The following is a 72089-nucleotide window of genomic DNA, read 5'->3' on the forward strand; positions in this document are numbered from 1 at the left end:
ACAAAGTTAATACCGCCCTAAAACATAACTAAGCCCCCATGAAAGGGTATCCTGGGTAGAAGCAGGCTTGGGAAAATCTTTCACCCCGCCTTCTCCAGACTTGCTTTCGTCCATGTGGAGAAACTAGACTCGTGTGGGAACAGAACCTTCTTCAAATTTTTCGTGTTCCAGTTGACATGGTTTTGAGCAAATTTAAGTCTGGCCACCCGATGGCGTGTGGTGAGGAGAGGACATACGACAGGTCTTCTGCTTCTCAAATCATCCTCTCTAAGACGTCTATGTACTGTATGAAAGGCCTAGTACGGCTTGAAGTGTGCACCTTACTTACCTACCTACTGTTACTCGTTCTCCTGTGAAGACTATTGACAATAAGAAATCGATCATCTGTTCTACCTGTGGTTCTTGATCTGCCCCGACTTGGCTTTCTGTTACCAAGTAAAGTTTCTAGAAATTGCCTTACAGCTGTACTAACCGTTAAATGGTGTACTTCAAATATTCTACTCACTTCTCTTTGCGAGCGCCCCCGTTGAACCAAAATCCGTACTCTACCTCAAGCACTTAGTCAAATTACGCGACGGTCCATCCATAACTATCTGCTTACTGTACAACTTATTGATTCCAAAAACTAACAGAGCTCATTGTAATTCAAGCTTTGTCAGAAGAATAAAGAATAAGCTATGATTAAAGCTGCACGAATGACATTAATTTGGAATTTTGACTGTAGCTTAGATAACAAATAGAAAGTATGATAAAGAAGATATTTATCAAAAGTACATTATCTTCCTTTAGAGGATACCAATAGTCTACTCCGGAGTATATCCGTAACATGGGTTCTTATAGAGTTATTCTGGACCAATGGGAGAGCAGCAATGGCGGCTAGGCCACACTGGATTTTTAGAATTAAGTAGTGTTATTACGTTCAAGAGTAGATTCCTGAAGTCAAACACCAAAACATATTAGAACACTAAATTATTAGCTTAAAGTTGAAGATTATTTAATATTGCAGTAATGACCTCTTTTTGTGTTTTTAATTTAAATTGTTCGGGAAATTTTATTATTGTCACATTGTACTCATTTACGGGGTTAATACTTTCCGTAATATATTTTTCATTTCAAAGCGACGGTGTAGTGTTAACATTAGATCTATCATACTAAGAAGAGGTGGTAAAATCATACATTTTCAAATTACATCATGTAATGTCAGATAAATAAAACAACTACTTAAATAAAGATATACAAATATAACTGTATTTTCCTGGTACCACTCCATTATGCAGTTAGATGGTTACGTGACAAGGTTCGCTGCTATTTACATTTCTCATTCATTTCCTTTGTTAAACGTTACATATCATGGTTATGTAACAAGCTTATTGGCTGAACACAGCTGAGACCCCTCACAGATCGCTGTGATGTTTCCGTAACACTACCTACACTCCTGAGACCCCTCACAGATTGCTGTGATGTTTCCGTAACACTACCTACACACCTGAGACCTCTCACAGATCGCTGTTATGTCTCCATAACACTACCTACACACCTGAGACCCCTCACAGATCGCTGTGATGTCTCCGTAACACTACCTACACACCTGAGACCCCTCACAGATCGCTGTGATGTCTCCGTAACACTACCTACACACCTGAGACCCCTCACAGATCGCTGTGATGTTTCCGTAACACTACACAACTGAGACCAGTCATAGATCGCTGTGTTATCTCCGTAATACTACCTACACACCTGAGACCCCTCACAAATCGCTTGATATTTCCGTAACACTACCTGCACAGCTAAGACCCCCCACTGTACACAGCCGGTCATCAACTGCAAGTTGGACCTTTGCCATTTACAACAGCGGCGTTCACAAAGTAGGCAGTTCCTTGTAAATAAATTCTAATTTTATAATATTAAACTATTTGTATGCAGAACCATTTACAATTTAAAAATAAATAAAACAAAGTATTTCCTTATAGATGCATAATTACAGAATTATTTTATGAACTATCTAAATTTCTGATTTATATTATGTCTTATCAGATTATTAGTTGAACCAAATTACCAAACCAATATATGCCAAGATTATAACCTATACTGCTAATCGGAAATTTTAATGTAGTGTGTTAACTATAATTTTCAATATGGAAACACTTTAGAGAAAATGTTAATAAATAATAATTGTTTACATTGATTTGTATTTACTCACAGAAAACGAGGTGTTTTTTTTTTTTTTCAGTATAAATTCATCTTTATATTATAACTTTGTTAGTTTACTATTTATTTCTTACATGCTTGGAATAAAGATTATTAATTAGTATAATTAATTTAGTTAATTTTTTCGGTTATATCTTGTAATTATAGACATTATATATATAAACATAGACTTTCTAAGTGAATTTCATAAAAATACAAAAATCTAAGTAGTTTAAAATAATTTATTTCTTTACTTTATCTAAGAATATGTAAATTTAATGTAGATAAACATGGGAATGTGCAAGAAGTATTCCTTACAAACGTTGTGTTTTCGACCTGTACTAGATACACACGCTGTCAATTTTAAATTATATAATGGCAATAACTTTTTACGCTACAAGTGTTCCAGCTACAAGTTACATATTGGATCAGCCCCTGTCTCAACCGCGTGCAAAACTTTGAAATTTTAATGAGAGATCCACGTAAAATATTAACTGAGTTTACAGTAAAAAAAGAATAATTTTTAAGTAAATAAACACGGTACACTGACAGCAACACGTCAAGTCGACAAACGCTCTAAAAATAAATGTATTGTTGAGTCATACATTATTTGGAGCACAAGAGAGCGAGGCTGCACGATTGCCGCATTACATGTAACATTTACCCTGGGTCGGGGCAAGATTCGAGGATTTACGTTTCAGGACATTCCCATGCCCACATATGTATGCTCTGAACACTTGCATTCGTACGCCTATACCGCAATGTGGGGACTTTTATCTCTTGAACTTTCATCTCATTACCCCTAATATCAATACGATGAAACTATAGTGTCTACTTTGGACTGTCAAGTTCAAGGTAGGTTTTACATAATTACAACATAGAGGTATGTCACACCTGTCGTAAAAAGCTTCGCTGAAGTTGCATAGAAAATAGCAAATCTATTAAATTGATTAGAGAATGCCGCAACATATAACTCATTCTTGTATAAATGAAATGATTCCTAATTTAAAGTCTGTATATAAACACTACCTTGCCAAATGATTCATTATTCAAATATTCAAATGTTTTCATTAAATTAGATTTAATTTCTGTGTTTAAATAATAAAAGTCACTATAAAATGCTGATGTATATGTACGGATAGTTGTGTTAATGTATCACATTTCTGAAACTCTTATGGGTGTCTTAAGTTTTTTATACATTTATTTATTCTGCTATTCTCTCGTTGCCATGATGGTTACCGATAAACTAATCTAAACATATTCGCTAACGCTCAGTCACATGCCATGGAGACATGCACCATCGTCTAAGTCAATATTACTCATATAAATGAAGCTCCATGCACCATTTCAAGTATGTATGTCACTTTGTTTTTAAGATATCGTGTGGACATAAAGGTAGAAATTAAAAATTAATTTTCCAATCCTACTAGTGATAGGCTTCGCTAAAGCTCAGCCAATCACTCATGGTGGAACCACAATATAAACAGTGTCTCCAAACCTCTATAAGAAAATGGACGAAAATTTGAAAAAACTCACGTTTAGTACACAGAATTAAAGCATCAGAAGTGAATACATTTCGACTCCAAAAGCATGTAATTCAAATACATATAATAAAAAGTGAGCATTTTCCATAGCACGCCTGGTTTAAGAAATGTGCATTAGAAGAAATCACCACCCTTACACAACTTTTTGTCTCTTGCTAGAGAACGTATAACAGTTAACCTAAAAAAGAGATCACAGTGTAACGTAACATGAACGACGAACTATCCCCTACCATCCCTGAGGTAATTTATACAATTCAATACACATCCCCAACCATGCGCTCTATCCTGTACATCAATATGGGCTGTAATTTGTCTTCAGAATGGAGCTCACCTGGAACCTTAACATACAGGGAAATATCGCTCAGTATCTAGCCTTAAGGTAAGAGACGAACAGAGAAAACAAATCACGATCTCTACTTTCAATTTTATTTTACTGCTTCTGGATATAATTTACTGTTCCCCAAGAGCGGATACAGGAGGGGCATCTTAGTTGTAATTATTTACCATTATTTTCACTGTAACAGGTAAACTTTGATATACAGATTGATTCATACCTAAACTTTAGCTCACTGTAAAGTTAATTTGGTATTTTATGCTTACAATACAAGAGTGAGTTTTTTGTTTTTTAAATGCAAAAACCTCGTAACGGGCCACTGTGGGTCCTTCCGTAGATTTGCCACAGGCGGTGGTGTTCCGGAAACATATAACAACATAGAAAATATTGCGTCCTGTAATTAGTGCATGTAACGTTCTAAAATAATAAAACTATGCGTTCTACCAATAAAAAAGTGTATTTTTTCTTTTTAAGCTTAGTATATTATATGAATGCTTTAGTAGGGCACACACTCATTCGTTCAATACAATCAAGCCATACAGTTAGTTTTTATGTGTATACAGGTGAGTGGCTCTTGGTGTGACAAAATTTTTTGGGTTATAATGTAAAGTAAATGTGATACAATGGTGGTTATAAAAAAGTCTAACTCCAAAAATTAGGTATGAAATGAATTATGTTCAGTTTTTCTTAAAAACCCGTGTTTTGTACGTAAATCTGACATTTCTCAGCAATTTTTAGACATATGTGAGCAAACTACATCATTTTTAGATTCCTTGTTAAATTTTAAATTTGAAAAAGTTATCGGTTCAATCGGTAAGAAAAGAAAATTAAGCTTTAGGTCGATTCAAATGGCAAAGTTGCTAAGTTTCAGAAAAACTGAAATATCATTGAACCCCATCTTTTTGCCACACCCTGTACACAAGAATGTGTCAAGTGATATTAAAAACTTTGCCATTTAATAGGCTTTAAAATGGTATGCCATATGACCATAGTTAAGTATTCGATTACTTACTCTTATCGGTTTGAATATTAACACACATGCAAGCCACAAAAGGATTAAAACAATTTAATAACAACTGTACATAATTGTTATGTTTTATAAAACTGCCTCATAAAACAATGAATTGAAGATTACAAAAAAGTAAAGCAGTTTAAAATAATTTGTGGATGCTAGTTACGGATTAATGGTCACATCCTTTATCAATGTTTTAATTCAATGTTTATCTTATCACTTTCACCGGTATTGTACATTCATTCCTTATCTTGTTTTGAAAGACCAGTGTCCACATGAATTACTTCTACCTCCAATAAACAATGTTTCTGCTCAATTTAGTCAAGTGTAGGCTGCCATGGAGTTCACTACTCGAGAATACGCTGATATGCACTTTCTTTACGGGTTTTGTGATGGAAATGCGCGTGCTGCCCAAAGAGAGTATCATGCTCGCTACCCTTATCGCCGACTTCCCAGTCATTCTGTGTTCTCAAGACTCCATCAACGTCTTGTGGAGGGAGGTACGGTTCACACAAGACCTAATGAAGTAGGACACATTGTTCATGATGTAGGATTAGATGAAGTAGTTCTAAATTCAGTTCGGAATGATCCAGAAGTTAGTAGTAGACAACTTGCTAGAGACGTAGGTGTATCACAATGGAAGGTTTTGGACATTTTGCATAAGAATAAGTTCCATCCATACCATTTTACGCCTGTTCAAGGTCTGAAAGCAACTGATTATGCTCCTAGAGTACAAATCTGTCGTTGGTTGCTAAACAGAGACATAGAGCAGCGTAATTTTTTTCGAAAACTCCTTTGGACTGATGAGTCATTGTTTACAAGAGCAGGAATTTTAAATTGTCATAATATGCACCACTGGGATCAACAAAACCCACACCGGACAAGGGAACAATCCTTTCAAACGCGTTTTAGTATTAATGTTTGGTGTGGAGTCTTAAGCGACCAATTGATTGGACCTCACATATTTGATGGAACTGTAAATGGAACAAACTACTTAGATTTTTTGCAACACGACCTACCTAAGCTTCTAGATGGTTTGAACAATGTTGAAAGGGACGAGCTTATATTCCAGCAGGATGGAGCCCCTCCACATTTTAATGCAACGTACGTCAATGATTGACTGAAAACTATCCCGAGTGGGTTGGAAGTGGGGAACTGTCGCATGGCCTGCCCGATCTCCCGACCCTACACCTATGGACTTTTTTGTGTTGTGTTTTTTTAAACAGGAAGTTTATTCCACCCCAGAAAACTCAGAAGAAGAATTACGAGGCAGAATTGGTCTGGCTGCTCAAAGGCTTCCGGAAAAACTGTCTTTTAAAATGACCATGGAAAAAAGAAGATCGCCATTTTGAGAATAAACTGCAATGATTTTACTTTTAATGTTTTGTGTTCATGAGGTATTCTAATTTTCATTTACCTTATTGATAATTGATTAAAGTTCCATTATTAAATATCTTTACTAATGCTCAAAAATTATGTTTATTATACCGTCCTATGACTGATTACTCAATGTTAACTTTTAACCTATACTGATTTTTTTAAATAGCAAAACACCTAAATAGCTGGCCATATGGCATACCATTTTAAAGCCTATTAAATGGCAAAGTTTTTAATATCACTTGACACATTCTTGTGTACAGGGTGTGGCAAAAAGATGGGGTTCAATGATATTTCAGTTTTTCTGAAACTTAGCAACTTTGCCATTTGAATCGACCTGAAGCTTAATTTTCTTTTCTTACCGTTTGAACCGATAACTTTTCAAATTTAAAATTTAACGGAGAATCTAAAAATGATGTAGTTTGCTCACATATGTCTAAACGATGCTGAGAAATATCAGATTTACGTACAAAAACACGGGTTTTTAAGAAAAACTGAAAATAATTCATTTCAGACCTAATTTTTGGAGTTAGACTTTTTTGTAACCACCATTGTATCACATTTTGCATTGCATTATAACCCAAAAAATTTTGTCACACCAAGAGCCACTCACCCTGTATAACCATTTGTATATATTAACCATATACTGTATATAAACGATTAACTAAAACCATTTTTTTAATTACTTACTTTTAATTATTTCCAGACACGTGTTTCGGTATAAAACTATCATCAGTGTGAACATTAACCTCTAAATAAATAATAAACAATATATTATATTATTATTATTATATTAAATTAGGCTATTGCAACTTATACAAATTTAATGAATGTAAATAGAAGTCATTTGACAGGTATTTGGTCTTCCGATCATATGTTAGTTTGGTTATTTAAACACATATGTGAAAGAAACGACCAAATACAAAATAATTGAATCGTAAAAAGTGAGGGCTCTGTGGTTTAATGGTAGCACATTCACCCGGCAAGTGAGAGATCCGGGTTCGAGTCCTGGTGGAGCAAGTACTTTTTGCGATTCAATGTTTATTGAAATTAAATTAGGCTATTACCACTTATACAAATTTAATTAATGTAAATAGAAGTCATTTGACAGGTATTTGGTCTTCCGATCATATGTTAGTTTGGTTATTTAAACACATATGTGAAAGAAACGGCCAAATACAAAATAATTGAATCGTAAAAAGTGAGGGCTCTGTGGTGTAATGGTAGCACATTCACCCGGCAAGTGAGAGATCCAGGTTCGAGTCCCGGTGGAGCAAGAACTATATATATATATATATATATATATATATATATATATATATATATATATATATATACATGTGGACCATTTAAACGGATGCTAAATTTATATGACACAATTGTAGTTTTGATTAGTATTCTGTATTTAATATTTTAATTTTTTGAATGATTGGGTTTGCCTTATTTTTTAGATTGCTATTTAAATTCTTTGTTATAATTTAGATACATTTGTAATTCATCTTTCTTGTTTGACCATTCATTATCCTAATATAAATATAACCCTGTAATGTGGAATTTAATAACACAATTTTATGGAGCGTATTATTTAAAACTTTTTCCATTGTGCACCCGTACAAGTATACTAAATTTTATTGGATATCTGTAGTAAAGGGCGTTGCTATCTATGAGCACAAACACACACACACACACACACACACACACACACACACACACACACACACACACACACACACACACACATACACACACACACAGGGTGCACAGATTCCTGATGCGCCTGGATATATTCCAAAATAATCGAGATATCGATGTACAAACTTCACCGTACCTATCGATACGAATGGTTTGATTTTATGTGGAGCAACATGCTTAATAATTAGGTTACTAAAAACTGCACAAATTAAAATTTTCTAATCTAAATCAAAACGTATATAAAATATAAAAAATACATATAATGAGGGAGGGTTAGTAGATACCAATGAATAATAATAATTTGATGTAGTAGGAAATTAGCAACACCGAGGTATTAAATGTATTGAATAATTTAAAAATATATTTTTAACATATCACCAAACCAAATGCTTCATTACTTGAATTTGGCATTGTAATAATACTTTATTAGTCATAAAAAATGCGGTGATGTTTATACTCTATTAATTTGAAATAAATGTTACACAATACAAGTATTTTCAAATGGATCACTTTCCATCCCAGAAGTGAGGGAAGTCTATGTAGTTAACGCAGAGTCAAGAGAGGTCTGAGATAGAAACTGACAGCGTGTTGCAGACAATGAAGCGCTTTGTGTATAATATAATGGCACCAGACAATCTACAATAGTGCGGAGTTGAGAAGCTAAGAGGAAATGGACGGTGGAAGCAAGACAGACATTCACTTGTACGATCTTAATTGTGTTAGCCTTTTGCTTGTTGAGGAGTGAAATTATATGACTACCAAGTTGAATGAGAGATAATTTATGTATATATATATATATATATATATATATATATATATATATATAATTATATATAAACCATCGAGTGGGTAGTTTTTTGTGTATTGGCAAAGATGAATAAATATAAAAAAACTATAATTATTATAATCCAAATTTCTTAGGGTGAGTAAATTAAGTCCTGGTACGCCTAGATATATTCCAAACGGATTGGGATATCGATGTAAAATCTTCACCATGGACGCAAAATACTTTTATAGACTTTTTTAAGTATAAAAATATCCCCCCCTTTTCAAATGGGGGGAGAGGGGGTCACTTTGTTTAAAATCTAAATAAATGCCTCCCTGTTAACAACAAGTTACATTTGTAAATGAATATGTTTCGATCTGTAAAAGCAGATAATACATTTAATACACGGGGGATACACACGCTGAGTTAATACACGTGTTACTGTATTGCCATTTCAGATAATTAACTACCTGCAGCTCTATATGTCTCGCAGTTAATTATGTTGTTCACTTATAAGAATTCAAACAGGCTGAACTGTTGATGACGTTATCATTTATTAATAAATTACATTTCTTAATATTATTTCAATTAAAATATATTGTAAATTGTTCAATATTTGAAATACTTGAATTATAATGTTGCTGGTGTTCCTTAATTGACAGTACTTTATAAAAAATTTAGTTATTTAAATTAAGATTCAACAAAATAATCCTATAGGTTGCTATCCCTAAATCAATGTGGGATGACTGACGCAGTCGATAGTCTATCAATATACTCCGTCGTATCCCCGAGCCATATCCTTGTGCCAAAGGGATATAAACAATTACAAAGCATCACTGATAGATTGGAACTAGATAAAATCAAACTTTTCGTCCATCAAATAGTAACTGGTTCATTTCCCTAGGAAGTTATTTACATTTAGTTATAAGTCAACAAATTAACACTGCTCTACAAATGTCATTTGATGCAAGGCTTAAAAGATATTTTAAATTTCAATACATGATATGTATTATTACATTATATCCCTCAAGAAGAAGAAATTTATGAGCTACTGATTGTTATATATTGTATATACAACTCTGTATTTCATATCACGTCCAAGTACGTTTATTACTAATATTACGAAGAACACTTCTGAATTATTGAAGAACAAATAAAATAACCATTCTTTGTTGTCAAAATGGAAAACGCGTGTTTCCGAACGGAAGCAGTTTACTCAGAGTAAAAGGTCTTTCCTGTCATGCGGGCAGGAACAAAATAATACTAAGCTTACCTGAAATTCCATTCTCTTTGTGAATCCTCTTATGTTCTCTCGCAGCCCCCAAACATCAACATTTTCTTACAAATTACCTAGATATAAACCAAAATGTTCCTTCCAGCTCAGAATGTACATGTTACATTTGGTTGCCACAACTAAATGTCAAATTGAAGATGCATTATTACTTTGGGTGTTTCATTTGTACAACACTGATGGGGCAACACCTATCAATGTCGCAGTTTTAATATAATCGTAACACTTTCAAACATTTAAAAACTCTCGAAACCATAATAAACAAAACTTTTTATAAGCGTACACATTTCTGTGATAAGATGTGGGCTTAACTAGTTAAAATTAATCCAAAATCATGTTTGTAAACATATTTATTTATCATTTACTGCATTAACTTGAAATAACGGCCATCTAGAAACCATAAGAGTTATCAAAAATAATTCGGAATAAATTTTGCTTGAAAATGCTTGAAAATTTTAAGAAAAATTCCAATTTTTATATATGTTATTGATATAAAACATTTTGTCAAAATGCGAATTACCGCCATCATTAAAAGTGTTATAGGTTGATATTGGCTAACGAACGCAAACAAGCTATGTGTAAATACAAATGTAAATACAAATGTGCAAAAATCAAATTTAGCCTCAATCTAAAATAACTGTGGAATTTATCGTGTTCGTAATTATTCCCGTAATGTACTTTCTACCCTCACTATATGGAAATCTTACGAGATGAAGAATATAGGCCTACGTTAGAACAAACATTCGAAAAATCTCTTTCTTTGTTTTCAATTCTAATGTATAACAACCGTAAGCTATAATTATTGCGGTACTTTGGTACTATCCGGAGGCCACTATTTTTGAAAAAGTTTTTCTTACCGGAAACCCAAAAAAATTGTTAGAAATACCAGACTTTATTTAACTTACTGAAATGTATACGTGACAATTATCAGCCATTACGACGATAGCTTCTGGTTTTCTGCCTCACAAAAGGAAGCAATGTCGGCGAGAAGTAGGCAACATCGCTTCCTTTCGGGAGGGAGAAAACAAACAGCCATCGTCACAATGACAAGTAATTTTCACAGTAAAGAATGTTCTTTGTGATGTGTAGTTTATTAGGTCCTTGGTAATCAAACGTGTTAAAAAATATTGGCCTCTGGATAATAACAAAGTACTACAGTTCCTTTTCCAAACTTTGAATAGATGACATGTTGAAATCTTAAGAGATATGGGAAAACTTAGAATTAAAGTTGTTATTGAATTTATATTATTATATTTAAGCGGTTAAAATCCCATCTTGGTCTCTAAAGTTAGGAAACATTAATTAAAAGGGCTTGTTAAATGTAACCAACTGTTCTGTGTAACCACTATTTTAACTATAATATTTATGTTTTATAATACCTGTGAATTTTCATGTGCAAGAAGATACTTATGACTGGGTTGGCTTCCTTGACATAGTGATGTGGTATTTTTACACTAACATGCTTCAACGAGCCATTGTTTCCTAGACTTCAGTCCGAAAAACAAGACTTCTACAACTCAAAAGCCATCATAAATTATTACTGAAAAAAATGATTGCATAAACTTCCTACAGATTTCCCCTTTATACCGGGAATAGATGTTTTTGGACCACAATGGATATCTCAGTCCAAGTAATTATGTATATTTTCTTCACTGTGACAACAAGGCAAACAATTTGCGTGCGAAGCTGTGTGTAACAGCAAGTCACTAATAACATAGGCATTTTCGTCTATTTAAAATGAAAAGGAGGGCCTTTCTCTCCCATCAGACGAAATAACCCATCATTTGTAAATTATATATTAGTTACATTCATTGAATAATGTAAATGTGAAGAAACACGTAAGAATACAAATTTTTTTTAACTAATAATCTCCATAAAAATCAAAACAAAATATCATATATTTGCATACTGGTTTTAATTAATTTAACCTCTAGCCGGGAACTTGTAAAGACTAAGATCAGGATTTCATCGTTTCTTAGTATCAAAACAGCATGCCCAAAAACGAGATTAGAACTCAAGACCGTTGGTATAAGGAGGAGACATCAATCGCTCAACTGTTAGGTATGACAATAAATTCTTCATTCTGAAATTTAAACATTTTATTCAAATTGTAGCTGGAGAGAAGTGTTGAGTAACTTATGAGCGGAAAGTAACTTTGCCTCTCTCGAGGAACTAACTGCACTCTTCCATTCCTTTTTTCCTGACAAAGCCTTAAACCTAAAATTTCTGACTTTAATAACATAACTACTATAGTCAATAGAAAAAAGAAACCCCTACTAAGTAACTGCTTTGAAATTACTTTACTGCCTTAAACCACTATGGTATGGACATAATTATGAGTTTATGGTCATTTTAAGATAAATCATATTCTAACAACTGATCGATAATGTCTTAAAATCTACAATTATTCTGATAAAATGTCTCTTTTTTTTTTTGAGTGAAGGTTCTAAAACTTTTGTTCCCTTTTATCGTTATGTGTGTCCAAGCCGCATCTGTTATGACACAAACAAAACGCCGGAAGACAACACCCTATCAGTGTTACCAGTAGTAAAATTACCTGAAAATACAAAAACTTTAAAACTATTTCTAAAATGTTTTACCCTTCTCAATTTTGGGTTATTTTTATGTCGTATATGTATCTCCTATACGGGAGCATTTCGGTTAATTGGTTTGGATTTGGTTTTGGAGAGATACTTTGTCGTTGGAGGCCTGAAACTTCATCGAAGAAATTTAACGGCGAATTTATTTTATATAAGTAGATTGATTAGTAAGTAAAATTTTCTTCGGATATAATAATTACACAAGACAATAAAGGTTTTAGCACTTTTATACTTACTTAATCTAGCATATGCAAATGTTGTGTACTATATTGTGAGAGTTGGTCAATAAAACTAAAGGATTTCTCGTTGGAGAACATAAAAGTTACATTTCCCGAGAGCAATGGGAGACTTACGGTGACTAATGTAACGACTGCGAGGGGCTGGTTGAAGTTACATCGTGTTGTAGATAGATTAAGGTTTACTTTACTAGTATTTTAGTAAAATACTTATCAAATTGTAAATCTTACCTTCCTACAATCTTTGAGTTTGTGCAGAAGATTTCTAACGCCCAAAATATCTCATTAACGGTTCTATCACAACTGACAAACTTTATACGAAACATTAAAATCTCACTTTGCAGTTAATATTACTTAGAACCTTTCTCATATCATTATTAATTATGGAAAGGATTTTGCGATTTATCAGAACAAACTCAAAAACATTTGATAAACAAAAATCTTGCTATAAACAAATTCTAATCTAATATAAAAATACAAATTAACTCTATAAGCACTATGTTTTAATTTTTTGGAGGCCATAAAACTATCACCATCTAATTTGTCTTTTATCTACACTCTATGCGGTTATATAAGAATCTAATGGTATCTCTGTCTGTGTGTTTGTGTGTGTGTGTGTGTGTGTGTTACTCAATCACGTAAACACTACTGGACCGATTCTATTGAAATTTTACATAAGGCCCTTAATTAACATGGAGGAATATTCCTATTTCAAAAATCCCTCTCGGCTAAGCCCCAATAATCTCTTAAGTTTGAAACTTAAGTTATGAAAATTCTCATCTTGTTCTCTAAAGTTGCGAAAAATCTCATAAGAAATGCATTACAACATACAAAGTTGTCTAGGCTGAAATGTATGCTTTTAGCCTATACCAATATGTAAATGACTAGGTATAACGTACAATACGTTCTAAAAATAAATAGCTTACAGCACCTAGGTGCACTTTTGACTTGCTTAGATATTTTAAAGATTTCAGTTTACGGGATATGAACTAGGGTTTGAAAATGTGCCTCCTTTTAATCTAATTATCAATATAGAATCTTCGAATCATATTTACACGAATTTAGGGCACATTTTCATTAACAACAGTATAATGTTTATACAGTTGATCTCAGATAAAAATTACATATCTATAATTAAACGGGAGTGACAGTGAAAATTGGTATTTTTTAACTTCAATATGTATCAGTTAATTAAGCTTATTTGAAAATATTAAATAACTTAATACCTCTGCATAATGGAAACTATTAGGAAGTAATAATATGTAGAATGTAGAAGTACCACACCACAGACTTCGCTGAGGTTGAATGCATTTTTTAAGGTTGCAGGTTGAAAATTTCAAATCTATAGCTCATTTCATTCTCGAGATTTCTTGCGGACAGATAGAAAGACATACAATCATACAAAAAGAGGTTGACATGAAAATTACACATCGTAGAAGTGATAAAATAAAAGTTTTCGCACCAAGTTACTAGAAAATTATGGATAGTTAGGCCAATGTGTTAATATGGCACATGTTTGAATCTCTTATGGGGGTAACTGATTGAGTTTGCTTATAAATTTATCTATTTTACTATTTTTTCGCTGCCACCATGATTACCTATAATAATAATAATAATATACTTTTATTGCCAGAAACAATTTTAACATTGCATAGCATGCGTCACATAATAATAATTATATATTCATTAAAATAATGAAATGTCTTATGCTAACGATTTAATTTTTAAAATATCGTAAACAATATCGATTTTAGTTAACAATAAAAGTTGTCAAGCAGTAAAATTAATATATAATAAAAATAATTTGGATGTCAGCGCCCCTGTACTACCGCACATTGAAGCTAGTGAGATGGTCCATGAATTCACCAACTGTATAAAAAGAATGAGACACTAAAAAGTGTCGCAATGTAATTTTGAACCGATTTAGATCATTTATTGATTTTATTTCTTCAGGGAGCCCATTTAGAAACTTTATGCCGGCTTGAGAAGGAAGTTGCTCGTATCTTCTCAATCTATGCTGAGCAGGTCTGACATTTTCTCGATACCTCGTATCGTAGTTGTGAATGTCACGACCTCGAACCATTTGGCTCTTAAACCGACAATGGACAGTAGTCTCCAGTATATACAAACATGGCAATGTTAGTATTTTGAGCTCCCTAAATGAATTTCTACACGACTCTCTAAAGTTTAATTTAGCAATAATTCTAATAGCTCTCTTTTGTAAGACAAAAAGTCTGTGGAAGTCGCCATTTGAACAGCCACCCCACAATATAATACCGTAGGATAAATGTGGGTGGGCCAAACCGTAATATGCAATTTTCATTATTTGATCTGAACAGTATTCGGCAAGACCTCTCAAGAGATAAATATTACTTGATAGTTTCGCACAAACACTGTCCACATGGTTCCTCCAAGTCAACCCTCTATCGAGGTATATTCCCAGGAGTTTCGTACAGTCAACTTCATCCAGGACCTTGTCGTCCAACATCACAGTAGGTCTGTACTGAAATGGTGCAGTGCTTCCACCAAAAACCATGTAATTTGTTTTCGAACAATTAAGTTTCAAGTTTATGTTTTCAAAGTATTGTGTACATACATTTAAATCTTCGTAAGCTTGAATTTCAACTTGAAATTTTGATTTGCATGTGAAAGAGAGAGTCGTGTCATCTGCATATTGGACTATGTGTCCTTTATGAATCTTTGAGTTCAAATTGTTTACGTACACCAGGAACAAAACTGGTCCGAGGATGGATCCCTGAGGGACCCCATATCTAAGACTGGTTGTAAGTGAAAATGAATTTTGAACTGATACTTGTTGTTTTCTATCGGAGAGGTATGACTGAAGCCACTCTAGCGGCAAACCTCTAATACCGTTACTGTGCAATTTGTTGAGTAGAATGGTATGATCCACACAATCGAAAGCCTTAGTCAAGTCAAGGAAAACGCTGAGCGTTACTGTTTTCTTGTCCAAGCCATCAACAATCAGCTCAATTAAGTGCGTGATTGCATCGATTGTGGATTTACCTTGTCTAAAGCCAAACTGATTTGGAGATAATATATTAAATAACCATTTAATAGTATTCGACGTAAAATTACGTTCCAGCGAATTAATAAATGTGTGCTACTGACGTAAGCACGTTCTGACTGTGTTTGTGACGCATCGTTACATTCTTACTATATTATTCACTTGTGTGATCTTGAGTAATATTGTTGTGCAAGAAACATGTTATACAAAAATCGCGCGTCACGTTAGGAGTTCTATCGTTTTCTACTAGATGTCAGCACTTCCTTAGTCCTTGTCCGATTGACCGCTATAGTCACACAGCGCAGACAGCTACCTCGTGTTGTTGTGTACCACCCGTTCTTGAGTATTTTATGGATCTATTCGTGTTTATTATGCGGGCTCGTTTACTTGATAATGACATGAACACGGACAGAGAAAATATCTTGGTTGGCAATATATACAATGTAATAAAACTTGGATAAAGACACTAAACATAACTTTCTGAATTCTAAAGACTTGTCTCTGTAGTAAAAAATAAAGATAAATTCAGCAAAGCACTATAATTTAGGGTTCAAAAAGAAAACCGTTAATGCATAAGACCAAATTTAAAAAAAACACACTAAACCACAGAAACATCCTAAAGAGTAACATTTACTATTATCCAAAGCAATGTTCCGCATATATAAATAAAGCTTCATGCACTATTTCAAGTATGTAAGTCAGCTCGTTGTCGAGTTATCGTGTGTCTAGAGACAAACAGACAAAAATTAACTTTTTCTAGCCCCACGATGGATATGCTTTGGCAAAGCTCAGCCAATTATTTTGAGAGAACGAAAACACATAGATTATACAGTAAATGTTCAATCCTAAATTTATGGGTTGTGCAGCTTAAAAAGTGATTGATGTATTCCAGAAACATATTAGGGTGAGGAAGATCGATCATTTCCCAGCACTTTTCTCTTTTTACTTTTACTCTCCATAATATCCTTTTGATTCTTTAGTTCTCACCATCATTGTTAACAGTTGCTTTAGTTCTAATACATATAAATGTTAAATATTATTCACAGTCCACTTCTAATCAAACTGGACATGGAAATTGATTTAGGTATGACAATAAATTTTTAGAGTTAGTTTTAGAGTAGGTAGATTTGTTAATCCTAAAATACCTGCCACATGCTTTCTAATTCCAGAGCTTTTAATCCTTGTGCAAATGTTTTATTGTGATATCTATAATGCACCAGTTTAGTCAAATAAGGATATAGACGAGTATATCTTGTATGGAGTAATATGGTGCAACACTACTATTTCAAACATTAATTTAATTCTGTTTATTTCATAAAAAGTGTCCAGAAATGAATCTCTAAGGTAGACATGCCTGTCTGGAATTCTCTCATTCGTAAAGGTCGAGTGTTTTACTCTACAATGGGATATCGGAAGAACATTCCTTGTCGACAATAACTGTTTGTGTTTTCTGTTCATACTTCGCCTGGAATGTGCAGTATTGTTTGGAACTCTTAATTATGGGAATCTTTATGAAGGTAAATTAATTAGTTCAAAAATTGAACATAATTTCACTCTTTAAAACCTGGACACGGTATTTCACCGATTTCATATTACCAAAAGGTCCTGGAGATACATATAGAGACATATTTTTGGTCCACATGTTTCATTTGTTTTTGAGCAGAATTAAAATTACACCTCTTTTTAGAAATTTTACACATATTTCCAGTATTTTCAGTGGCATTAATTAGTAAATATTTTGTTACAGTTTCCGTAATTCTTATTGGGCTTTAAATGCAAGTATTTTAATGCATCATAAATAATAATTATAAAAACTATATTTAATACAGTCTACAGATTACCATGTCGTGTCGCATTGTATATTAATTTCTCAACAGAGTAAAGTTTAAATGTGTCCTTTAAGACTACTGCAGCAAAATTTAAAAGTTCTGTTTCGTTTATAATTTAACAATGACTTCCAGCACCCGCGGTAGGCGAAGGTTTCTCGAGCTTTACCTTCTTCCTACGATCAAAGCACACAAACGTATACCAGAACTTTCAGAGATGTCCTCTCTTTCAGTGTTTGTGCTCCTCGACATTTTTCTTTTTTTGGATCTCTTTTGATGAGTCATGCTGTTATTCCCTATTACAAAACAAGTAATTTGGAAATCGAAAAAACTAATATATAAGTGTACAGGTTTCCTGTTGCCACAGGGTAGATTGACTGGGATAAATATAATTATATCACATAAAAAGCTCACACAAAATCAAATTTCTTAAAAAGTTTATCCGATTTTTTTGTATTTTGTAATTTTTAGGGTAAAATGTTTTCCCACATTCTTGGCATTGTAATAATGTAAATGTGTCATATTGTATTGGGATTTCAGTTCAAGATTCTTCATTTTCTGTTATGTAAATCACAAAAAATATCCTTTGACCCATTTATTTTTGTATTACATGTTACCGACGTATCTTTGCGATTTGGATACTGTATCAAATACTGCCGACTGGGTTCTTAAAAACCCATCCTATCTTTTATGCTCTTTTTTATATAATTTTAACGGGTATCCATTTATTTTTCCATGTTATTAAAAATATTAAATCTGTAAAACAGGAAGAGAACATTTTGGGTTTCAAAAATCTACTGTATTCAACATGATAAACTCAAAAGCAGTTCGTCACAATCTTCCTATTTTAAGATGTTAACAATACCAAAACTAAAATTTGTCTAAACTCAAAGCCATCATCGTTTACAATAAAGACCAGAGAAGTAAACCCAGAATAGATCTCTAGTTGAGTCCAAAAATCCTGCTAAATCGTTAAAGGCGCGGTAAAGTAATATTAAATAGTAATATATTACTCCAAAACTTCCAAATGAAAAGTATCCAAGTGTTTTGCAGGTTTTTGGTTTGCTTACATGTGAAGGGCTTATAAGCCAAGGGGTACAAGTCCAAAAAACTTGTTTCTGAGAAAATCATGGTTAAAGTCAGTGTTAAAAAAAAATTATTACCATTGTGGTAGATCTACAAAAATATTTTTTAGTGTTTTGAATTATGTAAACTGAAAAGTTTATTCATGCTTGTTTACATTTTTAAATGCTTTGGGTGTAAAGTTATTATTAAAATAAAAGTTTTAAGTCATGACTTGTACCCCTTGACCACAAACTAAATAGATGGTTTAAAAGAACATGGAATGAATAAAACTAGTGTAAGTAAGAAAGTTTTGTTTTATTGATACAAAGTAATAATTTATTTTGTTTTCCTCTTCTGAATAGTCACGATATATAACAACCAGAGTGTTTTTTTACTTAGTCAGAGTCTGTTTCATAACAATTCCCACCATTTTCTATAGAGTCTGCTCCTTCATCGTTTGGCTCTGATACTTGAGGCTGTGGCACTTCAACTTGTATAGTTTTGACTCCTGGTTTTAGCACGGGGGTTTCCTTCATAGTCCAGTTTTTTGTAAAACTCATGATGGATAGGAGGAACGTAGGGTAGAAGTTCTTGAAGGTCTTTGTACTTGGAAGCTTTAATTTTTTTCCTTTCTTGTTTTTGGTTCTAGTAAGGGTAGTTCAGTGGGAGTTCTACCAGATGACTTTGCTTTCATGTCATAGGTTGAGAATGGCATAGAATCATTAAAAGTTGTTTTATAAAACAATGTCCATGGTTACGTCTTTTCTGTATTGAAGCCACTGCATTTGTCTGATTCCAACAACAGATCTTTTAAAAAGATGTTGTACCCCTTCAAGTGTAATGAACTCTTCCTCTTCCATACATTTTACCATGAACCTTTTGCAACTTTTAGCAATGATTCCAGCCCAGTGGTCAGGAACAAACACAGATGTATTCGTGTTTCTTTTAGCTAACACTATAGTTCCAAAAATCACGATCACAGTTGTTGTACTAGTGGCCTGGCAGCAAAAACTTGTGTCGACTACTTCAACTTGGGTTTTTTGAACAACATACAGCCAAAAATTTAACTACATAATGACTTTTGTTTTGTCCCCCACAGTTATCACTAAATAATGTTAAATGATTATAACGGTGGGGGGCAGTGCCTTCACGTACTGAAACATGCATGACGTAATTTCCTCACAACCTCTTGACGCTTGGCCCTCATGCCACAAATACATAGAAGCTTGTCCTGAGCTTATGTCATGGATACACAAGTTATAAGTCCACAACTGTCTAGAATAGTAGACCTTAGAACACGTCAAGACTGGAGTTGGCAGCATTTTTTGTAAGTCAAAACAAACCGCCTTGTGGCTTGAATCATTTTTGGCTTGTTCTTTGGCTTTGTCTAATTGTGCTTTAGCACTCTCTGCCTTGCGTAGGTGGAGTTCTTTCTGTACTGTAGCTGCCTGTTTTTCGTCAGGTGATCCATGTTACAATAAGCTGTTGGAGTCTGTCACATGTAGCACATGTGTCTGTTTGTGGCCTGTGAAAACTTAAATTGAATTTAGTATTAAAAACATACCTGTAATATGGAAGCGGTTAGAGGCTCCTTACCTTTTTCTTTACACAGCTCCTTGTAAAAATCATACATTTTTTTTACATTAAGGCCAGGATTAAGATACTTTTTATTTGGAATTTTGTTGACGTGAGTAGTGGCTAGTGTATCTAGGAAATTTCATAATATGCTCCTTGACAAAACTCCAACTTTTTCTGGGTTGGTTTTGTTCGGAGGAATTTTTTTACCTCGCTTGTCTCTTGGTGAAATAGATGTTCCTGATAGTTGTTTTCTTTTTACAATATTCATAACTCTTTTTTTGTTGGAAATGTCAATTGTTTTAAGAAAAAACTCCTTGCATACTCTTTTTCCTACAAAAAAATACTGGCACGAAACAGATTTATTGTAATATTCATTGTTTGCTCTGGTCTGATGTGGACTATGGTGTAAAATTACAGAATTCAAGAAAGCCGACTGCAACTCCCAGTTTCCAAGAGCCCAATACTCATTAAATATTTCTTGGCGTTTCTCTTGAGGAATATCACTGCACTCATACCTACAATTATGGTTAAAATCTCTGACCCTGCTTTGGTTGATGGTTTTTCCCTGTTCTGTCAGTGTACCCTTCCCCTTTATTGCGAGCAATCAACCCCTTTTTTCTCTTCCACTGATCAGGCCTTCTTGTTTTCTTCTTTTCTTCATGTTTTGGTCTTTTTGCAGGCGGTCCATTATTTTGCTCTTCTACAACCACGCCACCTGGAGAATAGATTTTGGGATTAGAAAAATTAGTATAAAGTTATGAACTTTGCTAAAACTTTTTTAATTATTAGACGTTGTAATGTATTTGTATAAGCATTTATTGTCCACGATTATTTAATTGTATGGTCACCTTGTTATTAGTTAGAAGAGATGTGGTTCACAATTTTTTTCATATATTTTTTTCCTTAAAGGTGAACTAAACAGAAAATAAATAATGCAGAGTGGTAGTTTATTTTTTCCAGTGGATAAATTATTATGGTTATTATAATTGAGGCAAGACTAATGTAGTACTACTATGCAGCTGATATAATGTCTTTGAAGGCTAACTAATGTGACTAGGCCTAATTCAGAATTGTTGTGTAGCCAGGAATTTGGCTGGTCTGTGTAGCAACAAATAACTTACTTCTTTTACTATATTTCTATATCCTCAGTTTGTTGATTGCTTTTCTTCTAATTTACTTACATGGAGAAAATATGGTAGGCCTAGCTTATTAGATAAATAATACAAAACTTACTTGTTGATGGGCGATTTCTGAAAAGATCTCTTGCAGAATTGTCTTCATTTCCACTTGGCAAATAGTCAGGGTCTGCGTCTGTGTCATCTGCAGAAAAAAAACAAATTAATTAACTTGATGTACATAAGCCTTTGTCTTCAACAAAATTGTGTAAATAATTCATTAATTAATAATAGAAGCTGATGTTTACAATGGGCCTAGCCTACTTCCAGTATAACTGTTCTTTAAGAAGCAGAAAAGGCTTTGTCCTTTAAGAAGAAAAGTGTGGCATAAAATGATCTTGGTAGTACCATATTTGTTTGTTAAAATGTAAACTATTCATCTCTCATCAAACAATGAAACAGGTTTTAATTACTTATTAAGTAAACAACTTACCTTCAAAGAGGTTAGGATCACTTCCATCAGAAGAACAATTGTCTGCCATTTCTTTCTATCTAGTTGTCTATTATCCAAATATTAACAAAATATTACAAAAAATGAATTCTCATTTTCATTAATATTAACAATAAGCAATATAATTGTTATTAACAATATTTAATAATAACAATAATAAGCTCTTCCCACCACAGTAAACTTCACTGACAGACAGAGTAATGAAAACAACAATGTGCCATGCAGCTGTTTTCAAACTCCTGCTCAGTAGTCAAGGGGTACATGTGACTTGTATCTCTTGACCACTCATCAAAATAATGTTATTGTTCAGTAGTCAAGGGTATTCACTGCTAGAGCTCAGCACCTGATGGTGACTGACTTATACTCTTGGCCACCAACTTTTTATTATATTTAGCTACAAGAATCTGTGTCTAACTCATTTTCACCAAAAAAATGGACTTGTACCCCTTGTCTTCTAACCCCTTCATGTGTGTTTGTTAGCAATAAAAAAATTTAACACTTTAACTGCACTCATTAATATAGGTAACAGTATGTTTTCTAAATTGTTTGACTGAGACCTTCATCATATAGTAAAATAGACAATCATATAGTAAAATAGACAATAAATAATTATAAAACAATATATCAATAACTTAACATACTGCCTCATTTCACTGCAATGAAATTTTAAATTAAACATTAAGCAGTAAAACTTACTATTTTGACTTTGTCAAAAAATTTGTATTCATCTGTAAAATTTTGGGAAATGTAACAGCCTTCATCGACGACTTCAAAGGAAAAGTTGAGCAAAAGCGTTACTTCTTTCCTTCGCAGGTAAATTAATTACTTTTACACCTTTTATCCTATTTATTCTCTTTCTCTCTGCACGAACTATAATTTAACATTTAAGAATGTGTTTTCATACCCCAATTAACGCATTTCGCTTTCATAGATCTACTGGTACTATTAATAATGTATTGCTCCTTAAGTCATTGAAATTATTGAATAGCCTTTATTCACTTAATTTCGAATATTATTCATGGATCAATTTCCTGGATCAGTGTCATGACTTTTTGATCCTGTTCTTAAAATAATTATTTATACTCAACTTATTTACGTACTTGGCTGCTACAGTTCGATTCTCACACAGCTTCCCACCGAATAACTGGGTTATCGTAGGAATATCCATTTTAAATGGCATATCAAACATTCCTGAGATTAGTAATGGAATATATTCTAGAAGAAAGAATCTTCTGATCAATTTTAGAATAATTGGATTTATAACCTTAAAAAAAGCAGTGTTAAGGTCCTGAAGTTAGAAAGTGGAATAGTTTTTAAAAGTCCCAATGACATAAATCGAACTTCCCTGTAATAATATTTTATTGAAGACCTCCAACATTTTAAACACTTGAACTAATTTAGGCATGTTTAAAGGAAATAAATGCCAAAGTCTATAGCCTTCTTATTGAAAGCAATTATGTTGATAAATCTCTAGTATACTTTTCATACTAAATTAGGCACACATCACGACTAAGTAAGTACATATTTCAATGCTCTTGGTTATCGGATCAGAGATTAAGAGAAATTGCGACTGGCTCTTATTTCAGGTTTTCCGATTGTTGGGTTTCCAAGATTATTTCTGGTTCGAAGAAATTATATTTCCGACCCAAAAGCTGAGTTCGCCTTGAGAAGTCTATTTTGGTAAAAAGGCTTTACTTCCGGCGCTTGTAATCTACTTCCGTTATAGGAGATGGAATTCCAATAAGCCACCGCACAACGTCACATTTTGATTACCTTACGTGCACATATTCACAGCTTCCATCACGAAATTGAACATTATAGCAATGTTTAAATTATTAAATAATACCCTGACTAAACTAAATAGTTAGGATTTGCCACTTTGCCATCTACAGTAAAATATAGATGGTACTGCCATTGCTATTTGTAGCACATTAAGACAACTGGTAATTGTTCAAGCAAACATAAGTTCTGTGATATTGCGTGGAACGTTGCGTTGTACAACTGTCAACAATTTTTCCCTCGTATATAGTAAATATACTTTGCTTCCATTATACTTCTTTTAGAGTTTTTATGTATGGTATTTCAGAATAAATATGTGTCTATGTTCTTACATCCATGTGGTATACGCCAAATTTCGTTTAGATCTTTTTGTTTGTTATTGAGTGTCAAACAACTAAATACCTTCAAAAACCTTTGCATTTATATTATTATTAGGATTTTTATTCTTTTGTATCTTTAAAAACTTTTAACGTTGAATTGTTAAACTTTAAATTACGGAAACTATCATAATTTCCAAACATTTTCCATTTAATTTCGATTACTAAACAAGTTTTGCCACTGTAAAATTATTTAACAGTATACCACATTTTCAATACTGCATAAACAAAGTTAAAATGTTCAATTCCCAAATAAAAAAAAACCATTTCACGTTCGTATATCGACGTACGGGTACTGTTATAGTACAATACTTGTGTAACATTGTAACCAACACGAGTGTAGGACCGGCATTTGTGAAAACAGCAGTGACTGCTAAAAGGCTCTGTGAAAGAGGAATGGAATTAAATTGGGTCTGTTTGCGGCTACCCCACTCCTATCAAAGCCAAACTGTTCAGTCAACGAATTGGTTCTATCAATATCAGTCTCAGAATGTTATTGATAACTCAATTATTTCTACGAAGTAGGGGTGTGGGAAATAAATACATAGTAAGAAAATGTTCTACCAAACATACAGAGTCCAGGTAATAACGTTTTGTATTACTTCTTTCATCAAAATACACGTATGAAAAAGTCAAGTATTGCCTTTATATATATATATATATATATATATATATATATATATATATATATTTATTTATTTATTATATTATATATATATATAAATGAATGTTTGTGTGTTTGTCCTTTATAGACTCAGAAACTATTTGACCGATCATTATGAAAATTTGTATGTATGTGTATTTTTCCACGTAGAAGGTTTATCACCACCAGGAGGCGCTGCAAAATATATAAGTTATCAAAGCGCCTGCACATTGCAAACTGCAATTACGAGATAGTTGTGTATAATAACCACACACTATGTGAAGGTGCTAAGTTTTTATGGACATATGTATTTCAAATTAATTTCTGTTTGGCCTTATAGCTTGAATGTTAGACCACTTTGTTATTAAGTACATGTACGTGTACAATGGCTATAAACATACACTTTTAGCAGATTTTCTTGATAGTGTCGACAAGGTAAATTCTACATCAACGTTGACAATATAATTCACTTGAACCAGAAGTGCTCATACACGAGCAAAGCTTACAAATACGAAGCCGCAGGGAACAGCCATTTAATGATAAAAATCAGATATAGTAGAAATATTAATAATTAATTTTGTTATTTAACTTAAACGCTTTTATTTTTAAGCTTCTATTCCATGTTATGACCAAAATTAAAACGTATTTATTTCAACTTGTCAATAAAATATTATGCTTTACGCTATGAAATGTTTTATTTAAAATGCACTTTAGAAATTTATGAAAAAATTCAACTGTAATATTATATAGTCAAGCATGAATTGTAGCAAGTTTTGTCTGTTACAAGAAAGAAAAACGATAGAAGAATATATTTGTAAAAATTAGGGATATTCCCTTTTTTTAGTACCATTCCAATTTGATAATAAGTCTATTTCAATCGTTATATTAGTGAAAAGTGTTTCATCTTTTCCAAAGGATATTATATAATAAACGAAAAAAACATGTTGTACGAACGTATGTGATATCTCACTTTGTATATTGTCTGTCAGTGCATATGTGGTTTCTTACTAAAAAAAACCCATAACTCAAAACTTGTTAGACCGAAATACATAAATCTTGGAATTTAAGAGTATGTTTTACAAAAACCAAAACGGAATAAAAAGCAATTTAAATAAATATTATCACTTTCCATTTCAAAATGGCAGTATTTAAAATATTTCAAAAATAACTATTTATAAAGGGTTGATTATACTCATAAATTCTTAAAACGACTTTTCATTTAAAATTAAAAGAATAACAATAGCAAATTTGTTGGAATCAGATGGAAAAGAAAATAGTTCCTTCTATTTTGTTTGGTGAATGTTTATGCCTTCTTACATGTGGAAAGTATATATATATATATATATATATATATATATATATATATATATATATATATATATTCAAATGCTGATTTAAATAAATATTTGTCCTTAAAATTTATTGTGTGAAAATTTTCCATTTTTTGTTTTGTTTTAAGTACATTTAGATGTAATAAAATCGTCAAATTAAAGAACATATTTTTGTAAAAAACGATTAAATAGTAATATTAAATTTTTTTTAATATCATAAAAAACAAACATGTTACATTCCGTTCATTATATAACGTAAGTATAAATAGTTTCAAATTAACTTTTAAGTTTAAATTAACTTTCAAATAAAGTTTTAGTAGTGTAAATATTAGTGTCTGTGTACGTATTTAAAGGAATATGATGACGTTCCGGAATAGTCGCGTATCCACATAGACCTCAGGGGATGAGATTCTGTGGCTTTTCACTTCAGAGTACACAGAAAATGATCAATTTAAAGTTTTACTTATATTTGATTTATTATTCTTAAATAATAAATAAAATATTTAAACATTCCCTTACGAATAAAATTTGTGAAATGTCCTTCTGTAGTGTGTAATGTACTTTTAGGTATTTCAATTGTCCTCTATGTAGCCCATCAATGTATACTATATCAGCGGTTGACACTAACTTAACATTTCTGTAGTGTGTAATGTACTTTTAGGTATTTCAATTGTCCTCTATGTAGCCCATCAATGTATACTATATCAGCGGTTGACACTAACTTAACATTTCTGTAGTGTGTAATGTACTTTTAGGTATTTCAATTGTCCTCTATGTAGCCCATCAATGTATCAGCGGTTGACACTAACTTAACATTTCTGCAAAACTCCTCTGAACATGACCCTAGAGCACAAAACCATAATTGTTCAAAGATTATATATATATATATATATATATATATATATATATATATATATATATTATATATGCCTTATATTATAATACGTGGCATGTAGGAACGATAAATGTTCCAAAAACCCAAACAAGTTGAAACTTTCTACAAAACTATATCTAATTATATCTATCCCAGCTTAGTGCATTATTCAGCTTGGTACGCCATGTCGATTAATATGGCAATCGTTTTAAATTTGTACAACACCATTTATTTATAAACGTAGAGAATAAACAAATGTGTTCTGTAATGTTTATAACATCTCCTGCTCTGTTCTTTTTAAATAATTGTTATGTATCTCAAACTGGAATATTTCACACAGTAAAACCCTTGGCCCCTGGCCTACATTGGAGGCCTACATCCCATAAGTGTTTCTCTACAACCAAGAACTGGAATGCTGAAAAAATTAAAAGTTGTTATATAATTGGTATTATAAATATATTGGCCACCATTCATTAGCCAGATTTTGTTTTAATGTGGCAGCCGTAAAAACATTTTAAAACCCGTTATTTATCAAGGTACAGAAAAAATGTTTTCCAGGGTGTTTTTAATATTTCCCAAACTTTTTGTCATTATAAGTTTTTTAATCTATTGGGATTCAAGATGTTAAGTAGATATAAATCTAATTTAAAAAATCGTATTGTCTAATTAAATATTAACTATTTTCATTATATAATATTTCCTTATTGAGAATCTGCTGTAGGACAACCTCTAAGAAATATTATTTAGTGTAAGAGAAAAAGAATGTTGCATGAAAATAATTGTCACAAAAACATGGTACAGAACCGATAAACATTGGTGGAAATATATGTGTTGTTTACAAAGCGTCGTTTTGCACCATTGATGCAACATTCTCTATTACTAAAGATCGAGATAAACACTGGAAGTAAGAAGCGAGAGGTGAATATTTGCAGAAGAAACAGCACACAATGACAAGCAGACGTTGTGTGTCTAAACTGTCTCTTGAATAATAGAACAGAGATCAAGTGCAGTACAACGTTCTGTACGTCTTATACAGGATGTCTCACATTATGAGGGATAAACTACATATCCCACATCGTTTGAGTTTTATTAATTTATCATATAAATGAAGCTAAAGAGTTCTTTGTTTAAAATCTGTATCCGTTACTACCGGTCTGATAAACTCGTAAAATTATGGTGTCAATAAAATCCAACGAGTACAGCATTCAAAACTACTTTCTGTAGACCATTTACTCTAACCTTTTGTAATAAAATTGAATATGTACAGACATTTTTATGGTATTAAATATTATTGAACTGTATTCATCTATAATAACACTTACTAGTCCTGTACATACCATTTTAAAAAACACAAGTTTTTAGCTTCAAAATTGAAATTAATTTAATTTCTTTGGTGTTATTTACAAAATAGTTTATGGGTATTTACTGAACACACAAAATTTACAGATTCTGTATTAGTTACAGAAGTACGTCTTAAATATTTCAATAGTAAAAATGAGAACCGATCTCACCTTTTAGAACAAATTTTGAATTGTATTCAAAATATCATAAATCCTTAGTAAGGAGCTAATTAACTTAACTCTCTGATTTCAATGCTCTGTCACAGGTTGAGTTCTCCAAGTTTTAATAAAACTGGTAAAATATCAGAAAAAAATTAAAAACAATTTCATCATTGTTTAATATAGTAGAGTATGTATAGCCTAAATAACTACAAAAATTAGTTATTTATTAGTAATTATTATTCAGTCTTCTAGTCAACTTGAGCATACCAAAATCAGTTTTCTAGTCAACCTGAGCACACCAAATTCAGTCTTCTAGTCAACTTGAGCATACCAAATTCTCTGTTGACAGCGGGTCCGTTATACACTGAAAAAGGATACGAAGCTGAATATCAAGAAAGGCAATAGAATATCAAACCAACCGTAAATAATATTATGTAATAGTTTTGTTATTTATGCTACTCTCAGGCTAAATTTAACTATATACGATTCAGTTGAAGTCTTGCATGAACACATAAATAATATATGCCTCTATTTCTACTTTCGTTTAAAAATTATCATAGGGGTCCATCATATTTTAGAATAGCTGCTTTATTATATCATAAGCAAGCTTCTACACTGTATTTCGAGTTATTGAAAATTACATCTTTCTTGAAAAATTTTAAATGCAAAAGGAATATTTAAACGTCTTTCCAATAATAGAGAATTTCCCAAACAATGAAAACCTAAATTTATAAAGCAGAAAGTAATTAATTATTACGTTATATAAAACGGGGATGTATTCGAAAGATGTACTATCATACACATACAAACAATGTGTACACAACCAATGTAAACTTTAACATCGTAAACTGAAATAATAAGCGGAATTTGTTTTACCAACTTCACCATTAGCACGTGCTGCGTGCCAATACAAATAACAATTGCTTTGTTTTGGTAATTCAATACACTTTAATGTGGTTTTAAGAACCATACTACGTGTTTAACTTAACGTGCTAGACTATTGTGAGCACGTTAGACGGCTTGTGTTAACAAGTCCTGTTACGAGCGTGCCAGGATTGGAAAGTGTTATTATTGAGACAAGCAGCATAGGCAGCTTGTGTCAGCAAGTTCTGTAGTAAACTTCCTAGGTTTGGAAAGTGTTTAGTAGTGAGACAAGCAGCATGTGTCAGTAAATTCTGTAGAGAACGTGCTAGGATTTGAGTGTTTAGTAATGAGACAATCAGCATAGACAGCTTGTGTCAGCAAGTTCTGTAGCAAACGTGCTAGGATTGGAAAGTGTTATTATTGAGACAAGCAGCATAGGCAGCTTGTGTCAGCAAGTTCTGTGGCAAACTTCCTAGGTTTGGAAAGTGTTTAGTAGTGAGACAAGCAGCATAGGCAGCGGCTTGTGTGTCAATGATGAAATCTGTAGCGAACGTTCTTGGTTTGGAAAGTGTTATTATTGAGACAAGCAGCATGGGCGGCTTGTGTCAGTAAATTCTGTAGCGAACGTGCTAGCATTGGAAAGTGTTATTATTGAGACAAGCAGCATAGGCAGCTTGTGTGTCAATTATGAAATTTGTAGCGAACGTGCTAGGTTTGGAAAGAGTAAAGGCTTATTGAGACAATATTGAGCATAGAGACAATATTGAGACAGGCAGCATGGGCAGCTTGTATCAGCATGTTCTGTAACGAAAGTCCTAGGTTTGGAAAAGTGTTCAGTAGTGAGAGAAGCAGCACAGATAACTTGTGTCAGCAAGTTCTGTAGCAAACGTGCTAGGTTTAGTAAATAGGGTACTGGAAATTGTTTTATCTGTTGGAATATAAGGTACTGATGAAAGTTTCATTGATGTTACCTCAACCATAGAAATTCGTGTTACCTCAGAGTATTAAAGAGAAACTATTCTTTCTGTAACTCTGCTACAAAGCCACCCGTTGTTAATATTTAAAAAATAAATTTACCGAAATCTCGGAAACTACTGAATCAATTGCAGGTAAGTCCTAATTACGGTTATATGACATAATTTTGTCGACCTAGCTATTTTTTAAGCAATCAAACGAGTAAATACACGCATTTGATTATTCTGTTGTAAAATAAATGGAAATTGGGTTGACAATTTCTGTACATTTAGTGTGGCCAGGCACGCTACATGATTGCAAAAGATAATGCATCTAGCATCATTGAACTGCATGCATGTTACTATAATTCACGTATGGACAATAAATACCGATCCTTTTATAAGTAAGGCAGTCTACAGCCCAAACAGTTTTAAATTGAGTAGCGTACACTGCATGAGTACGCTAGACCATATCATCAGTGCTACGCTTCACTAAGCATACATAGAAAGAGGGTCATCCAGTGGAGGAACATTTACCATAACTGAACTCAATCTTGCATATGTGGAAATGAGGTTTTCTTATAAAATTATAAGTCTAAAGCTTCTGGAATATCCTTCAGCCAATCATACAGAAAATTCACTTTTCCAGCTCTCAGTAGAGGAAATTATACAAATACTTTTATTTTAAGGACAACTTTACAATGTTTTGTTTGTACAAATGTTTGTTAACGTGTTGGATTTTATAAGGAAGATATAATAATAATTATTGTGTTAATATTTTACCAATTATATGGTCCTTGATCTTTTGAATTCTCTATTTCTTACAAGCTATAAACCATTAAAAATTAAGTAAAGATTAATATATTTAGTTTGAAACTAATTGCTCTAATTGTATGTTGTAAACCTTAGATTCTACTCCTCTGGATTAATAAGCGCAGAACATCTGTTTAAAATTTGTATTTTGAAATTTAGTGAAAACAGCTTCGAACCGCAGTCGCAGTAACAGTAATTATATTTATTATTATTATTAACTATCATTATAACTATTTAATGGACACAATTTCTCAGTAGAAGTGATACTGCTGGTAAAAGCACCTCTAAGGAATAAACAAAATGAGCTAACGACTCGAGGAAGAAAGTCTTGGGTGGGTTTGATGACAGATTGCCTCAGACTATAATACAATGCATATCTTAATCTACTACATAGAGCACTCGTTGTTGTTCATATGCACTCGTATTCTAATTTCGATATGTTATTCACGCCATATTGTAATAACTTATGTTGAAATATTTTCCCACATTTCATTACTTTTATTCAGTTTTTGTTTGACATTCAACTGAAATCTAGTTTTACTAAAAAGATTTTTTCCACGTCATTTCAGTATTTAATAACTGTATGTTACCACGAAATGAGATACAAGTACAAACGGTAAGTTCAGTTTGCATACTTTAATTATTTTATGTTATTAAAATATCGGTTTAGTATCACATTATAAGGTACATTGAAAATAATATTTCTTACTCGAAATCAATATTAATATATGTCATTATGAATATTTACGTTATATTTTTGGGGTTTATTCCCAAAGAACAGATTATATCACAGTTGTCTTAAGCATTTATTTAAGATACTTTTCAATCAAATGGGAAGTGTCCGTATATGAGTTATTCTTTCAGTACCAACAATTTTGGAAAATAAAATGAGATACAACAAGTTAAATAAGTTCAAATACCTTATATTATGTATCAAAAGCGTAAAAACAAAAATCCTTAATTTTGAGTTTTTTTTACTCGTTTCAAAACATGGAACGAATTCGTCATTTTATCACTTGGCTTAAACCTGTAAACGTCACAAAGGACAAGATTGTCCCTAAGGCAAGCAGTGAGCTGTTGACATCTAATGTAGTTATGATGATGAAGATTACAACATAAAGGCTGGTTAATTTAGGTCAAGTGTACAGTGTAGTTAGCATGCCTTGTTGTGGTACTTAAGCAGTTAGGATCATTAGCTCCTTGTGCTTGTTAGACAGTATACAGTTATTTGTGTACTATTAATAAACACACTCTTATAATAAAATATTTAAGTGTACAATGTGAAATATTTTAAAGGTAATTAAATTTGTAGACTTTTTAAATAATCATAATTGTAACAAATACAAAAATTTTAAAAATGTATTTAATTAAACAAAACAGTTCATTTCTTTTCTTTTATATATATATATATATATATATATATATATATATATATATATATATATATACTAGCTGTTTCCCGCGGCTTCGCACGCTTTTCGTAAGTTTTGCCCGCGTATGAGCATTTCTGGTTGAAGTAAATTATATTTCCAACCCCGATGTAGATTTTACCTTGATGTCACGATCAAGAAAATATGTCAAAAATGTATTGTACATGCATAATGTATTTTATTACAAAGTGGTCTACCACTCAACCTTTAAGTTCAACCAAAAATTTAGTTTAGACAATTATACATCATAACTTAGCGCCTTCAAATAGTGTTTCACTGTTTAATATACGTATCTATCTCGTAATTGCAGATTATAATGTGCAGGCGCTTTGAAAACTTTTCTTCATTTTATTCGTTTATATTCACGACATAAGCGAATAATTCAGATAATAACTATCCTATCTTCTAAGTTAGACTAAATTACGGATACATGTGAAATTTGATTGAAATTGGTTCAGTCGTTTTGGAGTTTATTGGCAACATACATCGTGACTCAAGATTTTTATATATATAAGATATATATATATATATATATATATATATATATATATATATATTGGTCGATTTTCGTATCTGCCAAATGGCTTACTTACTAATCACTGTGTTGAATAAAAGAAAACAAAAACTATTTTTCACTTCTATATTTCGGGGGATTTAATACCCCCGTCTTCAGGAAGTTTTAAATAAAAATGAATACAAAACTATAACATGTAAACAAGAATTAATAAAACATAAATGTAAACACAGTGCATAACATTTGATAAAGTCCAGCTGACGTGAAATTTTTCTAATTCAATCTTGTTGGAACAGTTGATTTTTATAAATCAATCTTGTTGGAACAGTTGATTTTTATAAAAGGTGGAATACAACTTGTAATTTATGGCAAATTTTGAATGTTTATAAAATTATCTTAAATTTAGACCAATTGGATTTTTTGTCTTCAACATAATTTGATGAGCTTGCTCCATGTGCTTTAATTTTAATCTGTTGTAGTTTTCATCAGGGCATTGTGGTAGTTGGTGTATTCCTTTTAATTTAAAACACTCTTCAATTTTGTCTTGTTTGTGTTCTAGACAATGTCTTGCCAATGGTTTATCTTCATCTTTATGAAAAATGTCAAACCTATGCCCTGTCATACGGATTCTTAAATGGTTCGATGTTTGGCCAATATATTGTTTGGAGCAAAACTTTATTATATTATTAATTTGGTATATTACATTTTTTGAATTACAGTCAATTTTGCCAATTATAGGATAGGTCATTCCGGTACTACTGCTATTGAATTCTCTTGAAGAACTCATAATTTTACATGTTCCACATCGTGATTTTTTACACGGATCACATCCATTTCTTGTATAGTTGATAGATTTTGGAACTAGTGTGCTTGTTTTTCAAATTTGGAGTCTTCTAAAAATTACTCGAGGTGCTTTTGAAATAAAATTTGAAGTGTCAGGGGAACTTTGAAGAATATTAAATCCAATTTTTATAATAGAATTAATTTTGTGTAGACCAGGGAAGAATTGAGTAATAAATTTAGGTTCTTTTGAATAATTATATGAATTGTTTTGACATTTCGGTTTATTAATTTGATTTTTGACAATTTTTTCGGGGTAATCCAAATCTTTGAAGGTTTTACTCAATTATTCAATGTAGTTTAAGAAATCAGATTGGCTGCTGCATAGTTTCTTTGCTCTTACTGACAAACTTTTTGGAATGGATTTTTTGACGTACATTGGGTGACAGCTGGAGAAATGTAGGTAATTCATAGTGTTAGTCTCTTTTATGTGTAATTTAGTTTGGAGAAATCCAGATTCAATAAAAACATCTAAATCTAGAAACGTGACTTTAGATTTAGAATATATCCATGAAAATTTTAAAGAAGAGAAAACTTGAAGATCATTAAGAAATTGTATTAATGAATCGTCTCCATGATCCCAGATGAAAAAATATCATCTATATAACGTAGCCATTTCAAAGGTACCAAGCGTTTTGTATCTAACAATTCTTTTTCAAATAAGCCCATAAATAGACTTGCGTAAGATGGGGCCATTCTAGTTCCCATTGCAGTACCAGAAGTTTGTATATAATTTTGGTTATTGAATTTGACATTGTTCATAGTAAGTATCATTCTGATTAACGTGATAATAAATTGTGTTGTAGGTTTAGTATTATTTGGTCGTGAATTTAAAAAATATTCTGCTGCTTTTACTCCCTCTTCATGTGGGATGTTAGTGTAAAGGGAATTGACATCCACTGTTACTAAAATAGAGTCATCAGGTAATGGTTGGTTGATAGAGGAAATTTGATCGATGAAACGCAATGAATTTTTTACATATGATGGAAGAGATTTTACATGTGGTTGCAACTGATCATCAATAAAAGAGGATAGCCTTTCAGTCGGTGACTCGACTGTTTTATTTAAAACTTCCTGAAGACGGGGGTATTAAATCCCCCGAAATTTAGAAGTGAAAAATAATTTTTGTTTTCTTCTATTCAACACAGTGATTAGTATATATATAATCATTTTATATTCTCATTACAATAAAATTGCTATGTATGCTGAAAAGTAGTTTTAGGATTCAATGGAATCTTATTTCCTTTTCCCATAGACATTCGGCGAACCTCATTTCCTGGGTTTGTTCTGATAACGACAAGTAGTTTCTTTATTTCTTTTTCTCAATTGAATAAAGTAATCCTTACTGTTATTTCAGTTGTATTGGCTTCGGTAATTTTTAGCACGATAAATCAATCAGTAATGTGCGGAAGAAATAACTATTTGCCAGATATTCATACATTCACTAATAAACCCATTTTATGCCATCTTATACAGTGTCATTTGTATTTTTAAAATAGCCGGTAACATATGCAAAGCTCTAATGCAAGAAATTAAAATTATAATTATGTGTATGGTTATTTCTTAAGAATATTTGTATATAGGGAATATTAAAAATTCAAAGGAATGCTATCACAAATTTATTTTGTATGTTTTACTTTAGTTACCAAACAACAAATAATACATTAAAACTTACTTTGAAAACAAAATGATCACAAATAAGAATTATATAAACAGTCTGAAGTATACAAAATTAACTGTAGTGTTTGTGAAACCTATTATATTAGACAATCTGTCAGAAATTGTAATACAAGGTTTAAAGAACATATACAAACTTTGAAAACAAATAAAATAAACAATAAAATTAAATTTCGCTGAACACTTCTTAGAAACGGAATAAATAACTACACAAATATTGAAAATAATATGGAAATTTTAGTTATCTAAAGGAAAGGAGAAAAATTAAACAAAATAGAAGGATTAAAAATCATCTAAATTATAATAAAGATCCTTATAAAAAATAAGACAAACGCAATTTTTGAAAATATAAAGATATTAAATACAGAATATTAATCAAAATTAAAACTGTCGCATAAATTTATCATCCGTTTAAATGGTATTATGTAGTTGTTTTATAAGTCAATGTACACTAAAGATGGCTCAATTCCTAAACACGTGTATGGCAAATAATATTTTTAAGGCTTTTAGTTGACTTTTTATTGTTATTAAAATATGTAATAGTATATGTGTGACTTTGTTTATCTGACCAAAATCAATTCATTGAACTTGATGAAAAAAGGACTAGTACTTCAACTAAATAATGATGAGGGTAATTATAGTCACTTTTTCAAATGAGTTAAACGATGCCGCATACAATTGTTGTATATTTTAAAGAATAATCATACTTTTCAAGATGTGGATGTGCTTCGAAATCTCTAACAGTATCTGAATTTGTATTGGATAACAAACATATCACAAAACGCGCGATATGTAAATGAACACACAAACTGGAATAGGAGGGGAAATGGTTCCTTTTGTTTTAATCACTCTCTCAGGACCTGTTCTAATAGTGCTAGGTCTAAATAATATATTTGGAGCAATAAGCAACACATTTTGAGCCAACCGAATGTGTACCTTTTGCAAGATAAAATAAAAATCATTCATTTATTACCCTAGAGGATGATTTTAAAGGTCAATGTTACTGTATAGGAGAAATCGTTTCGAAATAATTTCGAGATAGCATTTATTTTTTTTACTTTTCACCTGCTGGAAAATTTTCACACTGAAAATATAAGGAATGGATTGGAAAACCTACAATGGTAATGTGGAATAGATTGAGTTTGGATTTAGATGAAATGATACGGGGATCGAATTTTTTCATCACAATACATACTTACGTGATATTAATTAAAGAATCCCCTCCCCCACCAAAAAAACACCTATAAGCCTAAATATTTATTATGATATTGTCAGTCAACGAGACAAAAAGACTGAAATTCGTCATTTTCAAACAGTCTTTATCTGGTTGGTTGCCAATGAGTTACATTTATTTACTTATTTGCGTGTCCAATGGCTGGTTTCAATGTCTGGAGATACAAAACAACTTATGAAAAATATATTTATTTATACTTTTAACCCTATACATACTAATCAATTCGAATCCCAACAAAACCGATTCGGGTGATGAGACATTTCTTTTCTACTGGAAATTATCACTTTCAACAGGAACATTGTTGTATGCAGAAACAATGGAAATTGGCTCTTTGATTTTGGACTATCGTATTATAGGTTTATTGTGCGAAACTGCACATATTCGCTATTAAAACGCTACAGAAACGTTTCTCCACTTCCGGTCAAGAAAAAACTTATGAAATGATATAGTTTAGAGAGGTTCCACCGTATGAGCAAGATGATGATTTGAGTGCAGTTGAGTGATGTCAGATAGTTTATGTAACGTACGGCTCCAGTCCCTCAGACCCATTTCACTATCATATGTTACACACGCTTACCTCCATACAGCTTACTCTTTGTGTTGGTCTGGGATCCTAAACAATGGCTGTTATTATTCAATCTACAAATAAACTAGCGGTAAATTTTCTGCTATTTTTTTTCGAAGAGACCTTTCAGACGTATTGATCAAACAAAATAAAGCTAGTAGCAGACTAAAGGCTATTTTTCAGCTGTTTGTATAGACGTAAAAGAATTTTTATAAAACTATTTTGAAAATTGAATAAGAATATAGTCCCAATTATAATAAATTACTGGTTTATGCAATGTTTGATAAATTTACTAAATTAGTGTAATGATTTGAATGGAATATTATATGAGGTTTACGATAAGCGGAAAGCGGATGTAGGAACATACAGTAACTGCCATGTGTCAAACCACAAACGCTGCAATGCAATTGTAATCCCATATTGGAAACCGATACAGTGATATTGATCCAAATCGATATTCCAATAATTGGAGATTGCTTTGTATTGAAATAATTGATAGAAAGGATATTAAAGCAATACCATCCTTACTATTCTTAATTTTAAAAACAATTTACTCTAAAGAGTAACAATATTTTAATAAACTTCTTGTGTCGGAAAAAAATCGTGTGTTTAATTTTGTAATGGAAAACAGCAGAATATTTAAAAATATTGTAAAAAAATCGTCGAAACGAGTAAATGACGACGGTCGCTCTTTATATTTTAAAATATAAATTGACAGAATTCTTTTTACAACACTTAAAGATCAGATAAACAAATTACACAGGATTAGAAGCCGAATATTATCATATATATAAATCATTGCGAATTATGATAACTGCCAGTGGCGTAACTAGGACTTGGCTTTGGTGGAGAATAAATCTGATTGAAGATCACGCCGTACTGGGAGGTATGGAATAAATATGAATATATTTCAATTATAATACCTAATTAAGAGTAAAAACATTGAATTGCTTCATTTAAAATAAGTTGAATTCCTATCATACGAATATTATATAGTTTTTGAGGTCTTGGGAGGGATTCTGTCCCCCTCATCAACCCACCATTATTTTCGACACTGTCCGCTCCAGAATGCTAAGGTAAAAAGTCTGGGGTGTACCAATACAAAACAAACTCAGGTGGACCACAATAGCCACCAAAGCTTTAGTTGCAACGTAGTTTCAAGTATACTAATATCAGTGAATAAGAAATGGCTTGTCTGTATCCACTGCGGACAGAGCCGTTGATGCGCATGCGCTGACACACGACAGCTCTCTCGCCCGCTGCAGTTGATAGTACAACTCTGTAATGGCGGACAGCTAAGAGATGTTCCAAAAACAGTGAATCAGTGTAAAGGACATCAAATGGTCAACTAAAGGCCGATAGTAAGTCTAGTAGCGCGTAGTATTACCTCCACTTCCCCTAGATCTACCCCTACCGGGCACTCGCAGTAATGTTTACATTCCAATTCAGTTTCAGTAGTTGACCTACTCGGTCCTTGTAGTGTGCGTAAGCGTTAATAAACATTGTGGTTCAAGATCTGAGAAAAGTTAAAACTAATAAATATAGAGTACATTACAAACAGACAATACATGTTTGTCACATTACCGCTGTTGGCCCTCTAGGATGTACAAAATAAAAATGATTAACAGCCGAAAATGTGTCATAATTCCAGGAGACAATAATAGCAAAGAACAAACATAAGTTGCAACTGAAACAATAATAAAACATTATTAAAAATATATCATTCCAACATAAATAGAAATCATATTAGAACACATTATGAATGTCATTTATATTTTTATAAAATATCATCACAGTAATATCATTTTCCTGCTATTACAGCTACGCATTGTGGAAGAAAGTAAGAACAGGGTACTATCTACAGTACTCTACTTAAATAAGCAACCTTACCCAGGCATCTTTTGCCTCATTAGAATCATTCAACAAGGATTGTCTCCACCTCTACAGTACATATAAATAAGATTTTTATTTTTGTATATGTATATGATTGGAGATGAATGTCAGAATTGCCTATTAGGAGAAATTTTAACTATTGTGTTAATACACACGATACGTAAATCGTCATATTATTCTTCAGAAATACTGGTTTTGGTGCCGCATAAAAAAACTGTACTGACTTTCTGAACATTCATAAGACGTAGAGCGTCTCGTATCCTCTGCAAATCATAGGCCTACTAATTCTACAACGTACACAGGAACCTTCCTGACTTTCTGAACGTCCATAATATGTAGAGCGCCATATCCTCTATATACCATATGCCTACTGGTTTTACAGCGTGTGAAAGAACCGCACTGAACGTCCATAATATGTAGAGCGCCATATCATATGCCTACTGGTTTTACAGCGTGTGAAAGAACCGCACTGAACGTCCATAATATGTAGAGCACCATATCCTCTATATACCATATGCCTACTGGTTTTACAGCGTGTGAAAGAACCGCACTGAACGTCCATAATATGTAGAGCACCATATCCTCTATATACCATATGCCTACTGGTTTTACAGCGTGTGAAAGAACCGCACTGAACGTTCATAATATGCAGATCGTCATGTCTTTTGCAAAACAAAGACGTACTCGTTTTACAACGTGTGCAGAATCTTCCTAAACGGTCATAATACTTAGAGCGTAATATCCTCTGCAGACCACAGATCTATTGGTGCTACAGCATTACAGGAACCCCACTGACTTCCTGAACGGTTACAATACATAAAACGTTATATCAATTTCAGACTATAGAACTACTGATTCTACAGGTTTTGGATCGTGTATAGGAACCCCACTGACTTTCTGAATGTTGGTAATACGTTGGATGCCACCGCAACCGTGTCCTACACAATTTAACAATATTTAATGTGACCAATATATGTTCCTATTTTTTAAAGGAGTACATACGCTGAGTTTCGACTCGACATACACGTGATAGCTGTGAATATTAAGAACTCTTCCAGATTTATAAGTATTTTATATCATACAGAGTCCTGATAACTGCACTTGCAATACCTACCTGTACCAACTTTTAGGAATTTCATAAGAAGAGTACTAAGACGTACCACTAATACATTTATTTTTGGAAATTATTCAATATTTCAAATATCAAATATTTTTGGCAATGAAGTCATTCATGGAAAGGTGATGAACACAGAAGGAGCAAAGACATTGATTGTCATCCACGTCTGGTGTGCGTATATGAGTGTGAGAATGAACTATTAACAAACAGAGAATGTATATAGTTTCGAATGGATATATTATTGATTATTTCTGTTATCAATTGGCGTTATTTAGTATGTTTTGTTACCTAATATACTTACAAGTTTATAGCTACAATAAAGTTTTAGGTTCACGCAGTCATAAAAAAAATTGTGGGTCTGTTGGAACAAAAATAAAACTGCCATATGCACTTTGTCTACTACCTCTGCAGATCCAAGCAAGGTAATGTGATTTTCTACAATTTTACCCACAGGTTACACTTCGGTTGACTAAGTTAGTGAAAGGTCAAAACGCAATTTCAATTTATATTGATTGTATTGTTTATGTGTGCAATGTTTGCTCCTCGAATGAAAAGCTTTATATCCTATTAACGTGTTTATAAACGTTATACATTGATGTGTTTAATAATTTAAACTAGTCATAATAACTTAACTATACAATTCAATTTTACCATCTCAAAAAACTGTGATTCTTTACATTATCAAAAGGTCTGTAAGAAACTCCAAAAGCCAAATTTCCCTAATCTAATTTAAATGTCTTGATATTACGAGATGGGAAATTAAATAAAATTGGCTCGTACATGGACATTTTTATTGTTACTAATCTCAATTAAAAACATGAATTTACTCATGGCGAGATCTGAAAAATGATTTGTCACAGCTTGAAAACCCTTTTATTTCGCCGTTTTAGGGGATAAAGATAGGATTTTAAGGACAAAAATCTTATTACATAGTGCTCCTGACATTCTTGTTTTTGTATCACCAATAATCATAGAAATACGTTGCGTTCAACATTTTTCATTGATGCTAAATTGCCATCATTGAGTGACTGTAAGCAAAATACAAACATTTAGGTCGATTTTAATCCAAAGTACCATATTAACATATTATAAAATATTTCATATTCAATTTAAACATTTAGCTTGAAGAGTTTTATACTGATTGGGAGAGGCATATATAGAGTATTCCTCGTAATTCTAAACTTTTTAAAAATCTAAATTCTAAGATATAATACGTCACTGCATATAGTGTACCAAGGGTCGATTTTTAGGCGATAAACACAAAATGTAGGGACGGGCGTTGAGTGGCGTGCATGATGGGCCGTAAACCGTAGATACCGCCACCAAAGAGGGCTGTAAACTCTTATGTAGCAGCCGCTGACTATTACGACTTATTGACGATTCATAAATTGTTTTCTCAACCTTAGCCTATTCATTTGCTTTATTAGAAACTCCTTTTGCATGTCGGTATATGAGTCTAATAACAAAGTTGACAAAAAATCAGTAGGAAACCCCATATTCCAAACGGGTTTTTCTTAATTTCCTCATATTAAGACAAATTTTTAAATTAAACTCTCAATGTAAATTTTTAATTAGGCTCAAGTTCACCCTCCTCTTATTGCAGCGTCTTGCATCTGACGTTGTTACAAGCTTGACACCTTTAATCGAGTCATTTTCGTCTCAAGAGATCCAAACTACGATGAAAAAGCTCAAAATGAACTCGTTACGTTGTTTCGACATCGGAGACACTTAGTCCACAATACAGTGTAATAAAAGTGAAGATGTATTCTAATTGGCTCATCGTTCACACAATTGAATGCAATAAGATGTGATAGACATGATCTCTAAGCACGGTGTAGCAATCGAGCTTTCTACTCGGTTTCTACTCCGAATTTCAGGGAGGAAATTCGGAATTAATCAGGAAGGAAGTGTTTAAACACATTATAACAAATGTAAGACGTAATGAAGGTTCATTTATTTTATAGCCAATGGAATTATCATGGTCTAACGCCGTCATTACAGCAGCTCAGTAAACACGAAGAGGGTGAGGGGGTGAGGAGGGGTTATATAGGCCGCCCTAGTAACGATATGTACAGTACTCAACCTAAATACACAACCTTAGCCCTTACACCAGCTGTCTTATTAGCATTATTTAACCAAAATTACGTCTCCTTAAAATCACACGGAGATAACAGTTTTGCCTTTTTGTAACCTCCGCTGAATGTTGGAATTTCAGGTATTTTGTATGAGATTAGTAACTCAAATCGTATACAATAAACTGTCTGAAGTTTCAGAATATAATATAATTGTTTAATTTTAATAACAAAGTTAGTAAATTACAAGTATGGATTATTTAATTATTTATTACCTGCAAAAGAAAAGGGATTTTTACATCGATTTTCAGATGGTGAAAATGTACAAGATTTACTTCACCACATACTGATGTGCTCAATTACAAAACCACAAAAATGTTTTGTTGTTTGAGATAAATTTTTATCAGAAATATCTCAAGAATCTTTTTAATTGTTTCCTTATTTAATTTATATAATGTATTGAAAATATTAAACTTTAAGAACGTATATTTATTGAAAAAAAAAACATCAAACTAAGAAGCATTAGATTTATGTTGCTTTTAACTTACGGTAGTAAAAATAAATATTGGCAAACCAATACATGAACAAAATGCCTTCAAATTAATCTTCCGTGCCTCACTTATGCGTGACGCTTATAATAAATCATTACTTGCAAATCTTTTATAAACTAGCAGGCGAACTTTGCAATGCTACATATGCTACATTTAAGTGAGTACATTGATACTCGGTTAACCTAAAGAGTTAGGTGTGAGTCTTCTATCGTAAAGTAAGAGCCGATTTAGGGAAGGTTGAAACAACAAAGAATAGGCAACATAAAACACTTAGTAAAATATTAATTACCCTTTGATTGTTACAGAACTATGGTACATTTAATCTAAAATACAAGCGTGATCATAAGTCCGGGATTCCCCATCTTGATCAAACTCTTATTGACTGATCTGTAGCGAAACCTGATATAGGTGTTACTTCACATTTGTGCCAATTTCATATTAGTCTCATGTAAAGGTATACACAAGGGGTTACTTTATTCATTTGTTGTCTCTATTAACCGATGACTAGGTCAAGGCTGAAGTAGTTTATGAAGCGGTAATAACAACCTAATATTGCTGCATAAGAGTTTACAGCCCTCTTTGGTGGCGGTACCTACGGTTTACGGCCGAACCTGCACGCCACTCAACGCCCGCCCCTACATTTTGTGTTTATAACCTCAAAATCGATCCGTCGAAACATGTCGAACAATATATTATGTGACGTAATAGTTGTATTCGTACGTCTTTCTCTATACATCCGAAAATTTGGAAATGTAGTGTGTATATTCAATATAATAATTTATTAATAAAAAAATTTAGAACAGTGAAAATGCCACATAATAATCATATTCATTAACCAAGTTGGGAGTTTTGAGATGAATATGATATTTGTATGTATACGCCTTATATACGTCTTTCTCTATCAATATGAAACCTTGAAAACGTAAAGTGTAAATTAAATATTTAATACGCTTTACATTCTTTAATTGTAAAATGCAATAAAAACGTAATGCATAATTGATTTGACTGGTCGAATCAAACTAATTTGATTGTTATATGAAGAAAAGAAAGTGATTAAATAATGATTATTTGTTAATGTTATTTCATTGTTTAAAAACAAAATAAAATAATTAGTGCCGTTGGCAATACCGATGGCCAACAGGTTTAAATCTGGACTTTGGATCTGATTTATAGATAGAGCAGGTTTAGGCGCGTTTTTATCAGTAACATCAACCTTGTACTTCATCGACTCTCCCCTTGTTCTGGTTGATATGGTCCTAACACATACCAGTGACCCATGAGGACGTAAAATAAAGATCCGGCTCTCCATCTTTTATAACAAAACAATAAAACAAAAAGATAATCCAGAATGGAAGCTATTTGTCGTAATATGTCAACAATTCCGACTTAAATGTAGGAGTCCCTGGTATCGTAACATTTAGCACTGTTAGTATTTCAATGATACTATAATATTTCTCCATAATTTTTAAGACAAAAATTACTTTTATTAGAACGATTTGCAGATTAATCTCGAAAGATGCTTAACAAATGTAATACATTAAAAAGCTGCCCTTTAGAAAGTTAATTTACGGAAACCTATTAACGTTATAGCTGTTCAAAAATAAGTGTACATCTAAAATATTCAATTATTAGTTTACTAATACTTTAACACGAAAGATCTTAGTTATTTTGGCTTGTTATTAAAAATAAAGTTGGTAAAAAACAAAATTACGAAAAATTAGTAAAAGTAGAAATATTTCAACGGAGGAAAACATTAAATTGTGACTTTTTGTAACGTCGGTTTTGGTATCTTCTCCCTGACGACAAAATAGAGAGGTTTTGAAAAATATTAAACCCTTTCAAAACTAAGAAAATTTCAGATAACACTTGCGTATGTACAATATCATTCCTGGACATTCTTTTTATGTAGAATAAACTAAGGGAACTGGGATTGTCCTATTCCTGCAATGTTAAATTTAACAAACTTTATGTACCTCTATCTCAATAACCATAAAAGATAAAGCACTAACTTTTGTTTTATTTTTAAGATGAAACTTTTCTTTACATTTTTAGCAGAGGGGTTATAGAAATTCCACCAGGTAAAGGTTTTGGTAATTTACAAAAATATATATAACATTTTGTTATTTTTTCCTCATATGATCAGATATAATTTTTTTTTCAAGCAGTATTTCAAAACTTTGTCTGTTCAAAATGTAAGGCATATTACGTGGAATAAAACAAAAAAAGATCATGCTTATATCTTTTATAGTTTTTGAGATAAAGGTACATATGTAAAAAAAACACAAATGTTCGGGAATCGCGAGTAAAACATGTATTGCTATAACACAGAGGATTATGTTTACTTTAATACATCCCTGCACCATATGAAGGCTGATTTGGGTCTTCCTGCTCCTCAAACTGGTCCTCCAACTTCCTTTTAGCCAACTGCTGCGTCTTACGGCACTTTTTTCTAATTTCTTCTACAGCTTTCTCTGCTTCTTCGATTCTCGTTTAGTCGATGGATTTCAAGGTTTTTATGCAATTAATGCCCGGTGTGATTCCTAATTTGCCTAGTATTTTACATTTAGTAATGTTTCCATTGTTAAAAGTAGCTATACCCTCATAAACACCAAACTCAAGTGTAGAAATCATCACAAAATTAGACTTTGGAATTCTATTCCAGATCACACTGTTGAGCGACTCACAAGGATTTTGGGTGCCACCATGCAGACACTTTTGTAAGAGCACAGGAGAAGATAAATCTTTGAAGATGGGTTTAATTTTGTTTATTACCTAATTCTAAATGTTTATTTAGAAATAGGTAGACCTACTATAATAAAGTACAATAACAATGTAGTGTTGAAGTAACTTCTCAGTACTCGCGCGGCGCAGGTTTACGAGCCAGAAAAGCGTGCACAGCATTACAAAAATGCACATAATTATTTTATTATTGCTCAGAAGTTTGTTCTAATGGTTTCAAATTAAAGAGGACAAAACATAGATTTAAAAAATGTAAAAAACAAAAAAATCTGTATTTTTGATTAAATGGACCATCCCAGTTCCCTGTTTAATACAATATAGTATGCCGTAATATATCCAATAATGGCAACGATATTCGCATTTGTCTGTATATCTATTAAATAATTGTTGTGCAGTATAGATGCCAACATCCAATATTTGCTTCAATAATACAAGCGTATCTGGAAAAAATGAACGTAACAATTTTTAAGACAGAAAATATTCAGCTCTAAAGCTCTGCAGTAAACCTATTGTTTTTCTTTCTAAATTCAACTTTTTCGTTGAGACTAAAATGTTTTTATGGATATTAGTGAAAAAATACGTGTAATAAATATAATGTCTCGGTGAAAAACTATGAGGAGAAATCCGGAGAATATTATGGAGATTAAAAGTCAAAGAGAAGACAGTTAGGGAATGATCGATCTTCCTCACTCCATTATATTTTGAGAATTACATCAATCACTTTTTAAACTGCGCGATCCAAACGGCACAGGCTGACATTTACTGGATATTCTATGTGTGCTTAGTCCCTACACATGAAACATTCATAATTATTATCTAGATAGAAATATAGGAAAACTAGCTGCAGTTTAGAAATAATCTTAATAGGAAAATGTTACATTAAACTAATTGCAATAAAACCAATAATTGTAATTTAAACATTTGACGTCTTAAACAGATTATGTCAGGAATCTATCGTTGATTGATAATTATAACGGTAAAGCAATCATTTTTACTAAAGGGGTGTACTGACAAATTTTGTGCGTGCGCGCGCGCGCGCGCGCGTGTGTGTGTGTGTGTGTGTGTGTGTGTGTGTGTGTGTGTGTGTGAGTGTGTGTGTGTGTGTGTGTCCCCAGGAACAAGAGATGAAGCCTGGGAGCCTCAGGCAGCAATGTCAAAGCACCTCATTACAGTAAGCTTCTATAAAATTAGCATAACTATTATCATATTATATCTACACTTATTTTTAAAAAAACTATATTCAGTACTTTTTTATTAGTTTTTATTCAATAAACAATCCGTTAATCGACAGCTGTAAAAAATTTACAATATAAATATTACATGTAAAAGAAAAAATTGATAATTAAAAATAAAAATACTCATATTTGTTCTTTATTAATTAATTATTTGTTTATTCACAAGCATTCATATATTTATTTACGTTAAATATTAATAAACATTTTAAGGACTCTTATATAATATTGATTTTATAAGCCGGACAAGCCAAATACTATATTAAGAGTGTTAGTCGGTACTTTATTTCTACATACACAAGAATTAGTTCGATGAAGGTGCATGGATTTTTATTTATGGGATTTGACTGAGCGTAATTTATTTATATCGCTCAGCGGGCTGGTAGATTTTCTATTCCGACTTCTAGAGGCTGTAAAATGTCTCTTGTGTCTGACTGCCTGTATGTTCGCGGGGTATCTCGAGAATGAAATGAGGTATAGACTTGAGCGAAGCCTGTTACGCGACGCGTGGAACAGACATGTTAATTAAAAGAATATCAATTTTTAATGACAGTGAAATAAGTAATGATTTAAGTATTCAAAATCAAATGTAGAATGGCAATGTGCAGTAACGTAAGATTTCGTTTAAATATTTCTCCGTGAACTCAACAGGGGTAAATGTTACATGTAATGCGCTAAGCGTACAGCCTCGCTCTTGTGTGCTCCAAATAATGTATGAACTCAGCAATACATTTCTTTGTGGATTCTTTGTTACTTTATGTGTAGCTGTTATTGCACTGTGTTGATTTATTGATAGACGATTCTATTTTTGAAATTTGTGCTGAGTAAATTGATAATGTGGACCTGTCAATTTAGTTTCAAATGTTGTAAGGATAGTTCCATTATCAATTGGATCAGATGTGCGGCTTGTAGATAGAAGAAATTTAGCTGAAACTCTTGAAGTTGGAATATTAATTTCATTGAATACAAAAACAAAAAATTAAGAGCGTTTGTATATAATATAGGTCCTAATCTTAAGCTGAATGAATATTATGATGTTAAAAAAATGTATTGATTACGGTAAACCTTCATATTTATTTGTTATATTTTATTAATACAGTCAAACTGGCGGTCATTTTGTCCACCGATGGCAGGGCACTTTTTAGAGTTTTGTATCCGTACTTCAAACGTTTAGTAGAAAAATACATTTGAAATATAATATGTGAGAGAGAGAGAGAGAGAGAGAGAGAGAGAGAGAGAGAGAGAGAGAGAGAGAGAGAGAGAGAGAGAGAGAGAGAGAGAGAGAGAGAGAGAGAGAGAGAGGCAAAGTTATTTTTACAGGCAAAGTTAGGGCCGCATGGCCCTTTCTTACACTTCACCTGCGACAACCAACTCTGCGAGAGAGAAAGAGATAGACACAAGTAATTAAGTATTTGTTATAATGTACTAAAATAAAAATTGTTACGAGAAATAAGTCGTATTCATGGAATAAATTCGTCGACGGAATCGTTTGCCTTTGAAAGTAACGAGGCGGCCACAAACAGGCCTAATTTAATTCCACTCTTCTCCTTCCACAGAGCCTTTTAGGTAACTACTGTTTTCATAAAAGCCAGTCCGGCATACTTATGTTGGTTAAAATGTTTCACATACAATATATTGTGACAATATATAACTAAAACAGTGGTAGGACAGAAGTCGTCAAAGAATAACAACAATATTGCACACGATAGCCCATATGCCACACTTTGGACTTTATGTATAGTAAAGTTTAATTAAAAGGGAGCGTTATTAAGCTATGGACAATAATTTTAACTGTCGCCATCGTTAACGCCATATTAGTGTTACTCGTTATTGTATCTGGTATTTACTTATTTTCGATATAAAAATGTAAATACATTTACTCAAAAGACGAACAATCGAGTTTAAAAAGAATGTAGCTTAAATAATAAAAAATAAATAAGGGTTGTTACATAGGAATCACAAACGTGTAAACAACGTTTACTGTAGCGTAGGGGTTAGGCAGCGACTCTCTAATCGAGAGGTCACGCGATCAATTATCGAGAAGGGCATAAAAATTTACAAATAGGTTTAGTGTTAGTTTGTCCCTTATTTTTCATATGTTTTCTTTTTATGCCAGTTGCATTTTAATTTACGCTACTAAAACTCTTCAAGAGAACTTTTTACATGTTTAATACCATAAACAGTGCATTTCGGCAGTTAAAAGCTTATATATACATTATTTACTGATCCACTTTTATTGTATGGGTGACCAAATGTTTTTGATTAAATATAATACCGTTTAGTATTCTTTTTAAATCAATCATAATCTTCTTATTTTTTATTATTATTAAGTTTTAAAAGGTTCAACGGTCCGCCGCTTTGAAACGTAATATGACAATATCGTAATAATCTTTCTTTTGATTTGAATCAGCAAGAACAATGATTTTGTTATTTAATGGTTTCCGAAATAATAAATACAATTCAAGAAACACAGACATATATACAGACTAATCATTAAACTAATCATTTCTGACCCATACTGATATCTCATTTTCTTTGCCTTGATCTAAACAAGTTCGAACAATACTATTATAAAATTCAGAGTTGTCACACCCTGCATATCTTTAAATAATAAAAGGAATATTTACTATTAAATTTAATAGAGTGTTTGTAGACTACGTTTCCGATTTAGTTAACAATAATCCAAATAAATATATATTTATGATGATACTGGTAAACTTTGCACATTGACCTTTATACAGTTTTCCTTTAATTAATAGATATTTTTACGTAACGCTTAGTTTGTTATAACATGAATTTATTTTAATTGTGATGGTAAATCAATGGTAAGTCAATAGTAACTATTTGTTCAACCGAGACGTTTTCGATTTACGTGAGATAATTTATTAAAGGATTCATCTCGGTTTCTGCAATGATGTATAAGTACTTCTACATTGGAACAAAAAAGTGCAAATCTATAAATATGTACGTTAAGTTGTAATAAATAACTTATTTATCGTATATAGCTGATAGATTGTTGGATCTTTATGTTATAAACATATTTGCATAATGTCATGGACAATAAAGTGTTTACGAGAAATATAGACGAGTATTTGAGATGTGAATTTAAATGTTTGGAATATAAAATCCCGCAAACAGAGAGAAGTAAATGAACCGGCTAAAGCTCTGTAAATTATTCATTTACATGCAAAGGAACGAAGCGATATTCATTAGAAAACTTCCCCTTTTGAAGTTATTCATAGAAGCTGTTTAAAACTTTGTGATGAATTTTAGAGATGAATGATAGCTTTGACACTACTGTATTACATTTTTGTATTACTGTTTATTATTTATTTTACTAATTGTTTCCATGTATTCTGCACTAGCAGTAATTGTTCTTCATGTATTGTAACCGTATATACAGCTTGTGTTTGCATTAATGTTCCTTTTCTGTGTTCTTATGTGCTGAGTCCCTAATTGAACCAGTTTTAATATAAAACTACAGGTTCTAATGTGGGATTCACCCTGTACAAACATTTCTAGTTTAAAGTACTCGTACTTAATCTGTTACACAACGCGTATAATGTGATTATAATACAGTGTATCGCTCCAGTTGGCTCACGGTATTACAGGAAAAGCGTTAACATAAATTTACTTTTCACTCATACACATTCAGTATTGAAGAAACCAATCCAGGTGTACCTTGTTTTCAGTCGGAAGTTAACGATTGGATTCACTTTTTACACCAAGTAATACAAGTACTTATTACTAAATTCTTCCCTGAGCTGGATGCCCAATCATGAAAGTACTGTAATATTGACGATTATGAAAACAGTTTTAAGTAGTTTTTGGGTTAGATAAAATAAAATTTTCAAATGCTACAACAAAAGCATCTTATACAATTTAATGAAGAACTACTGTTTAAAATAGGGAGATAGATACTCACAAGAGAATACCAGTATTTGAGATTATAAACAACACAAACAATGCAAAGCAACAATAATATTACATGATCAACTTAAACATTTACACCATTAAACTTTTAAGCAAACTAACAGTATTTTTATTGCGATTTCATAATTAGTAATTTTATGAGATTCAATCAACATTCCAGTAAGAGGTTTATAGTAATTCAATACTCTTTAATGTTAAATTAATTCAATACTGTTTAACAGTTTTGGAAATAATGATAGTGCTTAACACTTTGGCTACAGTAAGCAGGTCAGTGTTTAGTATTAAGATAAGTACCATATACAGCTTGTGTCAGCGTAATACTTTGGCTACAGTGAGAATGTCAGTGGTTAGTATTGAGATAAACATAGTACCTTGTGTCAGCTTAACACTTTTGCTACAGTAAGAGTATCAGTGGTTAGAGTTTGTGTTTATAAAAAAATACAAACAATGCCAAGCAACAGTAAGCGGGTCAGTGTTTATTATTGAATTAAGAACAATAGACAGTTTGTATCAGCTTAACACTTTGGCTGCAATAAGCGGGTCAGTGTTTATTATTGAATTAAGCACAATAGACAGCTTGTATCAGCTTAACACTTTGGCTGCAGTAAGCGGGTCGGTGTTTATTATTGAATTAAGCACAATAGACAGCTTGTATCAGCTCAACACTTTGGCTACAGTAACTTGTTATGATCATTTAATGATAAAGGAACAGTGAATGATTTATTCGATGTATTAGCCAATATATAGGTCAAGGCTGAGGAAGTAGTTTATGAAGCGACAATAACAACCTAATATTGCTGAATAAGAGTTTACAGCCCTCTTTGTTGGCGGTACCTATGGTTTACGGCCGATCATGCACGCCACTTAACGCCCGCCCCTACATTGTGTGTTTATAACCTTAAAATCGATCGGTCGAAACGTGTGGATCAATATACGTGACGTAATAATGCATCATAGTTCCAGTAGTTATGTATTTTTGGAGTTTTTTAAATGAATGTGATAGTTGTATGCGTACGTCTTTCTCTATAAATCCGAAATTTCGGAAATGTAGTGTGTACATTAAATATAAGACAAAAATTTGAATTTTCATTAATAAAAATATAAATAAATAAGATAAATTTATTAAATTATTTTTTTATTGTTATTAACACAATTCTCCAATAGTTCTTTATTGATATTGAATTAAAAATAATTCGATAAATTTGAATTTCTTTTCACACAATATTTTGTATTTCAAAAAGAAGAGCTATTTCTATCTATCTTTTTTACCCCATTATATTTTGATAATTACATCAATCACTCTTTAAACTGCGTGATCCAAATGTACAGGCTGACATTTATTGGATATTATATTGTATGCTTAGCCTCTCCACGTGTTTAATTCATAATTATTATTTAGATACAAATATGGTGAAACTAGTTGCAGTTTAGGAGCAATCTTATAAGGGAAATGTTACATTAAACTTATGGCAAGGAAACTTTATTGTAACTTTGACTTTAAATGAACTAATATAAAATGTTACGGTTTAAACACATTGTGTCAAAAAATTTTATGTTGATCAATCAATAACATGTCAAAACATGTAATAATCATTGTTACTAAATTGGTGAACTTACAAATTATTTGTGTATTCCGCATAGCTTTCTTTATTGTAAATCTTTGATAATAAAGGGCGAATACCATAGGTACCTGTTTAATGAGCGACGCAGTCGAAGTTCAACTCATGACTTTACGTAAAAGCTGTGCACTTAATAATAATAGTGCACTTAACCCATGACATAGAATATTATAACGTGGAAACTTGTAAAATGTACAACATCGATCGAGTTCTCCATAGAGATTAAAAGATACAAGAAAATATGTATAGAATAAAATGTATTGCTACTAACCTAAAATTTGGTAGTCGATTGAAATCATAAATATAGTGTTCTAAAAAGACAGATTAAATATAGTTCTCATGTATTTAATTCGTAATGCACATGATTTAAATATAAAAAAATTCTCGTAAATAATATTCTAATAAGTATTTAGAAGTTAGTTACTAATAAATTATAAAATATTCCATATTAATAATTTCAAATAAAATAACTGTAGAGTTATTCAGTTACAAAAGTATACAGCGTTACTTAGGGGTCCATCTAATCATAATGTCGAAGTCAATCAAATATCTTGGAAATTAGAAATCATCTCCTTACTAACTGAACTGTGTATGAAACATACAGTTTAATAAAAGCTTTCTTCATTTTTTTTAAATTGGTAATTCATAATTTATAAACCATTCCATTTTATAACTTCAAACAAAATAACCGTAGAGTTATTTAGTTACCACAGTATATTGTGTTACTTAAGGGTGCATTCAACCCTAATGCGTGAACTCGAAATCAGAGGTCTAGGAAATGAGTAATCTTGTCCTTACTAGTCGAAAAGTACTGTTAAATTAAAGCTAACATTTCGCTGTGTAATTCAGATATTAACATCTTCTTTTTGTTGTATTTTTATAAATTTTTCTTGTATATACAATTAGTGCAGGAAAAAATACACACGAGAAGCATACTTTTAATTCGTAAAATAATTCATTCGATGATAATAATAATATTTGGTGTAGGCGTATTCTCTCAAAAGCTTTCACACTTTAATTTCGCAGGGATTACTTACGCATACTTAATGCCCTTCGAACAAGTGTTGCGCTTGTTATTCCAGCACGCATTTGAGTGATTTGATAGTAACACACAATTTGGTAGTACCACAGAGAAACCCATAGTCTTTTTTCTGCGGTTTTACCAACGGTGTTAAGTAAAAACAACGGCGCTGTTTTAGAAAGTATACGCTGTCTTCTATAGCAGTCATATAGAGAGTGACATGTAGGAACAAGAGATGAAGACTAGAGCCTCAGGCAGCAACGTCAAAGCACCTCACTTACCGGTATATATATTGAAATTGTACATGGGCATTCTTTTGGACCCAGGGATGAATATAACCCTATTCTTATTTCGAAAATCCCTCCGAACTACACCCAGCTGGTCTTTAAAAAAGCGATATAATATATATATATATATATATATATATATATATATATATATATATATATATATATATATATATATATATGCAGATCTGAGAAGCCTATCTTTGTGAAAGACAACTAAGATGGGTTTTATAACAGTTTTTTAAATTTATAGTAAAATTTAGGTAGTAACTTTGTCTTATATATATATATATATATATATATATATATATATATAATATCGCTTTTTTAAAGACCAGCTGGGTGTAGTTCGGAGGGATTTTCGAAATAAGAATAGGGTTATATTCATCCCTGGGTCCAAAAGAATGCCCATGTACAATTTCAGTATAATTGGTTGAATAGTTTAGGCGCGTAATCAACACAAACAAACAAAGTCACTTTAGCATTCATAACATTATTAATATTATGCCAAAGCCTGTGGGATGTGCTATTTCCATTATATTTTCATCACAGTAGTGCACAAGTGCTGCACTACATTACAATAAGGCTCTTATGGGTCTGCAACATGTACTGTAGGTCAGGCGGGGATTTGCTGTTGCTAAATAATTGCAATTGTTAATAACTCATCTGGATTTTACATTCCTCGTTATAGCATTTATTGATTCATTGGCTGAGAGTTGGCGAAGAGAGCTGTAAAATTCCTTTTTTTTCTATCTGTCCGCTTGATATTTTGTAAATCAACTGAAAACCTGTAAACCTTACATTTTAGATGAAGTTCAGTTCCATTCAAGGGACAACAGGTTCGATGATGTTGCATATTTCTCTATGGGATTTTGGCTGAGCGTTAGTAATCTTCTTTACAGTGGTCTTAAGTAACCACGTATAGATGTTCACCAATGATAAAACAGTATATACAAATTTGTAAAAAGACTGGGCTCATTCATGTGACACCTTAACGTGTGGTATTTTGTGGATTGGTTGATAAGAGTTTCGTTTCATTCAACCGGGTCATTTGGTACTCCAATTTATTCGTATATAGACTTTGATTATGGTACAGATACTTCAGTGTGCTAGACTAAGCATTAGCAAATCCCATAACTCAGGTTGATATCTGGAGAATATAATGAGCTATAAACTTAAAATATTATATATTTTGCTTAGATATCACTAAGTATTATGGAGAAATTCCTATTATGCGTGTCTGTCTATCTCCCTGTGTCTGTTTCCCGCTAAAATCTCATTAAGAAATTCATCTCTAGACTTTAAATTTTGCATGGAACTTTATTTCTACGTAGACAAGAATAAGTTCGATGATGAAGGTGCGTGAATTTTTATTTATGGACTACCATTGAGCGTCATTGATGTCTATCGCTCAGTAGGCTGGAAGATTTTCTATTCTGTCGTCTGGGGGGCTATAAAACATCTCTATTGTCTGATTGCTTGTATGTTCACAAGACACCTCGAGAATAAAATGAGCTATAGACTTGAGCGAAGCTAGCAATAGAAACGTTAATTAAATATGAAAAGATATCAAACTCAAATTACAGTGACACGAGTACTGATTTAAGCATTCAGAATCATATTTGGACGTAGGATGTGTTGCGTTGAAACGTAAACCCTCGATTACATATTCCTCTGGTAACCCATCACAGGGTAAAATGTTACATTTAATGCGGCAATCGTGCAGCCTCGCTCTTGTGTCTTCCAAATAATGTATGCACTCAATACATTTCTTTGTGGAGTCTTTGTCGACTTTACACGTAGCTGTTAGTGTACCGTGTTTGTTTACTGACAGAATATTCTGTTTCGGAAATTTATGCCGTGTTACATTTGACGTGGATTCTTAATTTAGGTTCGAAAATGTAAGTATTATTCTGCTATCAAATATGACAGACCCTGGCTTGTAGCTGGAAAACATGAAGCTGCAACTCTTGTATGTAACATAAGTTCTAAGGTGTAGTGAACTAAAAATTATATTTTATCAGAATATATCAGTGACGATACATTGTCATTAAAACTTATTTTTGTCACGAGATTATTTTAACGTAAATCCTTTTATATTATAAGAGCCAACTGTATTTAAACGACTTTTGTTTTGAACATCGGTTAAACCCAAAACTCTGTTACGTGCTTATTTACTGATGGCGAGAGAAAAGAAGAGACCTGGCCCGTGCCGGCGCACGGCTGTGTACTAGTGTGTTGCCGCGCGGTAATTTCAGGCGCTTCGTCCCACAGCCAACCCTGCGAATTGTTTATCATAGCAATGGAACAGTGAAACAATAATGGAATTACGAAACAAGGCGCGGCAACATAATAGTAGTAGCGCCTGCAAATTTCAGATAGGCCAGAATCCAGGTCTCTTCTTTTCTCTCGCGATCAGTAAAGTTGTACAATTATGGTTGGTGTCTCTTTTAAAGATATTATTAAGACAAACTCAAACATTTTCCGATAGGGAGGACCGGTGCTCGAATGGTCTCAGATATCGAACTTTGAGTTCAGTTTGGGATAGCGCAGGTTCGAATTTAGTTTTTTAGCCTTATTATACCCTATTAGCCTTAGTATAATTTATTATAATAAGGGTTTGAAAAGGATCGACCTTCCTTTTACAAACGCTTATCCTTTTTTCTTACATTCAAAAAGCGATAGTATGCATATTCATATTATCTCTAAAATAAGGCATCTATCATAATTACACGAAATAAATAAGGCCGTAAAGTGTTTGAGGTTTAACATAGATCTGATGTAGTACAATCAAGGTGGCCGTAGTACAGTATGGCTAGTTTACGTTTTATGCAAACTAGAAAATTATAATCGGAAGTATATAAACAAGTTCTATCACAATGACAATACTACGTAAACAATTACTACCACAGCATTATACAACTTATATATCATATTTACTTCTGCTTATATCTCAGACAAAATGGATATTAATCACTATGTTAAGGTGTAACGCGTATATTGTTTTTCTTATTTTAGATGCTATGTTTGAATACTATGTGGTAGAAAGGCTGAAACAATTTTTTTTTTTAAGGAATCGATCCCTTTCTATGCCTTATTCTGCATAAATGAGTCGATACAGTACAAGGTCGATGGTACTGATACAGTACAAGGTCGATGGTACTGATACAGTACAAGGTCGATGGTACTGATACAGTACAAGGTCGATGGTACTGATACAGTACAAGGTCGATGGTACTGATAAATAGTGCAACGGTCACATACAGGGTCGAACCTGGATACAGTACAAGGTCGATGGTACTGATACAGTACAAGGTCGATGGTACTGATAAATAGTGCAACGGTCACATACAGGTTCGAACCTGGATACAGTACAAGGTCGATGGTACTGATACAGTACAAGGTCGATGGTACTGATAAATAGTGCAACGGTCACATACAGGTTCGAACCTGGATACAGTACAAGGTCGATGGTACTGATACAGTACAAGGTCGATGGTACTGGTAAATAGTGCAACGGTCACATACAGGTTCGAACCTGGATACAGTACAAGGTCGATGGTACTGATACAGTACAAGGTCGATGGTACTGATACGGTACAAGGTCGATGGTACTGATAAATAGTGCAACGGTCACATACAGGTTCGAACCTGGATACAGTACAAGGTCGATGGTACTGATACAGTACAAGGTCGATGGTACTGATAAATAGTGCAACGGTCACATACAGGTTCGAACCTGGATACAGTACAAGGTCGATGGTACTGATACAGTACAAGGTCGATGGTACTGATAAATAGTGCAACGGTCACATACAGGTTCGAACCTGGATACAGTACAAGGTCGATGGTACTGATACAGTACAAGGTCGATGGTACTGATAAATAGTGCAACGATCACAGACAGGGTCGAACCTGGATACAGTACAAGGTCGATGGTACTGATACAGTACAAGGTCGATGGTACTGATAAATAGTGCAACGGTCACATACAGGTTCGAACCTGCGCTATCTCTAACTCAGACTTAAAAGTCCAACGTCTAAGACTGCAAGCCATCGGCACTTGCAATGCATCAGTAAATCCTTATGCAAAAATGATGTTGGAAAGCCCATTCTTAGTTATAATTACTCTTTTATTACATTACCTCAATCATGAATATTTTTCAACAGGATCCAGTTTTCATATTGACTTGCTTACACGAATTAAAACATCTCAGAAGAAATTATATTTAAGGAAACTCAATATAATGCATATCGTGTACACTACTGTACCGTAAATTAGTTAATTAAATTTCATACAATGTAAATTTCGCAACCTAATCAGCCAGTATTATATAATATTATTTTACATCCAATGTTCCGGAACTAAATTATTGGGCGGAGTAACTACCTAATTGGCACGCGTATGAATTTTTTTTCTTCTAATCCTTCGTAGCAGCCCAACTACGTAAACTCGCGGACAAAGCGCGCGAGGTCTGATGGGTTACGTAGTTGGGCTGCTACGAAGGATTAGAAGAAAAAAATTCATACGCGTGCCAATTAGGTAGTTACTCCGCCCAATAATTTAGTTCCGGAACATTGGATGTAAAATAATATTATATAATACTGGCTGATTAGGTTGCGAAATTTACATTGTATGAAATTTAATTAACTAATTTACGGTACAGAATATTATTATTCCTTGGTCCAACCAATCCTGTATTATTGTTTTCATCTTATTTACAGTAGGAGGGCTCATAAAATAAGGCCTAATATTTACAGGTGTAGGGTCATTTAGAACTAATCTCACTTCCAAATCTAGAGCCTCTCCTAATTTTGGAGTAAAAACATTTGGAAAATCCCCTATAAGGTTTTGTATCTCAGCCTCAGCTCTAGTGCACCCTATTTTTACATCAATGCTGTTTACTTCATGTTCAAAAGGCTGTTGTCTGACAATAGTTATTTTCTCATTACAATTGAATTTAAAATAACATGAATCTCCATCAAGATCTAAAATTAATTTGCTATTAGTTATAAATGGGTTTCCCAATACAATGTCCCATTTTAAATTATCCAATACAATAAATTTTACTTTCCAACAAAATTTAGAAATTTTTATCTTAGCATAACAGTAACCAAAACATTTTATTTCAGTGTTATTTGCACCAAACATTCTATCATCTGACTTCATTAATTTAGAAACATTTTTATTCAACAATAGGCTATCATAAAATTCTTTACTAATTATATCTCTTGTAGCACCAGTATCTAATAAGCAGTTTGTTTTTTACATTTTTACCCACTATAGCTTCAATTAAAGGCATATTGTTACACTGTCTAACATTTAGTCTTAAATTAGGTTTTCTATAGTTTAATTTACTCCAATTTTTAATTACCTTACCATAGACTCTCACAAAATAGTGTTTTTCTTTTCTTACTGTATTATTATTTATAAAATTATTATTCTTAAACTTATGAAACCGGGGAGGGATATTTTTAGGTGTTGTGTGTAATACCACTCCCCTACCAACTAGTTTTTTGGATTCCTAAAACAGTTTTTTGCTAAGTGGCTAGGCCTATTACAATTGAAACATAACTTTGGGTTTTTAATAGTAGGCCTACTATTCCTAGGTTCAACATGTGGTGGATACATGTTGTTAACATATGTCTTACTTAAATTGTCCCTTAAGTTATCATTAAAGGTTATATTGTTACTAGCTATACACAATTTTTCCAAATCTGTAAAACAAATGGGATTGTTTTCAAAAATCAACTTATTTCTATCTGTAGGCTTAATACCTCTTTTTATACAAGTTACCAAGTCCTGTTCACTTATGTTACACAATAAAACTCGACTGAGCTCTTTGATGTCATAGATGTATTCATACAGTGGCTCATCAAACCTTTGTGGCCTATAAACTAAATCTAGTCTCAGTCTTTCAATTAGGCCTCAGGGATAAAAGCACTAATTAATTCCCTGTGTAGATAGTTGACATTTGGCATGACAGACTTACACTGTATTATTTTGGCTAAAAGTGGACCTTTTGCATAACATGGTAACAATGCTAAAATTTCATTTTCTGATAGGCTAGTTTCACATTTTAGTTTTAACAAAGTTTTCAAAAAGTTTATTAGCTCAGGTACTACTAAGCCATTTGTTACTGTAAAAATTTTGTAAATAACATTCTACAGGGTTGTTTAACTTATTAAACATATTTAAATCAGACATAGGTTGACTAATACAATCATTGTTTGCATTATAAATAGGCATTATAGGCAAAGTGGGGGTACTGGCAGTAGGCTGTGATATTGTTGGTGGTTGTACAGAAATAGGGCCTATTTGTTCTTTCACTGCCTGTTCCATAGCCTCATCTTGTTCTAATGATTCATTTAAATTGGCTTCTAACACTTTAAGCTGTTCTAGGTTCACTGTAGGTAGCAAGTTTTTAGCTAACTGTTGTTCAACATTTACTAGCCTACACTTTAAAGCTGATAAAGTTTCACTATGTACAGAACTTAGTTCTAGCTGGTTGTCTAAAAATAAACGGTTTATTAAATGTTTACACTTTTCTTGGAATTTGGTGATTTCTAAAGGTGAACTAGCACTGTTCAATTCACTGCACCCATGTTCTAATAATATCACTTTTTCACTGAGAAGTTTTACTTCCTGATTGTGGTCTATTTTTAATAGGCTACTAGGAGTAGGTAAAATATTGTTTCTCAAACACTGTCTTAAGGACTTTCTGAGTTCATTTACTGTACTGTCACTATTTAATTTAATACCTCTAGATATCAGTTCAAATACCAACTCATCTTTAGACAAATATTCTATTTTAATGGCAGGCATTGTGGCGTTTTCACTCAGTTTCACCCAGTTGATGGCAGAGTAGGCACATCAATAGCAGATTGGCGCAATAAAATTATGTGTACCGTATGACGATAACACATGGGGGTGGTGACTTCTGAGGTCGTAGTAATAAATACTAGAAATACAAAGTTTACTTATAAGTTCAGTTTAATTACGAAAACTTAAAAGCACCACTTTTAGATGGTAAAGGAAAAGTTATGTAATGCCACGTTGCTGCCAATTAGAATATAATAACTAAAAAGTATATCTTCTAGGTGGGCCTAAAATATCCAATGTTCTATTGAATTATGCGTACGACGTTTTATTTTACAAAACAATAATAAAGTAACTTTGTATTTCTAGTATTTATTACTACGACCTCAGAAGTCACCACCCCCATGTGTTATCGTCATACGGTACACTACAAAACAGCAAAATAATAAGATTATTTTATTTTATTATATATATATTATAATTATTAATATATTAACAATTTTAATTACATTGTATTATTTTTATAGAAAATTGTTAATTTCCATCAGTAAAACATATTAAAATACCATTTTAATTCCATTTCATGTAATACCAAACGTTAGCATGCAAAGTGAAATATCCGATGCCATCTTGCCATTCCCAAAATCCAGAATTGTGTTCTTTATATTCGGCGGATGCTTAATTTTTCGCCATATAACTGATGATTTAAGAAATTTTGTGGTGTACGATCAAGGCTTACAATGGTATTTCGTGATCCATGTCCATTTGTCTATTTGACAACGTAGGAAGGAGTATGCCACACTACGTGTTGCTGAGGTTGTGTGCAAAATTTCAAGTCCATAGCTCAATTTATTAGGCTAAACGTGTTAAATAAACCTGATAAATAGTGCAACGGTCACATACAGGTTCGAACCTGCGCTATCTCTAACTCAGACTTAAAAGTCCAACGTCTAAGACTGCAAGCCATCGGCACTTGCAATGCATCAGTAAATCCTTATGCAAAAATGATGTTGGAAAGCCCATTCTTAGTTATAATTACTCTTTTATTACATTACCTCAATCATGAATATTTTTCAACAGGATCCAGTTTTCATATTGACTTGCTTACACGAATTAAAACATCTCAGAAGAAATTATATTTAAGGAAACTCAATATAATGCATATCGTGTACACTACAAAACAGCAAAATAATAAGATTATTTTATTTTATTATATATATATTATAATTATTAATATATTAACAATTTTAATTACATTGTATTATTTTTATAGAAAATTGTTAATTTCCATCAGTAAAACATATTAAAATACCATTTTAATTCCATTTCATGTAATACCAAACGTTAGCATGCAAAGTGAAATATCCGATGCCATCTTGCCATTCCCAAAATCCAGAATTGTGTTCTTTATATTCGGCGGATGCTTAATTTTTCGCCATATAACTGATGATTTAAGAAATTTTGTGGTGTACGATCAAGGCTTACAATGGTATTTCGTGATCCATGTCCATTTGTCTATTTGACAACGTAGGAAGGAGTATGCCACACTACGTGTTGCTGAGGTTGTGTGCAAAATTTCAAGTCCATAGCTCAATTTATTAGGCTAAACGTGTTACTGTGTCACATGTTAAAATTTCATATGATTGTTCTCAGTTTGGTTAGAAATTTATTTACCTGCTATAGTTTTGCCAAAATGGTTACCCATGAGACCAATGTAAAAATGTTAACTTAAGCTCAGCCAAGTCCCATGTGGATATGCACCATCATCGATCTCAATGCTGCTGATACGGCAATGAGCTTCATGCTAAAATGTAAAGTCTATAGGTTAGATCGTTCTCGAGATTTAGTTCTGCAGATAGGCAGACAAACAAAAATGAAAATTGTCCAACCCCTCGAGTTGGAAAACAGTTTTCTTTAACGTTCAACAAATACGTATTTCATACAGATGTACATTCGTTTTCATATGTATATTTGGATAAATAATTCGCAATTATGTAACATCAGTTTTGGAATTGTCTCATTATTTCTGCATGTACTTAAAATACTATCGTAAACGTTGTATTATACGTATATATTCGTAACTTAAAGCATTTTATTTGCCTTGAAATAAAGTTGCAACATATACTGTTTTGTAAAACATTGGATTGTTGCTATTGTATTTTTTACCATTTACTAAAGCACCAATTTCGTATAAATTGATAAATCAAGGTTATTAATAGAATGAGTTCATCGTCTGAACCGTTTGCCTTTGAAAGTAGCGAGGCAGCCACAAACAGACCCAATTCAATTTCACTCTTCTTGCACAAAGCCTTTTAGGTAACTACTGTTTTCATAAAAGCCGGCCCGACGTACTTATTTTGGTTTAAACTTATACATACATTATAATATGAAGAATATTGACTATTATGCAGATTTGGAAATTGCAAGAAATTTGTTTAAAGGACCTTTTTGTTATTACTCTTAGTAGGTTTAAATCTGATGAAACTGTATAAAGTAAAATACTGAAAACAATTATAGGACAGAAGAAACCAAAGAATAACAACAATGTCACACTATAGTTCATATCTGCCAAAATCGTTCTAGATGTCTACAAGTTAATACTATATTAGTGTTACTCGTTATTGTGTCTCGTATTTACTTATTTTCAATATAAAAATGTGTAAGACATATGTATTATTAGTAAAATAAAATTCATAGAATAGATGTACAGATAGTTGCTGGAAAGGAAGTCTCGTATTGCAATTCGAGACAAACATCCTCCGGATGTAAGTAGATACGCACATCCGCCCAGACGCCGATGGTGAACAAACAGGAAATGCTTATTTGTAAAAACCGTGCGACAATGTAAGGGACAGCCATGCTGATATGGAAAATTGTTACTCACCAATTATGATGGAGAGATTTGGCAGAGGCGTGGTCAATGAGCTGGCGGGAGAAGAACATCAAAACTGAAGAACAAGGAGGAGAGGTGGAAGTGGAGGCCGGGAATTCGAAAAGTGAAGTTCGGGAGTGTTTGTGTTCGTGTGCGGAAAAATATCTCTAGGCGTAAATAGTGTGATGTGAAATAAAATGTAAGTAATTTTAAGAACTTAGTATATTTTAGGGTTCATTAATCATTTTCAATTCCATATCTATTTAAATGTTCACAATTTCGAAAATGTAAATTTATGTAAATGTTTAGCTATTTTAAAGAAAGTTTCTCATGTTAGTCCATGAACTCATTATTATTGCAACACTACAAAATTACTAGTAAATGTTATAATGAATTAAATTTAAAATAAATTGTAATGAATAATTTAATATCAAACATGTTTTCAAAGTATTAAGGTATTAAGGTTTGTGTTTAATATGTCGATTGACGCAATCAATTAATCAATTTAATGAAATGTTGTCACAAATAAATGTGTTGGTTCATTTGAGGGTATTTGTACTGCCAATCTAACCTATTATTAAATCCTCTCACAGCAACCCTTGCTCATAGTATGTCACAAACTTAATCTTAAACTAAACCGAACTTAAAAACCTTACATGGTGGAGGCGCTAAAACTCGATTGGCATTCAAATTCCTCACATGGGCGAGCACATAGTTTCATAGGCTAGGTATAAATTAGAACTAAATAATATTTATAAGAAAGTATTTAACTAAAATAGCCTACTTCAGTGAAAAACCACTCATTTACCTAAAAGATAAATTAAATTTCCAATAACTCAAAAATATTTTCAAACCCGTAATTAGAGTAACGCCAAGTAAACTAACGAGGTACGTCAATGGACATGTATAATTAAATGGAAACCATACTACATGAAGATTTAATACCATTAGACACATATAGGACTTCCAAAAGTGACATAATAAAAATATTAAATGAAAATGGAATTCTATCTAGAGACACAGACACTGTAGCAGACCTCAGACCTATCCTAGCGGCACTTAAGAACTTAACACGTATAAGCGCAAGTCACCCTAATATTAAAACCATATTTAATAATTTAACTACACGAAAAACTCACCTAAGTGAAGAGGACAGGGAAAACTATAAGGATCTAGCTACAATCGAGGATTTTCTAGTGCAGAGAACAAATTTATACGACATAGTACATAACCCTGAGGCGGACATCAAGACACAAGCACCCCCAACCTTAGCACAACATTACGAGCCACTCACACTACCTGACAGAACGAACACAGTAACCATGGGGGAAAACATACCGTTAATATCTGCCGGGACTTACACAGGTCTCCAGAGCGAAAATCCACAAGATTTTTTAGACAAATTCTTAGTTGCAGCAGTTTCAAACAGATGGACAGATAACACTAAAGTTAATTTATTCCCAGCGCATTTATCAGGCACAGCACTAACTTGGTTCAAATATTATAAGCAAAAACAACTAGGGGAAGCCATACAATGGGATCAACTTGCTAAAAGTTTCATAGAGGCTTTCACTCCATTAGCACAAACCCAGAGTCTACAAATGATTTTAGAACACAAAATACAGGGAGAGAACGAGCCAACACTAACCTATTTTTTAGATATATTAACAACATGCCGAAGATATGACCCTACAATACAGGACAAGCAAATTATACATTTCATCATACAGGGACTAAAACCAGAAATCTGTGAACGAGTTATAGGCCTGAAAAACGACACCTTAAGTGATCTAGAGACTAATTTAAAAATTACAGAACAGCTAGTTCTAACACAAATGAAAAACAAAGAAAGATACAATAGGGTTGCAGCAAACAGACCCTATAGTACACCCTTATATGAACAAAACATCATCCATAAACTACAAACAGAAGTTAACACCCTAACCAATTTAGTAGCTACCCTAACTACAAACCAAATTTCAAATCATAACCACAGGTACGAAAGGTCTCCATCCCCGTATGAAAACTCAAAATATAAGCCAAGATATAATAGAACACCTAGTCCTCCCCAGAATAGACATATGGAAAGCCCAAACTACCCCAAACAAACCCAAAGGCCACCTATGATTAAACACGTTACTTTCAGTGATAGGAGAAGACAAAACCATTCCCAAATACAACCTGCTAGACAAAATAGGTATTGCACTATTTGCCGTAAAGACAACCATAATACTGAACAATGTTGGTTCAAGCAACGTTCATTAACTTCTCAACCCCAAAGTAACCGCTTGGCACCTAAAACCAACAATACACAAGAGCTGTTCTGCAGGTACTGCAAGCGAACAAACCACAATATCGAATCATGTTACAAGTCTAATTATTATAAACAGAATCAACAAAAAAACGGGAAATAGGGGGAGGTTATACTAACCCTTACCGAACTTCCCCCTTACTAAAAGCGAAAACAAATAACACTATAGATTTTAACCAAAGGAATCGACAAACTTACAAATGTATAAAGTCTATGACATTTACTCCAACTAACCCCAAAGTAATACCACTATCAACCCCTGGAAAGACCAGTTCAGAAGTGATATTTAAAGCCATAGATTATAATCAAGAATTCCCACCCTTAAAGAAGATGGAAGAAATTGAACAACCTATTATGCAAAAGCCTATACACACCATAAAACTTCAATCTGTCTTCAATCCAACACCAACCCTAAGCGAACCAAACCCCTCGGGGACAACAAATATAAATAAACCCAGCTTTACAAGAAACCTTGCAGTCTCAGAAAATTTCACACGACAGATAAAACCTAGTGTATTAAAGGGGGTAGCGCACGTAAAACAGGACCCAGATTGTAGTATGGGGGAGGTAAACACACATACTGGATTGGAAGAAACCATTGAGATAGACACTATACAGATTTTAAATCACATAGAGCAACAGAAGAAACAGAATATGATAGATTGTACTAACTTGCAAGAAATAACGCAAGACAGGATACACAGACCGAGGAAAAATAAAACATTATTATTAGAGGATATTTATGAACTCATATTTAATTGCGAAAATAAAACCAAGAAGAAGATACCTTGGAACAAAATTAAATACTAGCAACATACCCTCGTTGATATCGGCTAACGGTATACCATTAACAGTTTTGGGTTCAACAAAGATCGCCATAAAAATTGGCAAAGTAATACTTGAAGACACGTTTTATGTGACACCTGATCTAAACAGCCCTATATTGGTAGGAAACATATTCCTATTTCAGAACTGCGTGGAGTTAAACTATAAAAATAAAACAATAAAAATTACCAAATATCAGATTGAACATATAATACCTATGAATGAACAGTGGCAGTTAGACATCAAGAATTTTAAAAACACACAGGAATTAGAAGTACAGCAAGTAACAGAGGTAACAGCCCCACAAGACATAATTATAGCACCACATCAGCACATTAGGATTAGCTCTTTAAAAGGTATAGAGTCTCGAACAGCCATCGAAACAGATAGGAATCTAAGAATAAAAAAGAAATGTCATGCATATCTTACAGAAGGGGAAGATGGTACAGATACAATTGTAAATATTTATAACGCATCAAATTTCCCAAAAAGGATACCCGCACATACTACGATAGGACATATACATTACCCAACTCTCGAAGCACAGCCTACCCTGGAACACCATACCACTACAACTGACACAGGAAAAACAATATTGACAGATAAGGACGGCATAACCCTCCAAGAACACAAACAAGTCCTTGACGTTTTACAAAAATACAGACACATATTTACAACAAAGGTAATCGATTTAACTCCTGCAAACATACCTCCTGTTAAACTCGAATTAAAACCAAATACGAAACCTGTAAACTCACCACCGTATAGGCAGAGTAAAACAGAAAGGGAAAAATTAAACAAATTATTGGACGATTTAGTACAAGCAAAAATATTAGAGGAATGTCAGGATTACACAGAATATGCAAGCCCAGTATTTTTAGTGAAAAATAAAGATGGAAGCGACAGAATGGTAGCTGATCTCAGGAAGGTTAATGCACAGTTGAAAACAGATGCCCACCCCATTCCTTCAGTAAACCTGGTTTTAAGCTCTTTGAACAAAGCGCACACATTTACAAAATTAGACCTTAAAAATGCATTTTATTCCATGGAGGTTAGGAAAGAAGATAGGCACATCCTAGCCATAAAAACACCTGATAGACTTCTACAGTTTTGCCGACTGCCGATGGGACTTTCAACTTCAACCACATTATTTAGTAAAGCCTTGAATGCGATATTAAACCGTCACCTTTATAATAAAGTCATCTGTTACGTGGATGACCTAATTTGTTATGGTGACTCATTTGAAAATGACTTACATAATCTAGAAACTATATTAGAAGAACTAGAAAAAGCTAATTTGAAACTAAATACAAAAAAGTGTAAATTTCTCTACAAAAGTGTAAACATTTTAGGACACGAGGTATCACGGGAAGGCATTTTACCCCAAAAACAGTCAGTAGAAGCTATCACCGAATTTAAAAGACCAACTTGTGTAAGGCAAGTGAGACAATTTTTAGGATGCTCAGGATTCTTTCGCAGATTCATCCAAAATTATGCCAAAATAGCACAACCCCTTACTGAGATAATAAAAGATTCAAATAAAAACATGGCATTTAAATGGACGGATCTATGTGAACAGGCTTTTATAAAAATCAAACAAATTTTGACAAACCCACCATTACTATCACATTGGAAGGACAACAGGGAAGCACACATTTATGTAGATAGCAGTTTGATTGGATGCGGAGCAGCGCTAGTACAGTTAGATGAAGAAAATAATAGAATGTACCCATTTTATTACATGTCAAAAAAATATTCAAATACCCAAATGCGTTACAGTAATGCTGAACGTGAAATGCTAGCACTAACCTATGCTGTGAACTACTTCAGAGAATTCACGCTTGGTAGACAAACAACAGTTTATACGGACTGTGCCGCATTACAGTTTTATAAAAATTTTAAGCACACTTCCACTAGATTAAACAGATTAGCACTGTCATTAACAGACTACGACATTGTAGTAAAACATAAACGTGGCGCTACAAACGTGTTAGCAGACGCCTTAAGCAGAAATCCTTTAGAACAACCTTTGGATGAAGAATTTACGGACGTGTGTTTAACTGTCAATACTTTAATACAGACAAATCTACCCCTACTACAAGCTCAAGACAGTTATTTGAAACAAATACGCCTTGCGATGACCTCACCTGAGGCGGTAAATAAAAAAATCAGACGGGCTTCAAGACATTACGAAGAAATAGATGGATTGTTATATTTCAAAACTTTCAACGGACGAGAAACTAGAAACTTATTGGCTATACCCCAAAAACAAACACAAGAAATATTAAAAATATTCCATGACAACCCCTACACGGGTGGACACTTATCACATTACAAAACAGCTTCAAAAATAAAATTACGATATCACTGGCCGAATATGTACCGTGATATCCTCCAATATACAAAATCTTGTGAAGAATGTCAACTACGTAGGCCAAAAACGAACAAAAATTACGGCCTACTACAACCTATTCCACCCTCCATAAAACCCTTTGACAGAATAACAATAGACTTTGTAGGTAATATTACACAAAGTAATGGTTACAAATATATCCTAGTTGCAACCGATGCCTGCACTAGAATGGCATTTGCAACCCCTTGTAGAAATGCAGATGCGAACACAGTAGCGCAAAAATTATTAAATCTATTCTGCACATTTGGATTTCCTAGAATTATTAATCATGACAGAGGAACGCACTTTATGAATTCTGTAATTTCACAGTTACTAAATGCACTCGGGATTGAACAAAGGCCAGGCGCTGCTTATATGTCACAAGTACAAGGTGCGGTTGAAAAATACAACCACACGCTAATCAAGGCAATATCTCATTACGTTGTGGAAAAACCCCAAACTTGGTCAAAATACGTACAAATAGTTACCTTTGCCTACAACACGTCTGTAAACATTTCAACAGGCTACACACCGCACTACCTCATGTTTGGTTACGAAGCTAACTTACCGTCTGATTGTATATATTTACAGGTTAATCCCGAAAAAATGGTGTTGGAAAATATAGAAATTTTAGAGCAAATACGCAAAGATATGCCGAAAATCATGAAAAAAGCCCAGGAAGCGCAAAAGAAATACTTTGACCGTGACAAAACTCATTTGGATTTAAACCCCGGCGATGAAGTCTTGGTCCATTTCCCGAAAGACCACACAAAAAAATATAGTAAATTTCAAACACCATTTAGAGGTCCTTTCGTTGTCAAGAAAAAAATTAACGAAGTGACATATGCAGTAGAAATTTACCACAGGGGAAGGTTAACAGAACAACCAATACATGTTGCTAGAATGAAATTATTCTATAAGAGAATATAAAACAAATATGAAGGGACTTGAGCAATAATAAAATATTCAAGAATAAAATATACAATATTTCTCATGAACATCACTATGCACTCACTGCCTTGTAGTAAAATTTGAAGAGAGTGAAAAGTATATTCGCAATAATTTTATAATATATGAGGGTAAAAAGCTACTACATAGTCACGCAAGAATCGCTTAAAAAAATAGGTATTATACTCCAGGAGTTGAGAGACCGGTTAACTTGATTACGGTTTGAATGATTCATTATAACGTTATATAACCTTGAGAGTCACTGAAGTAAGTCTAACAGAAATAAAAATGTATATTAAAATCTCGATGTTGTGTCGGAAAACGATAGAGAATAAAGACATAAAAGTTTTAGAAAATTAAAACGCCTAACTTTGTATTTTAATGTGAGGTTTACTGTAATTTAGTGATTAAGTGATAGGTTACACGTACCAAAGATATTGGTATAGATAATCCCAATACACAGGACACTAACACAGCACACACGACACGACACGAGCAGAGCCTGTAACCCACGGTAACCGTACTTAGACTGGCTAGTAAGACTTGACCGTGACTCTGGTATGTCTCCCAGGCAGATAAGTTTTCTGCTAACTCAACTAACTTCCCACGCTATACTACACCGACTGTGTTGTGACTATGACTAGGGGGCATTGCCTTGTACCGGCGGTCTGGGTCGCCAAGGGCCCTGGTGGCTCAGACAGCTTAGTGTGCAAGTAATGTTTCCCACGTACTCGTTTACTACAGTAACAAAGCGTACTCTAACTTGACACAACGTACATATTATACTTACCTGAGGGATACGTGTATACATAGCCTAGTAATAAAGAATATAAAATATGATAAAGTGTACTACATATATCATATTTATTTAAGTTAGTAGATAGCAGTGTTAACATAATATACCCTACAAGGACTCAATTTTCCTGAGATGCATCTCAAAGAAAGAGACATACATGTTCTATATTATATAATCCTAGGATAAACAAATACTTCAATATATGACATGTAAATGACTTATATAACATGTTTAATTATTACAAAGCTAATCTAACATTGAAGGAAAGTAACATATATCTAAATAGCATGTATTAACACGGCAATATTGCTCATTAACAAACTATACAACCTTCTTTTGGCAACATATATTATAATCATGATGATAACTATGGACAATAAGCACAAAGAAGGGATATTACATATGCCTCACAAACAAAGGTGCGTAGTATCGTTTTGTAATATAATAAATTAACATAACATCGAACCTTATTTAAGAACACTAGAGATTAAGATGCTTAGTAAAAACATTATTACATAGAGGTAAGGAAATACGACACAACATCGAAAGGTCATCAAAATATTTCTGTAAATAAAACCCTTAGGCATAAATATGCATTAATTATAAAATATTAAACTAACATGTACATGTAACCTGTAGATAATAAGTTTTAGAATTATGACACCAGAAAAACCAACCACAACCTGAGAAACCAGTCTACAAGACACCAATCTACAAGACACCAGTCTACAGCACTCTAACCGTCCCGACCACCCACGAGACAGATGAAGTCCTTACAGCACTTCCTACTACTACTACTGACAGCACTTGCCATGCCTCTTTCGACCACCTTTGCCAGCACATCAACCCACAACACAGAAGAACCCAATAAGCCTCTAGTACAAATCTTCACAGAAGCGTACTTTACTCCAATGCCTCAGACACTACCTTATATCAGTTCCATCCCTATTACATAAAAAATTCCTTTCAAAACACAGCAAAATTTACCTAAAAACGAACCCTCTTTAAATTTCTGCCCTAAAAACCTCAACAACTCCCAAACCTATTGCAAGATACAGAACAACCTTTCCACATTACAAACCCTCATACATCAACAAATGGTAGCA

Source organism: Homalodisca vitripennis, chromosome 1 (genome assembly GCF_021130785.1).
Source record: "Homalodisca vitripennis isolate AUS2020 chromosome 1, UT_GWSS_2.1, whole genome shotgun sequence".
Classification (NCBI taxonomy): domain Eukaryota; kingdom Metazoa; phylum Arthropoda; class Insecta; order Hemiptera; family Cicadellidae; genus Homalodisca; species Homalodisca vitripennis.